Source organism: Gossypium raimondii, chromosome 4 (genome assembly GCF_025698545.1).
Source record: "Gossypium raimondii isolate GPD5lz chromosome 4, ASM2569854v1, whole genome shotgun sequence".
NCBI lineage: Eukaryota > Viridiplantae > Streptophyta > Magnoliopsida > Malvales > Malvaceae > Gossypium > Gossypium raimondii.
The window spans coordinates 28,299,389-28,371,477 of NC_068568.1; the positions used below are offsets into that span (position 1 = coordinate 28,299,389).

At 33.6% G+C, this 72,089-nt stretch overlaps 4 protein-coding genes and 1 pseudogene across 17 annotated transcripts; 2 read left to right on the plus strand and 3 right to left on the minus strand.

Moving 5' to 3' along the window:
• Positions 1–3,658: 3,658 nt before the first annotated feature.
• LOC105779556 (uncharacterized) lies at positions 3,659–19,140 on the minus strand. Of its 13 annotated transcripts, none has more exons than XR_008195221.1 (6): positions 18,972–19,133; positions 18,500–18,768; positions 18,324–18,362; positions 17,904–18,215; positions 17,688–17,788; positions 3,659–4,238 (listed from the first exon to the last, which is right to left on the minus strand). XR_008195221.1 is itself a non-coding variant. In XM_052629509.1 (4 exons), the coding sequence occupies exons 1-4, from the start codon at positions 18,789–18,791 to the stop codon at positions 17,746–17,748; spliced, it is 441 nt and encodes a 146-aa protein (XP_052485469.1). In that variant the 5' UTR covers positions 18,792–19,140; the 3' UTR covers positions 16,890–17,745. The 13 variants fall into 13 exon arrangements, 1 of the variants encoding a protein (XP_052485469.1); XR_008195226.1 differs by lacking the exon at positions 3,659–4,238 and having other exon boundaries at positions 16,890–17,788; positions 17,904–18,240; positions 18,500–18,560; positions 18,671–18,768; positions 18,972–19,135; XR_008195228.1 differs by lacking the exon at positions 3,659–4,238 and having other exon boundaries at positions 16,890–17,788; positions 18,500–18,560; positions 18,671–18,741; positions 18,972–19,134.
• A 2,702-nt stretch (positions 19,141–21,842) lies between these two features.
• LOC105779025 (tyrosine--tRNA ligase 1, cytoplasmic) lies at positions 21,843–42,639 on the minus strand. Its single transcript, XM_052629220.1, is given in 12 exon segments — positions 21,843–21,940; positions 22,031–22,136; positions 25,424–25,447; positions 25,449–25,507; positions 25,510–25,520; positions 25,608–25,632; positions 25,635–25,675; positions 25,677–25,742; positions 26,144–26,290; positions 26,385–26,455; positions 35,890–36,149; positions 42,459–42,639. Coding segments are annotated over 12 exon segments (1,089 nt in total).
• Positions 42,640–44,551: 1,912 nt separating this feature from the next.
• On the plus strand, positions 44,552–47,928 carry LOC105779554 (probable protein phosphatase 2C 68). Of its 2 annotated transcripts, none has more exons than XM_012603355.2 (4): positions 44,552–45,235; positions 46,067–46,434; positions 47,145–47,381; positions 47,465–47,928. In XM_012603355.2, the coding sequence occupies exons 1-4, from the start codon at positions 44,908–44,910 to the stop codon at positions 47,699–47,701; spliced, it is 1,170 nt and encodes a 389-aa protein (XP_012458809.1). In that variant the 5' UTR covers positions 44,552–44,907; the 3' UTR covers positions 47,702–47,928. The 2 variants fall into 2 exon arrangements, with proteins under 2 accessions (XP_012458809.1, XP_012458810.1); XM_012603356.2 differs by having other exon boundaries at positions 44,557–45,235; positions 46,070–46,434.
• A 182-nt stretch (positions 47,929–48,110) lies between these two features.
• On the minus strand, positions 48,111–50,922 carry LOC105779555 (actin). Its single transcript, XM_012603357.2, has 5 exons — positions 50,791–50,922; positions 50,322–50,391; positions 49,795–50,188; positions 48,705–49,318; positions 48,111–48,477 (listed from the first exon to the last, which is right to left on the minus strand). Exons 2-5 carry the CDS (start codon positions 50,379–50,381, stop codon positions 48,412–48,414), a joined length of 1,134 nt encoding a protein of 377 aa, XP_012458811.1. The 5' UTR covers positions 50,382–50,391; positions 50,791–50,922; the 3' UTR covers positions 48,111–48,411.
• A 14,224-nt stretch (positions 50,923–65,146) lies between these two features.
• On the plus strand, positions 65,147–71,050 carry LOC128040468 (uncharacterized; annotated as a pseudogene).
• The last annotated feature ends 1,039 nt before the right edge of the window (positions 71,051–72,089 follow it).

The window sequence follows — 72,089 nt, forward strand, 5'->3', positions numbered from 1 at the left end:
TTGGACTTTTTTGGTATATGTCTCCAATTTTATAACTAAATTTAAACCACTTTAAGTGTTTAATTAAATTAAAATAATTATTACCCTTATTAAAATACTTCACCCATATAAAAATCTAATAAATTATGGATTATATTTAACGCATTGATGTATACATTATCACTAATCAAATAATAACATATTAGAAGTTTGCTTTTCTGTAGCACGTTCTCTATCTACTCTTGGTAGCATGGTTTTACGTTTTTTGTTAATCTGAGTGTTTTGAGAAAAAAAAAAAGAAGAAAAGTTTTGATTTAATCTATCTCGTGAGGTTGTGGGTTTTGTCAGTAGGGAAAGTTTATTGGAATTAGTTCCTTTTTAAAAAATGGAGAAAAATGGCAAATTGAATCTTAAAGATGAACAAAATGAGGTGAAGAAATTATCGATTGATCTAGAGTCGCAAAAATCTACTTATGAGTTTTTCTTGGTTGTATGTGTTGGAACATTTTCAAATATTTATAGTGTTCCAATAACTATAAATGAATATGTGTAATTAATCAAATTTTTTATTTTTTTGAAAAAGAATTATTACTATTTAAATAATATTATTTGAATAGTTATAATATTAAATGAATAATTATGTGTTTATTTTAAAGACATTATTATTCAGAAAGACACCTATAGAAATATGTCTCTATGAAGAGACATGAAAATTCCTATAAATAGCAATGAGATTTCATTTGAAAATCACACCAACAAATTCTAATATTCTTTCTTTCCTTCCTTCATTTTTTAATATTATTAGATTATTGTATAAGTATTATTGTAGAAATTCTTTGTAGAAATTGAGTTTCTTGTTAAATATTGCTCAGTGTGTAGTGGACTATTCTCGTCAGTGCAAAACGCAAATAGTCATTGGCTTCATTGTACTCTCGAGGTTAATTTGCTTGGAACTCATTTGCACACTGAAGATAGGTGAGGGCGAATATAACCTTAAAGATAGTGACTTGATACATGCCTTGAAGCCTTGTCCTATTTCTTCTTTTTCTGTTCAAGTTCCGTTCATGTATTCGAGATTTTCTTCACCGAAGATTTTTACTAACAAGATGTTTCTTAACTGCCAGTGTTGTTCATTTTTCGGTGATGAAAAATACTATGATAAATTTATGGCATCCTTTAAGGGGTGTTCAGATTTTGGAGTTAGGTGCGAGGATATTTCTATTTAAGTTTTTTATGAGATGGATATTAAACAAGTGATTGAAGAAGCTCCTTGGACTTTCAATAGTCATTTGCTGATTATTCATTGGTTAGAAGACAATGAAGACCAATGCAGATTCCTTTGGTGTTTTCACCTTATTGGGTTCAAGCTTTTGACTTACTTCCTGGTTTCTTTTTGGAAAATGTAGCAAAATAATTCAGGAACTTTGTTAGAAGTTTTCTGGAATTTGACACGAAATCTTTAAGTTACGGGGTCAAAAGTTACTTGAGGATTAAAGTTAATTTGGATTTTAGAAACCCTTAAAGAGAAGAAAGAAAATTGTGATATCTTCTACAAAATCCATTTAGGTTAATTTCTGATATGAAAAATTAACCCTATGCTACTTTTTATGTAGCTGTTTGGGGCATAATGATAAATTTTGTCTAGTTACATTAAACAATGGGGGAGATGTTATGAAGCTTGGATGGAATTAGAATTTGAAGGAGCAATCAAGGCAAACAATGATAGCAAACAGTGTTTGGCTCTACAAGGAAGGAGATAAAGAATTTCGGGAAACAAATCTGACAAAACATGATGAGGGAGAGATTTAAGGGATGATGTAAAAAGAAATTCATGGATAAATTTAAATCCAATCTTGGGATTTAATTTGGAGGGATTTCCTAATCGAGGAGAGGTAGATAAGATTGGGTCGTCTAATGGACTGGGTCAAACTATGATGGAACATGACCTGGAGGAATACCTGATTGAATATGTGGATGGTAAGAAAAGGCTTAGAGTTGTATTTTCAGACTCTTAACATTTTGGGAATTGAAGATTCGTTGAGGGCTATTGATAAGCAGTCCAATGTTTATCCAAATCAAATATTGACGGATGTCAGGAGGTAAGCCGAACGGGAGCAATGAAAATTTTATTCTGGAATGTCCGCAGATTGGGGAGTAGGCGGGCTATTTGAAGACTTCGGCATCCGCTAAAGATCTACAATCCCCAAATTATCTTCTTAATAGAGATTAAATTGAATAGTATTCGTATGAAGCAGGTTAATAAAAGATGGGGCTTTAATAATGGGATTGATGTTCAAGCTGATGGAACAAGAAGGTGATTAAGTTTAGCTTGGATAAGAATGATTTAGTTCAGTTACGAAGTTATTCAAAGAATCACATTGATTTGGAAATTTTGATGAATGTATGTGATAATAAATAGAGATTTACTGGTTTCTATGGTGTTCCAGATTCTCGATATAGGGAGGAAGGTTGGGAATTACTTCGAACTATTAGAAGAGATCAAGAATTACCATGGTTAGTATGTGGGGACTTAAATGAAATAATGTATTCTTTCGAGAAAACTAGCAGTGTGCCATGATATGAACGAAGAATGGAATGTTTTCAAAAGACATTAGAAGAGTGCCAACTAGCTGATGCAAGGTATTCCGGATCTCTATACACTTGGAAAAGAGGGAACCTTCTTGAAATTAGTATACATGAAAGGCTAGATAGTGGGTGGATAATGTCGAATGGATGAATATGTTTTCATATTTTTTAATAAGACACCTTCCACAATCTTTTTCTAATCACTGTCCCCTTCTAATTAAAACTGATCATGATGATCTAACGAGAGTTCGAAGAAATTTTAGGTTTGAATCGTGGTGGATTATAGAATATTCTTGCGAGAATAAGGTAAAACATATTTTGAAATCAAATTCAGGTACAGTTCTAGAGAAATTGGAGACCCTTAAATTGGGATTGAAGGCAAAGGGGAATCAAAGAAAAATGTGTTAAGTCTTCAAGAAGATTACATAACGAATTGGAAAGGTTGACTGATCCTAATAGGGACGATGAGATTTTGGCTGAAATAATTGATGTGAAGCTTCATCTTAATCTAAAAATTGACAAAGAAGAAGCATATTGGGAACAAAGAGCTCGAGCAATTTGGTTGAAATTGGAAGATAGAAACAAGGTTTTTCACAGTTTTGCATCCCAAAGAAGACATACAAACAGTATCCAAAAACTGATAAATGAAAAAGGCAGTTGGGCCACGAATGAAGTCGAAGTGGATAAGACTATGTGACATGAACCCGATTACGTGATTGAAACTCAATTCATGATTTTAAGTTTCTAATCGTCTAAATAAGTACACACTCAAAAGTTGGTGGAAATATGAAAGGAAAATAAACAAATGATAGATTTGGATATAACTTACGAATTTAAACGAACCAGAAATAAACCGGCACTGTAGGACAACGCGACCCAATTTCTATAAGGTTGTTTAAAACTCGAGAAGTTTGGAAAATGATAGAGACCTTGACCCACTATCTATAATGAGATAGGAACCAGAGGTATAAGGTTTTGCTCGCCACATTTTAGGAAAGTAATAAGATCGAATTTTGGGGTGAACGCCACATTAAGGAATTTCTTGATAACTTTGGTAATTCTTAAAAAAACAAAGAGACAACTCAAAGTTTTATAAATTCATCAAAGTCTAACCTTACAACAATGCCATATACAAAATATATATAAGCAACTTAGAGGGTAAAACGAATGGCCACAAACCAGTCATTAATGTAGTTCTAGAATATTCACAAAAGATATTAAAATCTTCTCTTTTAACCAAAGAGCCAAAAGAACTTCATAAATTTGTTTCATGCATGTTTAGTGATTAAGGAAATCACCAATAGACGTATTCAGCTCCTTTGTGGACAGTGGCATTCAGTGCATCAAAAGTCATCTTTTCTTCCCAAAACCGAACGGCCACTTCGTGTGAAACCTTTTGATTCTTTTGTAAAAAACGAACAACCCCCTCCCTTCATCCACTTCAATAAATGGTAGACATCCTCGCTTGGGAAAAAGGGAATGGCTTGCTTCTAGAAACTGCTGGTTCATGGACGAAAATGATCATTCATTCACTCTTAAAGTCCAAAATTCCTTCATGCACCAACCTTAATGTGGCCGAATGTACCATGCTTCTTCAAGGATTTTAATAGTTTTTAATTCCTATTTTGAAAGGTTGCATTCGTTCCCCATAAGTTGACCAGCCCTTGATATTCCTTTTAAGACAAAATAAATAAACATTAGGACACTATAAATGTTGAGACAAAGCTGTAATAACTCGGACAGAATTAAAACACACTTTTAAGACACATTAAACATGCTTAAGACACATAATAATGATGTAATAAACTAGGACATAATTAACACATATTAAACATGTAATTAAACAAGACATAATAATTTAAAACATATTTATTATGTTTGAATAAAACATAAAACAAACCTGTAGAAATTAATAGACTAATTAAAATCGAACAGTCTGGGCCTTAAGAGCCTTTAATCGCCTTTTAGGTTTCTCATCCATAGCCCACGTTTTAAGCCCAAATGGCAGCTTCGGTTCGGACCCAATTAAGGGATCATCATTATGCGTAAATATTTTACTGACATTTTCGCTTCAAAAGGAGTTGGATATACGGAGCATGTTTTATCAAGTGTGGAAAAATGCATTACTGCTGATATGAATCAGATGCTGCTGTCCAGGTATACGTATGAAGAGGTGTTTGCTACATTGAAAGGAATGGGCACAACAAAAGCTGTTGGTTTTGATGGCTTCTCAGTGACATTTTTCAAAAATTCTGGAGTTTCATTGGGGGATGTAAGTATTTTTTGCCTTGAAATATTAAATGGAGGTATGTCTATGGAACCTCTTAACGTCACAAATTTAGTGCTTATTCCAAAAATTTCTCAGCCTTTGAAGGTGGAAAATTTCAGACCTAAGAGTCTTTGCACGGTCTTATATAAAATTATTTCTAAAGCTGTTGCTAATCGTTTTCAACAAGTTTTTAGATTATTGCATTGATAAGGCCCAGAGTATGTTTGTTCCGAATCATCTGATGACAGATAATGTCCTTGCTTTTGAAGTTCTTATACTTTCAAGAAAAAGAGAACAGGGGGAAAAGGCTCGCTGGAGTTAAAATTGGACATGAACAAAGCCTACGATTGAGTTGAATGATTGTTTTTACGACAAATGATGTTGAAGATGGGTTTTGACTCGACTTGGGTAGAGTTTATCATGTAGTGTATTAGTACTATTTTTTACTTAACAGTGATTAATGGAAAAAAGGGTTATAAGTTTAAACCTACCAGAGGTTTAAGATAAGGGGATCCATTAAGCCGCTATTTATTTTTGGTTTGCAGTAAAGGACTGTCATCTTTGATAAGATTGGCAAGACGAGAAGGAAGAAGGTTCCAAAATTAGTCGACAGGGACCAAAGATCTCACATTTATTGTTTGTCGATGATTGTATCCTAATTGGGGAGGCGTCTTTAAATGGAGTGAATGTTCTGAAAGGAATCTTCAAGGAGTATGAGGAAGTTTCGAATCAGTGCGTGAATTATGAAAAATCAACTGCTTTTTATAGCTCAAATACCTCTAATAAGTCTAAGGAGTTAGTTTTGCAAATTCTAAATGTTCGGAATTTGACAAATCCCGAAAAATACTTGGGTCTTCCTAATATGGTAGGTAGGGGGAAAAGGAGGCCTTTCAATTGCTTAAAGATCGGCTAAGGTGTAAGATTGATTGCTGGAGCACAAGTATTTATCTTAATGAGGTAAAAAAAATTTTATTAAATTCCAACATAAACTATGGCTAGTTTTTTTACTTCCGAACTCTTTACAAAGAAATGGAAAGTATATTTGCGAAATTTTGGTGGTAAAAATGGCATGGTAAGAAAGGTATTCATTGGTACGAATGGAGGAAACTCGGTGAATTAAAGGAGAATGGGGGTCTTGGTTTTCGATGTTCAGCGAAATTTAATTTATCGATACTAGAAAAACAAGGCTAGAGGTTAATTAATTTTCTGAATCCTTTGCTTGCTCATACGTCAAAAGCTAAATACTACCCCGAAATAGATTTTTTAAGTACAAGGTGATTAAATGCTAAAAATACATATTTTATGTAATTTAATTGGTCAATTTATGAGAATGCACTACTGATTTTCTCTATTTTATATTGAATTTTATACAGGGGTGCAATTTGAGGTCAAAAGAGAAAAAGGAGTAGCAATTGGGCTAGATTGAAGAAAGGAACAAAGAAGGCGGGCCAAAATAAAATTTTTCCAAGATGTAATTAGCTGAAACTTTATTTTGACTTAGTGGGAGATTATGTAGGGATTTTTGATATCATGGGAATATTTTTCCTTAATTTTCTATGGCTAGTGGCCTTTAATTAGGCAAATTTGTTCAAGGCCACGAGTATAAATATGGGCTACTATGTTCATTCATTCATCAAGTTTTTCATCAAGCTCTCATATTTTGAATTCAATCTTTTTTTTCCTTTTTGCAAATTTATTTACTGATATTGATTCCTTATAATTTTTCCATTTATTAGTTTCCAGCCTTGGAAATACTGCACCCAAACCTTGCGCCACCTACATCCATCCACTTATATTTCTTTTTCATTTATCCACCCTTCTCCAAATATGCCCAACTCCAACATGCCCCAAACCTTAGTCAACTAAATTCATTTCAGCTTTAGGTCGATGTTAGCTTCGTCAAGACCCGTGAGTTACGAACCCGAGAAATTTAATTCCTAATTTTCAGTATTTATTACTTCTCCAGATTAAGAGTATGACTTCATCAACTCACAAAGTCAAATTAACACTAAGTCAAAAAAGACGTCGTTTGAGTTAATATGGTTAGATGTACAGTTGGGATTCTGAAAGGATCGTTTGTCTAATTAGTTTTTCGTGAACACATTGGCGTGCCAAGTGGGATTGTTGTTTGGTTCCGTCAAGGAAAGTAGTAACAAGATTTAACTGTCCTACCCGGTTGAAGACATTGATTTGAGCTAGGCTCTTCTAGAACGCAAAGTTGCCGGAGTTCTAAACCACGAACGTTTCATTGGTTCGATCGGTAAAGGTTAGTTATAGGACGTTCCATAACTAATTTACATAAGGAAAAGTTGGTGTCCGAGGCGTCCTTGGTAGCTATAACTAGCTTATTGAAAAAGAGGAGTTCATCTAATTTCGAGGATCGGTTCAAAGACGAAGAAAAACCCGTGCCTGAAGCTGAGCTAAGTTTAATTAATCTTTTTTTAAGATTTATTTAACTGTTTTTATTATTTGTTTTCAGCTTTTACTTTTTAAGCATTTTTTCTGTTTATTTCAGGTTTTCAATTTTTATACTCCCTCAAATTTCTTGCCCAGACATGAATCTGGTCGAGAAAGAGCAACAATTTTACGTGAATCAAGTCTCTGAGGGATCGGTCCTACTCCTTATACTGCTCAAGTTTACAAATTAGGTGTAGAATTATATTGGTGGAATCGACAACCATCAGTTTTGGCGCCGTTACCGGGGACTGGCAACACTTATAATTGTTTAAATCGTCTTCATGACTAGATCTTCATCCGGAGATCTCGAATACGACCTAGAGATCGAGAAATCGGCACAAGCACGATGAAAAGAGACAGAAGCTCTTAAGTGTGCAAGTAAAGCAGAAGTTAAGCTTGGACAAGGGATCCTCAAATTCGACGTCGAAAAGTTGAGCCAAACAATTCATGCAGAGGCAATTCGACGTAGGAAACAAGTCGAGGTGGTTGAAATTGAGACCGAACTAGTTTTTGAAACAAAAGAAGCAGAAGGCAACCTCGGTGAACCAAAAAAGATGGCAAATCGAACCATTCGTCAACTAGCCGCTGCTCCCAACGAGCAAACATCATTATGCATCAACTATCCAACCAGAGAAACCCCGTTTGAGTTGAAATCAAGTCTGATTCACCTTTTGCCCGCTTTTCAAGGCTTGAAGGACAAAAATCCACACACTCACTTGAGAGAATTCCACATGGTCTGCTTAAGCATGAAACCTCAAGGAGTAACCGAAGATGAAATTAAACTTCGGGTCTTTCTTTTTTCTTTAGTTGATACAGTAAGAGAATGGTTATTTTACTTACCCCCTGATTCTATTACAACCTGGGATGACTTATCTCGTGTATTTCTCGATAGATTTTTCCCAGCATCGTGAGCAGCTGAACTTAGAAAAGACATAGTGGGAATTTGCCAAATGGAGAGTGAATTGCTCTATGACTATTGGGAGTAATACAAAAAACTATGTGCAAGTTGTCATCAACACTGTTTGACCGAGCAATCACTTCTTTAGTATTTCTAGGAGGGTTTGCTCCCTATGAAAATGAAGATGATTGACGCTGTTAGTAAATGGGCGCTTGTCAATATGACTCCTCAAAGGGTAAGAGAACTGATATCCACCATGGCGGCAAATTCTCAACGGTATCGGCCGAATTTAGAACCCACAAGACGGGCTAATGGGGTAAACGTTTCATCCTTAGAAGATAAATTGGATAGACTTACTAATATTGTCTAATCCTTGTTTACAGAAAAGAAGAATCTGACCCAACTGTCTGGCATTTGCACTACGTCTGAACATCTGACGAATTTGTGCCCAATTCTTAACGACAATTCAACGGCACATGTTGATGTTGTCGGAGAGTTTCCAGAACCTCCGCAAAGACGTTATGGTCCTTTCTCCAACACTTACAATCCCAGGTGAAAGGATCATCCCAACTTGAATTATGGAGCTAATCCCCGATATAACCCATCATACCAACCGAGACCTCTGCAACCACCACTCAAGCCGAGCATATCTCTAAAAGTTATGGAAAGACTTACCGTCGATACTGTAAAATATCAAGAGAGGACAGACGCATCAATACAAGAGTTAACTAATCAAGTTAGTAAACTCTCGATGGCAGTTAATCGTTTGGAATGTCAAGGTAAATTAACTTCCCAGACAGGGCCGAATCCTCGACAAAATACAAGTGCAATAACTCTTCGTAACGGAAAAATTTTGGAAATAGTTCTAGACAAAAGTTATGGCAAGACAAGTAACAGGAAAAGCAAATCTCTGATCCAAAAGCCTGACCAAAATTAGAAATTTAGAAACCAGTCGTGATGTCACCTCTTTTTCCAGGGAGGCTTGCAAAGGATAAGAAAGAGAAAGAGGAAAAAGAAATTCTCGAAACATTTAGGAATGTAGAGGTAAATATCCCTTTGCTCGACGCTATCAAACAAATCCCTTGTTATGCAAAATTCCTCAATGAATTGTATACTAGCAAGAGAAGGTTAATAGGTAATGAAAGAGTAAATGTACGAGAAAATGTCTCCGCAGTACTGCAAAAGAAAGTTTCGCCCAAATACAAGGACCAAGGTATGTTTGCTATTTCCTGTGAGATAGGTAATGTAGGCATTAAGAAAGCCATGTATGATTTAAAGGCTTCCATTAATGTTATGCCTTATTCTATTTATAAGTTGATTAACACGGGTCCTCTGAAAAAGACAGGAGTAATAATTCAATAGGCGAATAGGTCAGTCGTCTATCCCGAAAGGTTGCTTGAAGACGTCCTTGTTAAAGTTAACGAATTAGTTTTTCATACAGATTTCTACATTATTAATATGAAGGACGATAATTCAACTAATTCGTCTGGCATTTTTCTTAGGAGGCCTTTCCTAAGTACCGCAGCGCAAAAATTGACGTTCAGAGCGGAACACTGACAATGGAGTTTGATGGTGAAATCGTGAAATTCAATTTCTACGAAGCTATGGGTCATCCTAACTCACTATTAAATACTTCTAGTATTGATATTATGGATTGTTTAACTTAATCTTATTTCGAATATCATGACTATGATGAGTTGGAAACTGTCTTTTACAGAAGTATTGACATGGATGTTTTAAATCATCTCAAGGAATTAGCAATTATAGAGGAACCGTTGCGAGAAATTGTCAAACACTTGGAGATGCAACCATCATTGACAAACCGAGGTAACCAATTTGAACTATTACCTTCCCAAACTAAAATGTTGTCTTCGGTTTTGCAGCCACCAACCTTGGAGCTTAAAGCATTGCCAGACCACCTTAAGTACGTCTTTTTGGGAGAGAAAGACACCTTACCGGTGATAGTGCCAAACAAACTAACCAAAGACGAGGAGGAAAGTCTAGTTCGAGTTCTGAGGGATTATAAAGAAGCTATTGGTTGGACAATAGCTGACATAAAAGGGCTAAGTCTATCCACTTATATGCACAGAATTTCCATCGAAGATAACACGAAACCAAAGAGAGATGCTCAGAGGCGCCTTAATCCACCCATGATGGAGGTAGTAAAGAAGGAAATCCATAAACCGTTGGATGCTGGAATGATATACCCGATCTCCGATAGTGATTGGGTTAGCCCGATTCATGTCGTGCCCAAGAAAACTGGCATGACAGTGGTGAAAAACTCGTCAAGAAAGCTGGTCCCTACCCGAGTCCAGAATGGATGGAGGGTTTGCATCGATTACACAAAGTTGAATGCAGCTACCCAGAAAGACCATTCACTTCCCTTCATCGATCAAATGCTCGAGCGATTAGTTGGTAAGACCCATTATTGTTGTTTCAATGGGTACTCGAGATTTTTCCAAATTCTGGTGGCTCCTAAGGATCAAGATAAAACAACTTTCACATGCCCTTTTGAAACGTTCGCGTATAGACGAATACCATTTAGACTCTGTAATGTTCTGGCCACTTTCTAAAAATGCATGGTGTGCATATTCTCCAATTATGTCGAAAAAATCATTGAAGTCTTCATGGATGACTTCACGATGTACGGTAACTCTTTTAACGAATGCCTGAATAATATTGCTAAGATATTACAAAGATACCTAAAATTCAATCTTGTTTTAAATTATGAAAAATGTCACTTCATGGTTGACAAAAGATTAATTTTAGTTTCCTCGAAAGGAATTGTGGTCGATAAGGAAAAAACGGATATTATTAACTCATTACTTTACCCCACATCTGTGAGGGAAGTTCGTTCATTTCTTGGCCATGCAGGATTTTACAGACGATTTATAAAAGACTTCTCAAAAATCATGCAACCGCTTTGCAGTCGTTACAAAAGGATAAAGATTTTGAATTTGACCAGACTTGTAAAGTCGCATTTGACATGCTGAAGCAGAAATTGGTCTCCTCTTCCATAGTGCAACCATCAAATTGGAACTTCCCGTTCGAAATCATGTGTGATGCAAGTGACCGAAGTGTGGGAGCTATTCTTGGCGAAAGAATAGGGAAAGAGCCTCATGTTATCTACTATCCTTCAAAGACTTTGGATGCTGCCCAAAGCAATTACACAACCACTGAGAAATATTTATAAGTTGTAGTGTTTGCTTTAGACAAATTTAGATCTTACCTGTTGGGAACTAAGGTGATTATCTTTTCTGATCATGCAGCTTTGAAATATTTAATAGGGAAGGAGGAGGCAGAACCTCGACTGATTAGGTGGATTCTGCTCCTACAAGAGTTCGATTTTGAAATCCAGGATAAAAAGGGATGCGAAAACTTAGTAACTGACCATCTGAATCGATTACCGATTTCAGTAGACGACACACTATTGAAAGACAACTTCCCAGATGAAAACCTGTTTTCAGCAAAAGCAGTTCATCCTTGGTACGCAGACATAGTAAATTACCTCGTTACAGGTACTGTTCCTTCGAAATTACCAAGGTCAAAAAAAGATAATATAAGAAAAGATGCTCGGTATTACATCTGGGACGATCCTTACCCTTGGAAGCATTGCTCCAATCAGGTAATTCGACGGTGTGTAGCAGCAGTCCATCTTAACTTTTTGTCATTCTTATGCATGTGGAGGACACTTTGGACCTAAACGCACCGCACATAAAATTCCCGAATGTGGACTATTTTGGCCAAACATATTTCGTGATGCCTTTTTATTTTGCAAAACCTATAAAAGGTGCCAAAAAGTTGGCAACCTTAGTCATCGAAATGAGATGCCCCTTACTCCTATTCATATTTGTGAAATTTTTGATGTGTGAGGCATCAATTTTATGGGTCTTTTCATTTTTTCTTTTGGTAATTTTTATATACTCTTAGCTGTTGATTACGTTTCTATGTGGATAGAAACGAAGGCCACTCGCAATGATAATACTAAGACCGTAGTTGACTTTCTTAAAAGTTCTATTTTTTCTAGGTATGGCACTCCACGAGCATTAATCAGTGACAGAGGAACTCATTTTTGCAATAAGCTCGTAAGTGCACTTATTGAGAAATATGGAGTGACTCAACGAATTGCCACTGCTTACCATCCACAGACAAACAGGCAAGTTGAAGTGTCGAATCGAGAAATTAGGTCCATTCTAGAAAAGACTGTTAAACCTAACAGAAAGGATTGGATTTTGAGACTAAATGACACACTTTGGGCTTATAGGACAGCTTACAATGGACCAATAGGCATGTCAACTTACCGACTCGTTTTTGGTAAACCGTGCCATCTCTCAGTCGAATTAGAGCACAAAACATTTTGGGCAATTAAATAGTGTAATATGGAGATAGAGTCTGTAAGAAGGTCTCGAAAGTTGGACATCCAGGAACTCGAGGAAATTAGAAACGATGCATATAAAAATGCTCGAGTTTATAAAAAAACGACGAAGGTGTTTCATGACAAGCTAATCACTAGAAAGCAGTTTTCAATAGGACAAAAAGTTCTCCTATATGACTCCACCTTAAAAATTTTCACTGGTAAGCTTCGATCCAAATAAATAGGTCCATTCATTATAACTAATTTATTCTCGAATGGTGCAGTGAAAATTCAAAGCGAAGAAACCCGGAAGTGCTTTAAGGTGAATGGTCAAAGACTGAAACCCTTTTACGAGAATTTTCAAATGCACACAGTTGAGGAGATTGTTCTCGAGGAGCCCAGAACTTGAATAACAGGTCGTCAAGCTAACGACGTTAAACAAAGCACTATTGGGAGGCAACCCAAATTTTTTCCTTTATGCAAATAAAATTTTTGGAAAGTAAAATAGAAAGTGAGAATGCATGTCGAGGATCGGTTCTATTTAAGGAAAGACTTGGTACTTAAGAATGTCCATTGTGACTCACCTTTCTTTCCTATGAACTAACCTGGTGCATTTATCACGACTATTTTACTAAATCCCATAATCTTGGTTTTTAATAATTTATTTCTTAAATATTTGAGCATAGCATTAGCTAAGCTATAAATTCGAGAAATAAAAATTACAGATTTTAATTTTTATTCTAATTAATTTTAATTTTAATTTTAATTTTAATTTTAATTTTAATTTTCTATTTTTATATTTTGCAGATAGACATGCCAAGACAGAATTTGAACCACCATTTAACCCAATTCACTACCCAAGTTAACCCATTAGCTACAAACTAACCAAAACCCAAACCCATCATACTTACCCAAACTCAAACCCAAAAATTAAGCCCAAAAACATCCCAACCGTCCACCCTTCCCAAATCAAAAAAAAAAAAAACCTAACCTTTCACCCATCAAATCCTAAGCTTTCGCCTATCACATCCTAGCCATCTTTTCACCTAGAAAACTACAACCCCCATACCCCATTTTAATTCATCCCTCTCTCCCCAACCGTCTACCCTTTTTCAAATTAAAAAAAATATCCTTTCACCCATCAAATCCTAACCATCCACCTATTTTTCACCTAAGAAAACCCAACCCCTTTACCCTCATTTTGACCAGTCAAATTCTTCTAACAAAAACAAACAAAAACCTTTCTTTCAGATATTTATTTCTATCTTTCTTCATAAACCCCTTCCCTTTTCACCACCACTCACCACCATTCAAAACAAAAACGAAAAAACCCGATTCACCGCCCCACCATGGTCCGCACCAGCGAACGCGCGACGCAAGAACCACCATCTGCGGTTAACCGGCGTCAAAATCGCTTCTCTGCTCCGCCCTTTGTAACCATCGACTCCGACAAGTCTCCTCCCTCTTCGTCGCCATAACCACGTCTTATAGAAGAAATCGCAGCCCAACTCCGATTACCATTGTCTACCTGCCCCATGAGCCACCTATTTCGAACTACCATTCTCCAAGCAACCAAAATGAGCCGCCAGACTCATCCGACAACCACGATCACCTTTCCTCCCGATCAAACTTATGTGCGCAGCAACCTACATGACCACAGCCTTCGAGAAGAATTTCGCAACCCCCGAACGACGGCATTGAACCACGTTCGACGCAACGTTCACAAACCTGTGCTTGGCAATAGCCACCGTTGGCTGGTTCATCAACTCCAATGGCAAAAAATGTTGAAAATAGTGGAGATGGAACGGATAATGACGGAAGTCGAGCATCTGCCCATAATGACATTGACTTTTTCCCACGTGAGCGCGGTCGATTTCAGAAAGGAAAAGGATTTATACCTCCAGAGAATAGATTCTGTGGGAATCTAACGTTCACCAACTCGGCATACCAAGCACGATTCGAACAAATCCAGCATCGCCCTCTTCCGATATGTAAGCACGTACACCCATTCTCATTATATTGTTTAGATATTAAAGAATCTGTTAATTAATATTTTGAAGCTATTGGATAGACAGATTTTGCTGCCATTAATGAACCTACATATTATGAGTTGGTTTCTAAATTTTATTCTACATATCATTTTAACCGCTCTACTAATACCGTGGAGAAACCTCACGCTATCTCTTTTTGCTTACTTGTTGTGCATTATAATCTATCAAATTCTAAGTTTAATGTTGCTTTAGGATTCATTAGTGAGGAATAATTAACAACTGATGACTATCACGAATCATATCTCGACATACCACCTGACTTTGACACTAATGAAGCTTTGGCATTGTTAACTAAAATGAGACAAATATCGTACGACCCGAAACATTGTAAAGACATAGGAATTCATAGTCCTGCACTTAGATATATACATAAATTCATTGCTTTCAATTTTTTCGAACGTAATGATGCATCTGCCTCTTTAACTAAGACTAAATTATTCTTTCTATGGTGCATACATTTGGGCAGGAAGGTGAATTTAGGCTATTGGTTTGCTATTCAGTTTTAGCATGTTTTGCGATCGAATCGGCCACTAATTTTGGGTACTTACATCACACGTTTAGCATCCAATTTGAATCCATCAGCTATCAATTTTAGTTCTTTGAATTTGGCATATAAAACAAACTCTTTAAATACGTACTGCTTGGATTCCATGGGGTTACTTGTCGGTACCCCTTCTTCTTTTTATTTTGTTCCTCTAATTACGAGAACAGATCGGTCGCATAGAGTGTTCTAACGAAGACACCAGCACGAAACGGTGCCTCCAACTTCCGTTGAATCTCGGTTGACTCGAATCGTGGAAGGACTCGAATCTTTACGCACCTTAGTGACAGACGTTCTCACCCACCTACGAGACCACCTTCCGCGACATTAAATTACATAAGGAGTTAATTTTTTCCTTTCCCTATTTAACTTTACTTTTTATCCTTTAATTTAATTTAAATTACATTGGGACAATGTAAAATAAGTAGGGGGAGGGGAACATAAATCGATTCTAACGGCTCTACTTTGCTTATTCGTTGTCGTTATTTTTGCATGTTTCTCATAGAAGGTAAATAATTTTCTTGATAAATTAGGATGGTACACTTGTGGTTTGACCTATTTAGCTATTTAGTTCTTTTCGTATAAAATCTTCAATAGCCTTGATTTAGCTGAAAAAAAAGAAAAAACGAAAAAAAGAAAAAAAAGAAAGAAAAGAGAATAAATAATAATACTCCTTTGATGCGAATGTTAAGAGTAAAAGTTAGGGGAATACATCGGACCGAGTAACCAGAATGTGGTGCTTGGGTTATCATCATGTCTCGCGTAAAAAGGTTCGTGTGGCCGTCCAATTTCTTTGCACTCACTCCGCTAACAAGCTATCACGAGTAGGGCGAAATAACTCACTTAGAGACATCCGAATCAAATAACTGGAACATGGTACTTAGGTTGTTATCATGTCTCGCGTCAAAAAATTTGAAAATATCCTAAGTACAAAAATAATAAAATGAGGGGTAGGTTCTTATTTCTTAGGCTAGGTTATTTGAGATGATAATATGTAATGACTAAATTGTTGAATTGTGCAAACCATGGAGGGTCAAGTCCTATTATGGAGGAAATTTTTCCTTTTACAAATACATACAAAATGCTCGAGAACTAGCATGAACTAAGTGGGAAGATTTGATTAAATGCTAAAAATACATATTTTATGTAATTTAATTGGTCAATTTATGAGAATGCACCACTGATTTTCTCCATTTTATATTAAATTTTATACAGGGGTGCAATTTAGGGTCAAAAGAGAAAAAAAGAGAAGCAATTGGGCTAGATTGAAGAAAAAAGCAAAGAAGGCAGACCAAAATAAAATTTTTCCAAGATGTAATTAGCTGAAATTTTATTTTGACTTAGTGGAAAATTATGTAGAGATTTTTGATATCATCGGAATATTTTTCCTTAATTTTCTATGACTAGTGGCCTTTAATTAGGCAAATTTGATAAAGGCCACTAGTATAAATAGGGGCTACTATGTTCATTCATTCATCAAGTTTTTCATCAAGCTCTCATCTTTTAAATTCAATCTTTTCTTTCCTTTTTGCAAATTTATTTGCCGACATTGATTCCTTATATTTTCCATTTATTAGTTTCCAACTTTGAAAATACTGCACCCAAACATTGCGCCACCCACATCTATCCACTTATATTTCTTTTTCATTTATCCACCCCTCTCCAAATATGCCCAACTCCAACATGCTCCAAACCTTAGTCAACTAAATCTATTTCAGCTTTAGGTCGGTGTTAGCTTCGTCAAGACCCATGAGTTACGAATCCGAGCAATTCAATTTTTAATTTTCAGTATTTATTACTTCTAGCCGGATTAAGAGTATGACTTCATCAACTCACAAAGTTAAATTAACACTAAGTCAAAAAAGACGTCGTTTGAGTTAGTGTGGTTAGACGTACAGTTTGAATTCCAAAAAGATCGATTGTCTAATCAATTTTTCGTGAACACGTTGGCGTGCTAAGTGGGTATTGTTGTTTGGTTCTGTCAAGGGAAGTAGTAACCAGATTTAAATGCCCCACGCAGTTGAGAACATTGGTTCGAGCTAAGCTCTTCTAGAACGCAAAGCTGCTGGAGTTCTAAACCACGAACGTTCCGTTGGTTGTTCGATCGGTAATGTTTAGTTATAGGACGTTCCATAACTAATTTACACAATGAGGAGTTGGTGTCCGAGGCATACTTGGTAACTATAAATAACTTATTTGAAAAGAGGAGTTCATCTAATTTCGAAGATCAGTTCAAAGATGAGGAAAAACCCGTGTCTGAAGCTGAGCTAAGTTTAATTAATCTTTCTTCAGATTTATTTAACTGTTTTTTTTTTCAGCTTTTACTTTTTACACTTTTTTCTGTTTATTTCAGGTTTTCAATTTTTATCCTTCCTCAAATTTCTTGGGCACGACAACTGCCCAAACACGAATCTGGTCGAGAAAGAGCAACAATTTTACGTGACCCCAGTCTCTGAAGAATCGGTCCTACTCCCTATACTGCTCAAGTTTGCAAATTAAGTGTAGGATTATATTGGTGAAATCGGCAACCATCACAAGGTTAGAGAATATACCTTCTTATACCTGAAAGAGCATTTGGGCTACCAAAGGTATTCTCCATGACAGGATATGCTAGAGAGTTGGAACTGGAACAAAATTCCAATTGCTTGGGTGCCTGGTAGTGGGGATCACAAAATTCAAAGTAGTGGAAATATTTTAGATGCAATGATGGTGGTTGATCTTATAGATAAGGATTCAAGACAATAGAAAGGAGAGTTTATCAAAAATACCTTCTGTGTGACTGATGTTGAGAGAGTTTTAAAAATCCTGTTGGCAAGGATTCCTCATGAGGATTATCTGGTGTGGAAAGGTGAGGCCTCAGGTGTGTATTTTGTTCGTAGTGCTTACAAAAAGCTATTACAATTATCGGGGGATCCTAACTAGTTACAAAACCAGACAAAATACATGCATTACATGCCCTCTAAATTGAAAATTACAGTCTGGAAATGTTGTAGAAACTTTATCCCTACTCCATGTAATCAACAATACAGGAGACTAACAAATGTGGTTGTTTGTCCAAAATGCGCAGTAAGAGTGGAGACCTGTGAACATGTGTTTAGGGAGTGTCTTGTAACAAGGGATACATGGAGACAATTAAATTGTGCTAGGCCAGAATTAGTGGAAGAGGCGAGTTTTATAGATTGGATTACCTGGTTTTTCGAAAACAATTATACTAGTCAGAGTCAAATCTTTGCATGTGCAATTTGGGTATTGTGGACAGAAAGGAACAAGTGGATACATGAAAGGCAAAAGAAATCTGGGTTAGAAATTGCTAATTTTGTCAGAAGCTACATTATAGAACTGGATGGGTTGGAAAAAGTCTCACCTGCTAATCTGCTGGGGAATGAGAGTTGGAAGCCACCGAAAAGTCCATTTGCTAGAATCAACTTTGATATAGCGTACAACAAGAAGGATAATAGGTCTTGTTCAGGGCTTATGGTTAGGGATTCGAATGTAATGGTTTTGGTAGCAAGAACTGTTCTCAATGATAATGTACCTTCTGTTTTGCAGCGGAGGCTCTTGCCTGTGTTCAGGGACTCCAACTGGGAGTGGATTTGGGAGTTATGGCTGTGGAGATAGAAGGAGAGGCAAAATCTGTGATAATAAAAAAAAAACATAGAGGATGACTGATGATAAGTCAGATATCCATGCCTACATCAAAGACTGTCAGTGGTTGAGTAAGGGTTTTCAGACTTGTAAATTCATATTTGGGCACCGATCTAAAAATGGTGTTGCTCATCTACTTGCTACAGAAGGTCTGAGACGAGGGGAATAATGGAATCTGAGAAGGAAGGTACCTGGTTTTGCAGAAACGACAGTGGAAAAAGATCGACAGAAGAGCCTATCTATTTGAAATATGGTGGGTTGTCATGCAATTCGGAGAAATGAGGAGCCTTGAGAGGAATGGTGGGTAGCTGAGAATTCGTTTGGTACATTGTAAAAATAAGTAATTATGAAAGTTTCGTGCCTAATTAATTGTTGCTGATTCTGAAAAGATGCTTCTAGAGCAACTCCTGGTTTTAGCTGGGTTGGGTCAGTGTTCACGGTCCATTTATTTTGTCATTGACTTTTTAGCTTGTATTGGGTTGTGGTTTTTTTTTTCTTTTTAATAATAAATCCCAATTGTTTAATCTAAAAAAAACATATTATTAATATATTTTAAAAATACTTTTAATAACATGTCATCATTTTATTTATTAATTATGTACAAAATTATTCTCTATCAATATATCAAATATAATTTTTTAACCAAATATCATGTTTTCTTTTAGTTGTAAAATATTTTTGTTTTATAAAATTGTTTTTTCCTCAAATCATTTTTCAGATTTTATATTGATGGTAAAATAATTTGTATTTTAAAAGTAAAAATTATAATATTAAATTAGAAATCAAAATTAAATACATCATAATATTTTTAATTTATACAAAATAAAAAATAATTGAAAATTGCCTCGTACCGATATAGTACATTGAGTTATGGCAAATTGATTTTCCAATTAATTTTGAAATATTAAACTAAACAATTAATTTTTTTATCCATTAATTTTTTATATTTATTTTTATATATAAATTACATAATAAATATAATAAGTATTGTATGATTAAAAAAGTTGATTTAAATCCATTATATTAAAAAAAAGAGTTAGATTTAAATAGATTTATTCAAGAATCGGTTTACCAGTCCAAACTCGAAAGCCTATCAAAATTTGAAAGGGTGAGAAAAAATATCATAATCAAAAAATGAGCTTGAGCAAAAATATTAATAGCACGTTTGGTTCGCTGTAATGGAATAGAGGCGTAATAGCAATAAATTGTTTGGTTGAATGTAATGGAATAGAGGCGTAATAGTATTCTTGTGTTTGGTTGAATGGAATGGAGGAGTAATAGCATAAGGGAAAAAAAACTAAAATGACTAGAATACCCTTAGCAGAAATTTGTTTAGGTAAATAATTATTGTTATTGTTATTAAATTTTAATAAGATTATTAATATCAATAATAAATAATTTAATCATATTTTAACATAATTATTATTAAATATATTTTAATTAAAATATATAATTTAATAAAATTCTTAATAATCAATATTCTTATATTATTTTACTCAAATCATAATATATGATACTATAAAATATAATTTAACATAATTATTATTAAATATATTTTAATTAAAATATATGATTTAATAAAATTCTTAATAATCAATATTCTTATATGAATTTACTAAAATTATAATATATGATAGTATAAAATATAATTTGAAATAATTATTATTAAATATATTTTAATTAAAATATATGATTTAATAAAATTCTTAGTATTAAATATTCTTATATGAATTTACTAAAATTATAATATATATAATAGTATAAAATATAATTTAACATAATTATTATTAAATATAATTTAATAAAAATATATAATTTAATAAAATTCTTAATATTAAATATTCTTATATGAATTTACTAAAATCATAATATATAATAGTATAAAATATAATTTAAAATAATTATTATTAAATATAATTTAATAAAATGTATATTTTTCTGATTTTAATAATTTTAGACTTTGAAAATTTTTTATATATATTTCGATTTTAATAATTTTTAGACTTTGAAAAAATTTCTTGTATTTTTATTTTTCACCTACTTTCGAATAGAAGAAACCACATGGAACAACTAAACAAATTTTTAAAAGAATTTATTCCCTCTTTTTTATGTATATTTGTTCTTGGTGGCCAAATTCTATTCCAACTGTTCACATATTTTTTCATGCCTCACTTAGTTCCTTTGTACAATAGCAATACATAGGACAGATGCATTTAGAAGCAAAATTTATACTAAAAGTAGAATTTGGATGCTATAGAATAGATGTCAAAAGATTTACAATTGTAGGTTTTTCACTTCACTTGAATCTGAAAACACTTGCAAGCAATCAGGATTTTGAACTTTGCAGAAAACCTCACCAATCTCACAAATAATTTACAAAGTAATGGAACTGGCATAAAACACACACACACACACACACACATCTTGACAAGAAACCAAAACATTTTTGAGATATTTACAAGGGGACTGTAGTAGTAATTCATTGGTTACATGTTGTCGTCCGTATTTGCGGTCCGGAACGGCCAACAAATCGAGCAAATCCTGAACCAAAAACCTTTCTCCTTCTTTGGTGGTGCTGCCTTGGTATCCCTCTTGGCAATGAGATCGACCATGAACTCAAAGAATGACCTAATGTAGAAAGAAGTTGAATGAGTTAGTAGCTCATAAGAAATCAAACAGGAAAGGTCCCAGCAAGTTAAATTTGTAGCTAGATTAGCATTATCTGAGCACCCAATTTGATTACTTCTCTTGGTGGAACTTCCAGGGGAGTCTTATCAGTTCGGAAAACTCTCAATTTCGACAATAATCTGAAAGACTCGGGTAAAACTCTGATCTGGTTGTCACTTATGTCCAACTCTTCAAGCATCTCAAAATAATTGGTCTTGGTAAGGCTCTTAAATCTGCAAAGTTTTTCCCCACATTCAATTGATCTCAAGGTTTCCCCACATCTCAAGGTTCAAGACTCCCTCTTACTTCACAATGTACCTATTAAAAATTATACAATCATACAGTACATACACACACAGACATGCGTGCAACCCAGATATTATTAATCAACCCAGTCAAAGACAGACTACCTCCTCATCTTCCATAAAGATTGATGATGATGGATCACTTTTGGACATTTTCTCCTGTCCTTGCTGGAGACCAAGAAGCATATCTGCACATCATGAAAACCAAGAGCAACTAAGATAAATGGAAAAAGAAAATGAGCAAAAGAACCAAAATAGATATTGAAGTAGGACAATACGATGAGACAAAATAATTGGTTTGTTTTTCCTCTTAATGTCATCACAGTACTCTCTTGCAAGCACATTAACCTTCCTTTGATCCATGCCTAACTGGCAAATGTCCGCCTATCCACATAAAGTAATTACAGTAGCTTTAGATAAATAAAAGTTTGAATTAACATTATAACCTATAAGAAAACATAGAATGTACACAAGCAAGGGTACAGCTTGTAAAAAATAGTCCAGAATAAACTGCAGAAAAATGGAAGGAGATCAATAACAACAATGCTGGAGATCCTTAACAGTTGTTCTCTACTTAAACTGTCATGTAACACCCCTAACCCGTCTCCGTCGCCGAATTAGGGTTACGAGGCATTACCGAACAAACACAACCATTTCTTTCTTTTCTTTTTTTTCAACCAAACTGATCACATCATGAAAATTTAATTACTTTCGCATAGCTATTATAATTTACAATCAAAATGTAATTAACATCGTACTCAAACCTATACATGCCATAAGATTAAGTTCAAATATTTAACAAAATACCAAAAGAAGTCGATAGTGTGATGGACTATGCTGATGATCCCCGAGTTTGTAACGCGTCTCCAAAATCTATAAAACCAAATGGACGAAAACAAACAAGGTAAGCTTTTATAGCTTAGTAAGTCTATAGCATAACAACAAATATATATATATATATATTAACAATTACTTATAGACAAATGCATACATAATTATCAACAATTAAAACCGAATGTATATACACTTTATTACTTGCACACTTTCAATTCACATATGTACTTATCATGTGCATAAAATTGATCATACTCATATATACCAATCACCTATTATATTCGTTTGTATATATATAGACTCATTTGAATTTATACTGAATACATAGCTAATACATACATTCAATATATATATACATATTCATCATATACATTTAAATGAGTACATTTATATATATATATATATATATATATATCCCAATTGCATACATACGTAATTATCAAACACATAGGCTCAACTTATATGTATTTAACAACCGCGTATACCTAATGTACATATGCCTTTATTATTTGTATACACCAAATGCATACAATTATGTTTAACCAAAGCAAAAACCGGAATGTAGATGTATACTCACCAAGCATATAAAAACCTAATGTTTATGTATTCATCGATTTCATATAACCAAAATCATAGATATAACAATTGCATATTTTCACATAATTTAAATAAATTCATCGGCACTTAGCCTGCTAGGTTTTAAAACCTGATTTAGTACACCGGCTTTTAGCCTGCTAGACCTATAGTCCGAAATGTATCACCGGCATTAAGCCTGCTAGACGTAAAGTCGAATTATTTCACCCAGCATCAAGCACGCTAGACGTAAAGTCGTATTACATTCGATCACTTTATAATGATCCAAATTAATAAATTCATATCTTCACTTCCATTTAAAAACTTTTACATGAACATACATACATAATCGAAACTTTCACATACATTTATAAATTTCATACTTAATTTCATTTCAATAACATATACACATACTCTTGTATAATCAAACTTCATATAAGCTTATATAAATGTCCTACTTAAATTCAATAAAAGGACATATATATATATATATGTAAACATGCTCATTCGAGTACAAACATATACAAATAAATTATAACTTATATATATATATATGTATATACTTATTCAAACTATACATATACAATTATAAGTTACATATTTTAATCCAATCCAAGAGTTTGTACTTGTATATACGTATATGTATATATATATATTCATGCTTATTCGAACATCACCTATTCTTGATTACATTTCATATCTTCATTTCAAATCATGAATTTATATAAGATCATACTTGTATATTCGAATATTATATATATATAAAATCTACACTTCAAAATTTATTCAACTAATATACTTTCAATTATAACTTAACATAAAATACAATTAGTATGCATGTATAAATATTAGCTTAATAATTTTAGTTGCTAATAGACTTACCTCGGATATCGCAGATTACGATCGACTATTCGATTACTTTCGTTTTTCCTCGATCCAAATTCGTTTTCTTCGTTTCTTGATCTAAACATAATCAAATTTAACCTTTTTATTCATAAAAACATTCAATTAAGTCAAAAAATACATAAATGGGAAAATTACCATTTTGCCCTTAACATTTTGCACTTTTTGCAATTTAGCCCTTTTTGCACAAAACACAAAATACACAAAATTTGCCCATACTACACAAGGGCCGAATATTCATGGTTCTCATACAAGTCCACACATTGCATTTATTTCACATTTTAGTCCCTCAAAAATTTATTTTCACAATTTAGCCCTAAATACTCAAATTCATCAAAAATCCCAAGACAAAACTTGTTAATCTAAGACATATCTTCCATTATTCATCATCAAACATCACAAAACACAAATATTCATTAATGGCATAACTCAAAATATTCATTAAAATCAGAAATTCAAGCATGGGTCGGGTAGTATTCAAAGCAACGATATCAAAAACGTAAAAATCATCAAAAACCGAAGCAAAAACATACCTTAATTAGACCTAAAGATAGCTGAACTTTGTTGTTCTATTTTCCTTTCTTTTTCTTTTCTCTATTCGGCCAAGATGAAGAACATGGCCCTTTTTAATTTGTTATATTAAACATATATTAGCTTTATTTTTAATTTACTATATTAACCTTTACATATATATATAACATATATAATAAGGTTACATTAGTCCTTTGCCACCCACTAACTTACATAGTGGATTATTTGCATAATAAAACCTCTAAGTTATAAAGACAACAACAATTAAGTGTTTATAATTAACCCCTAAATTTTTATTTTACGCGATTAAGCCCTTTTATTAAATCGGACACTTAAACGACGAAATTAAAACATGAAAATTTCACACAATCAAATGCACACAAAATAAACACGCAAAATAATATTAATAATATTTTTCTAATTCAGATTTGTGGTCCCGAAACCACTGTTCCGATTAGGGTCAAAACCGAGTTGTTACATGTCAAACTTAAAATAGCTCTGTAGAGGAATATAATAGTAAATTTGGATCTTCAATCAGAAATTGGAACTTTCCTTATTTGGACACATTGAGAAAAAAATTCCAATTACTCCAATAAAAAGATACCAAATGATGTCATAATGAAAATTCTTAATTAGAAAAATAAAATGAAACAATAGATATCACTTAGAAATACGCCTAATAAGCATTTATATGGTTAACAAATTGAGTAATTCGTAGAAGTAACTTGAAACAGAGTGACACTCGCACTTTTATTGAGATTTACTTATAAATCTACCTAAAGTTCTCTAAAACCTTGGAATCGGAAAGGATAAAATCCAAAGCGAAGCACCTTAAGGAAAAATATGTCAAGACACTTGCATGCATGGGTAAAGAATTTGGGCGACTAACAACTCATCTTGCTCACTACGCCCATAATTTGACAACACCTAGAAAAACACATTTTGTATTCGAGTCAACAAAAAATTACTACAAATATTAATAAAACAAATCAAAAGATCTTATTAGCCCCACACCTCATTATCCCGAGCGACTTGTTTCATGAGCTATATCCATCACAAGTGGCCAATACTCGATGCCACGGAGTTAATTTCATCGAAGACCATAAGAATTCAACATTTAAAAGAAACACAATAAATCTAAATGAAGAGCTACAGTATATGAATAAACAAAGTGAATGAAAGAAGCATGTTAGAACTTAGATCCGAAAACAAATGCAAACAAACAACATAAATTTATTGAAAGGAAATATGCATATAGCAATTGTTAAAAAAACAATAAAATCAATAAAATAACTACGAAGAAGCTAAAACTTTGAAGTCAAATAATTAGAAAAAGTTAAATTGTCAAATTTCAATCATTATGATGTGTTAGGAATAAATAAACAAACCCATAATTAGCTTTTTCGTATAAATCAAATCCATCAAAGAGTTGATTCAATTCGAGATTCAATCCCTACATCTACAGAGAAATCAATATAAGAGGGCTATAAAATTTTGAGGAAAAAACTTAAAGATTCTAAAAAGAAAAAAGAAAAAGAAAAGTAGAATACCGAGCAATGTGCATTACGCGCGGAAGGCTCAAGCCATCATAGCAAATAGGTTCGAGTTTAAGATTTAGAAGATTTAGCAGTTCATCCTCTTGAATACATTCTTCCCCTACACTTCTTATAATCTTGAACTTTTCTTCTAAACTCATCCTGAAAGAATGATTTCAAAATATATAAATATATTTACTTGATTTCCATCTATAAAGAAATAGCAAAACAAAAAATTACAACGAAAATGACTCACTGTGGAGTTGAAGAGGAGGAAGGAGGTTGAGAATCGACAGAGAGAGACTGCACGCCGGAGGACGGTGGGGTCTAATCCGTAGGAGATTGGTCCGCCATCGGTTCAGAGAGTACTGCGACGGCGTTGGCAAAGGGTTTACAATACAAAGTTGTGATGCCAAAGAGAGGTAAAAAAGAGAAGGAGAAGACGGCGAGGAGAGTGGAGAAAGAAGCTAAAAGGAAGAAACAGAAGATGGTGGATTTTGGGTAAAACAGAAGCGTGAATAGGGAGGGTAAAACAAGGTATAAAACTGAAGTAAGACCTAAACTGACCAAAAGGAAGGGAATAGAAATCGGTGAATTTTGGGATTACATCAGTAATGTAATAGACCCGTATTAGCCAATACACCGAACCAAACAAAGGATTAAGTGGGATTAAGTGGGGCCCACGTAATAGGGTGTAATGGCTATGTCAATACACCCAACCAAACATGGTGTAAAGCATGTTTGGCTTTCATATTCAAAATCCGAGGCCGACCTCACCTATTTTCATTTTTATAATATATTATTTTCATTTGGTTTATATATTATATTATTTATATCATATAAAAATTTAAATATATTATATTATAATGTAAATATAAAAAAATTAAGTTATTTATGTTTAGAAATTTAATAGAAGAAAAATATGATATTAGTAAAATATAATTATTTAATATTAAATAAAATTAATTATTTTAAAAATAAAAAATTTGGACAAACCTAAACAAGTTTGGTTTAATAATTTATAAATATAGGTAGATTTTTGCAAAATTTGAGGCTTTTATTTTGAGTTGGGTTGGGCTTAAACATCTATATATGATATTGACACTGTGCATAAGCTTAACCTGAATCTGGCTCAACTCATAAAAACTTTTAGATTTAAAGAAAATTTCAACCTATAAACTTCATTTAAAAAAAATTATTTTTAGGATTCGATATTTTTTGCCATCAATAAAACAATTAAAGTATATATTAATGGCAAAAAAATTGAATTTAAAAAATAATTTAAAAAAAAGATGGTGTTGATATGATGGTGTTTCCTTTAAATCTAGAAATGTTCATGAATTGAGTCAAGCCAAATTCAGGTTGGGCTATGCATAATGCCAATGCCATGTACAGTTGTTCAAGTTTGGCTTGACCCGAGGTAAAAGCCTCAAAATTTGCTCAAACTCTTCTAAATTTTGTTTGGTCATAATATTTTTGATCAAACTCTCTCAAATTTTTTTTACAGACTTTTAGCTTGGATGGAGTAGCTCAATCTTTGACAGATGTATTTAAATCTAACTTTTTTAAGTATACAACACTTATTATATTTATTATGTAATTTATATATAAAAGAATTGTAAGACATAAAAATATAAAAACTTAATGGATAAAAAAATTTGGTTAAATATTTCAAATTTAATTGAAAAATTAAAATTTCAAAACTTTATACACTAAATTTGTTGAGGCGATCTTCAACTATTTTTATTTTTAATTTGTATAAATGAAAAAATATTATAGTGTATTTAATTATTTTTCTAATTTATTATTACAATTTCTATTTTTATTCATAAAATTTGAAAAACCAATTGAGAAACAAAATAATCTACTTTACAACTATGGCGATATGTTATTGAAGGGGCAGAGATAAGGGCAGTCATCCAATGCAGGGGATATAAATTCTTTCTTCCCTTTGGAACTTCCTTTTTCAATTTTAGGGAAAAGAGGAAGCTTTTTAGCTAGGTGTTTCTATTTTGCCTTACTCTTTTCTTTATATATGTTCATTGATAAAACATTATAAAAATATGTAAACATATGATAAATGATGTTATTTAATAAGAGTATTTGAGTGTGGTTAAAATTTTGATTGCAATAATCAACTGAATCACATGTAGAGTTCAAATCTTTAATCTCAAAAACCATTATTTCCTATTCCACATATACAACTAAGTGCAATAATGTGGCATAAAGCTTTAATGGATATTAGAAAGAATAACCAAAGTGACATTACAATGCTTAGTTAGCGACATAAGTTTGTATCATAGGTTATATCATTTTGTTTTGTAGGGTTTTTTATAGTTTATATTTGAATTTGAACATGTAAATGGAATATAACTATAATTAAACAGCCGAATATCCAAAGCGTGGGTTTTTTAGATACATATGTATGGGATATAAGGGTTACTAAAAGCCCAAATAAGCAAGGGCATGGATAAAGATGAGATGGACAATGAAGTGTAGATGAAGCATCTATGTCTAAAATACAACTAGTCGGTCATTTCATGACTCAAACAAACAAACAAACAAATCTAGTTGGTGCTATCACATCAAAACACACACATACTACTAATAATCTAAATATGTTTTTAGCCACCACATCACCAAGAGCGTAAATAAGATATTAGTACTTGTAAATTATTCGAATTTGATTCAAATTTTTTTTAATAATTATTGAGTTCGAGCTATTAGTTGAGCTTAATTTGAACTTAATAATACTCGACTTGAACGATTTATGAGCCTTATCGACCTTTTATTTTTACATTATTAAATTATTATTGAATTGAGTTCAAGATCAAGCTTGAATACAAAAATTAATAAATGAATTGTTCGATTATATCTCGAGTTGAGTTCGAACTTAGAAATAGATATTCGATCGAGTTCAAACCGAATATCAAATTATAAATTTTAAACTCGAGCTTGATAACATTTAAACTCGACTTGATTAGCCCCTAACATGAACGATGGTTGAGATTTAGAGCACCCACACTTAGGATTCACTTGTCCATCTGATATTGACAACAACAATGAGGAAATCAGCACACCCTCTGACTGGTGGGGTGGGGTCCAATAAAATGGCTGATGTGATCCATGCTTTGATTGGTGCTGGTGGCGTTTGTAGATTAAGATGGAGATGATTTTATAGGTAAAGCGCTTAAACACATTCACAAGCTTGTGTTGTAACTCCAAAAAAAGATAGCTTAGTTTCACATGCCATAAGGTCACATGATTTTAGGTCTTTTTAGTTTTCGAAAATAACATTACTCTACCACCACAACAACATTTCCCATTTCATTTCTCCCAATCTTTAAAGTTATATATATATTGACTCATCTAACCATTTTGAATTGACATTTAAACTTGATAAGCTTTATATTCGTTTATATTTTTTTTTTGGCTTTCATGTGCTATAATCGTATTTAATTAATTTATATTCATGCAATATATATTTTAGTACAATAATGATTTGAACTTAAATTATTTTTGAAAAAGTGAATATCTAACTAATAAACCAACTTGAGTTTCATTGCAATTTTAATAAGTTTTAATGAGATATTTTTTACTGTATGCGATGAATTTTAATAGTTTTAAGTTTAATTTGAAGGTATACTAAAATTAAAAGATTTTACTGTTTAAATCTATATGACATATAATTTAGATGTTTATGTAGATGACATGAAACCTTAAACATTACTTAGAATCTTCATTTGGCGTTTAGATTACACGCGTTCAAATTTTATATTCTTTTTTCTTTTTAATATTATAATGATAAAAATTTTAATAAAAAGTAATAAATATCAATATAATTTTTATGTCTTTTATTATTTTTATATAAAATGTTTAATTAAAACATCTAAAATTAAATATCTAGGATTGAAATTGAGACCACTATTACACTTCATCTATACTTCAATTGTTGAATAATTTTTTATAAATATATTTTAATATGAAGCTGTTTTTCATCAATATAGTGGCTTAACAAAATCTAGTATTGGTTAAATTTTAATTCTTTTTAAACCTATTAAATTTTATTTAGAATGATACTTTCGTGATAAACATGGTATCAAGACACGAATTTCTATGTAACTAAAACTATATATAACTTAATATTATAATTTAAGAATTTTTATAAAATATTTTTATTAAAATTTGATTAATTGGAAAACTTGAATAAACTAAAATTTATTAAATTGCTTTGTCCAAAAACAATATTCTTTAAAAATTATTATATTTTAGAGGAAAAGAATTAAAGCTAAAAAAATAAGAATTTAATTTTGCAAGTAATTTTTATTTAAAAATAAAGAAACTTAAAATACCCTAATTATTATATTTTAATTTAATTTTATGATTTCTTTCACTGAATTGATATAACACTTATTCCATCAAAGATTTTATATACTAAGCTAGATTATGGCTCACTCAAAAGTGGGTGAAAAAATTGAATAATAAATATACTTTATTACAAATTCACATAAAATTAAATGACGCCTTGGTTGTATTAATAAAATTAAATGTTTATAATGCATGTGGCCCAAATATAAATCCCATATAGTATTATTTTATTAAAATAACATGAAAAGACAAAAATGTCATTGTAGTAATATTTGTTACTTTTCATATAAAAGTGTTTAATAATATCCCAACTGAGTTGGTGTCCGATTCACTTGTGGCACTCATTCAATAAAGGGCTTAATATAAGTATGGACTACAATCCTTTATATAAATGTTCTTTGTCTCAAAAAAGATTCCAAGCACTTCACACCTTACCAAAACTTTACCCGACCCTCTAAACCTCCATAACTTCCTTTAGTGGCTTTCAGCATATTAATGTGAATAACATTCAACCATTACCTTCAAATTTTGTATCAACAAAATTGGTGGTGTTTGTAGGAAGATAATTATAAATCATATTTCTACCTAATGGAAACAACACAAACGTACAAAATTAAGATATTTCAATTGAGTACTAACAACAATATGACCCAACTATTACATCCATGTCATTCAATGTTGGCAACTAAACCCAACAGCTAGGCCAAGGGTTTCAAATTCTGTTGATGTACAGTCAATATCCCTAATACGAATACTATTGATGTAATAATTTATATTACGCTAGTTATCACCAATATGCTCCACAAAATTACACATCGTATCATCCTCGATATTACCATAGAAATCAAAACCAAGATATACCCCCACTATCCAAAATCCAACCCTAAATAAACAACAATATTTTGACCTACAAGATTAGCTCAAAATCCTTCGAAGCCAATTTGAGCTATGAGAAAATGCTCAGGTCATCCAAGAGCTCAAAGTTGGCTAGAGTTATCCTCCCCAAGGGGACTACCCTTTCCCCAAAGCTTGCAACCAACGAATGATTGGACCATCTTAGCATTAATCTCCGGAAGAAACCATGAACGCTTATGATATACATTAATTAATGACAAATTCAAAACATCATTCTACTTCTAGGAAAAAGCTCAAAGATGTGTTAAAACAAAGGAAATACAAATGTTAAACTTGGACATCTCTAAACCCAACTCAAGAGGCTTGGTATAACAAAGATTTGATCACCCAAAGTAAAGGCACCCATTGCTGATGATATGCTTATGAAAAGCTTCTCCATGGAACAATACATTAAAAACCAAAAGAAAGTTTTTGTAGTTTTAAGAACCTATAAAATGAGGCTCAACCTCACTAAGTGACATTTTCTATTGGTGTATATAAGTTTTTGTGGTTTAAGGTGTCAAATAGGGTTCTTGAGGTAAACCAAGAAAATTTAAGGTCATCCTAAAACTAAACACCATAAAAACACTAAAAAGATTTAGTAACTAACATGGAAAGTGATTTTTTTTAAATATATTTATTTCAAAGATGGCAGAAAAAAGTTTACCATTTTGTAACATATAAGAAACTATGATCCATTATGAATGGAATGAGAACAACCAAATAGAATTTGACCAAGTAGAGACATATTTTAGTTCCCTTCCATTAATAAGAAGGTGTTGTAGAATGGCTTTATCTACTACACAAGGCCAGAAACAAATTGCATGTAACATCCCACCCAGCGAAGCCCTAGTATTCGGGTGTTGTTTTAGAAGTGAGAATTTTGGAATGAGTTCTGAAATAGGTAAAGTGATGGGTTCAATTAAGAAACAAAATTTCACAAGTATGCCATTGGACAAAATCTTGAAAGTTTGAAATATAGTCCATAAGAATAAGGCTTAAGAGGATAGTTTTAAGTGTCCAACGTTAGGATTGAATTAAGTATAAGTTACTTTCTAAGCGCGTTAGTGATGACTTAGTCTAGCATATTATGGAAGAGCGAAACTTATGGCTAAGTTAAGTACGATAATTTGAAGAATAATGGTAAGAGTGTATAAGTCTCTGAATTGGGCGTATAGTTATTTAGAAAAATGACAAGCGAAGAAATGTTCACCGAAAAAGACCCATCTTAGCGTATAAATAGGCGAACCGAGAATGTTTTGTTTATACGACCCTCTATAATAGGAACGGTTAGGAAACTATAGGGAGGAATATTTTACTGAGTAGTAGTAGTCTCCCAAGTGCATTTTTTGCATATAAAATGGGTAGAATCTGATATGGAAATAAGAAGATAATGATTTTTAGTCAGATTAAGATCATAAGTGAAACGAAAATGATGGTTATGAAAAAGGATAGTTATGAGGTATGAGGCCACGCCAAAAGGAAAAATACCTCTAGTGACCAATATGGTCTCATACCAGTTAGGTTATAAGGAAAACTGGTTTGGAACTAACCAAACATGAACCAGAAAAGTCAAAGGCTGAAGAAGTATGAGGTAAGTTTCTTAGACATGGCAGATTTTGATAAGCCATTCAATCTTGACGTGAAGATTACCAAGCTCCTATGAAGACTTGGGTTGAGTTAAAAAGGACACTCAGGTTAAGTTAAAGGGGCTGTCTCCCTTCTTAAGGACGAAGGGGATAAGTAGATTAGAAGGTTGCCTCCCAACAGATGAGTTTGAAACCTCGATTTTGCTAATGATCTCCCTCCCCAAAAGGTATGTTTCATGACTATATCTGTTAAGGTAGTGCAAATATGTAAGTATACTTGAAGAAATAAGGCTTAGTGATATGTCTGAGTTAAAGTAGAGGTGAAAGGTTACTCAAATGAACTCTAACAAAGTGTCTTTGTTTGACGAGGTGAGGAGGCCATAATATCTGGTTGGATAAAAGATTTCAAACTCAAGCTGCTGTTGTCACAAGGAAGGATTAGATATGAAGTTTGATAGCCTTCTAGGTTATACGATGAGTCTCTAAGTCGACTCTTGCAAATGTATTATGAATGTTAGAACTTTTGTAAAAATAAGTTAAAAATGCATGGTGTGATGATTCTGTGTGAGAAATGCATGTTTGATGAACTTGCATGAATGATTCGTATGGAAAATGAATATGATCTTTGAGGTTAATGAGTCTGAATGTGTAAAGTGTGTGTATGTGTGTTCTGATGACATGAACAAGTTTATCATGAGTAAGTAACTACATGAAGTTTAAGGGAACATGTTACATATCTATAAGCATGAATGTGTTTGTCATGAAGAAGTTTGAAAGGAATAAGTCTGTCAAGCATTATTCTACATGAAGTGTTTGTGTCTGTCTCTGGAGTTGTCTAAAAGGGTCCGTTGGGACTAAAAACATGAATCTCTAAAAGGAAAAGTCCATGGAACTCTGAAGACCATATAGTGTAAGACCATGGTTGGGCCATGGCGTCATATGAAATATGTAAAGGATGGTTGGGTGAGTACCAGTGATGAGGGGAAAACCTCACGATGGTGAGTTTATGCAAATCCTTATCATCAAAAACACTAATTTTCGTATAAGTGAGCCTTTGTGGCGATCTATGTATAAATAAGTATTTATGGCTATATCAGTTAAAATGATGCCTCTGTGGCTATCTCTGTTAAAAGGATGTTTTTATAGCTATCTCTGTTAAATGAATGTCTTTATGGCTATCTTTGTTATAATGAAGCCTTTGTGGTGATCTCTGTTAAAAGAATGCCTTTATGGTTATATCTGCTAAAAGGAAGCCTTTTCAGCTATCTTTGTTAAAAGGAATGCTTTGTGGCTATTTTTTTAAAAGGATGCCTTCGTGGCAGGATCTGAAGAATAGATATCATGATGACCATCTGAAGACAATGCCTTTGGACGGATACCAAATGAATGACGAACTTTGTATAGTTACAAGGGATTAATAGAAAGGCTAGTGTGCATCAGAGTACGTGGCGAGGCAAATATATGAGTTAAGAGTAACAATATAAAATGCTCTAAAGTAAGGAATATATGGGAAAATTCTAAGATAAGTATTGGGTGCAGTCTACCCCACCCGTAGATAATGATAAGACTATTGAGTATATAATAAGTTAAGTTTGATAATAAGATAAGTGAATAGGTTAAGGATTATGAAAAGATAAGATTTAGGAAAATATATAGAAGGTAAAAAGGTGTTAAGCATAGTATGTTTAAGTGCTTAAGAGAAGGAAAATGGCTTTGAAGGAAAAAAGATGGTAGCTTTAATATTGTACCCGCCAAAGAGGGTAGAAAGGTTAAGAAACACCTCAAGGATGCGCGAAACAACATATGTAATGTAGAATGAATAAAAAAAAAGTCTCGTAAGGTTTAGCTCACTAAGTTCTTATGAATTTACAAAAATTGTTTCTGTTTTCAGGTCCGTAAAGGAATATGCGCCAGGAGACGATGCCAAGGCTACGCCAAGGAAGCGACACGTTGGGCTGTTATGCATACAGAGAAAAACAAGTGGCATGTCCAAGTCTGCGTGAATTTCAATAAGTAGTATTCCAAAGCATACCCAGTATACTAAGAGATAAATTAGGAAATTTTGAAATCTTATTGAGCCGAAACAAAAACCATACATTGTATTTTTAAAAGAAAATCCATATTATCCATAGATAGTCAATTATACTAGGTGAAATGTAAGTGTAACTATACAATGTACGCCATAAGAAATTCTGTTATACAAAGATAGACGATTACATCAATGAATAAGAAAGAAAATTTTCAAGTTACATCTGTAAGAAGGATGTAACACTCGAGATTCAGATTTGGTAGTTCGGGTTGGGTCGAGTGCGTTACATTGCATTCTCTAGTAACAACTTCACAAAAGCTATGCCAATACTTTCAAACGCACCTCATCTTTGTCCTATCAAATCAACCTTTCGAAGATATTTTCTATAAAGTTGGTAATTTAGGAAGAATAATTATGTGGTGTATCAAGGTCAGTGAACTTATCTTAGAGTTTTTTCCCTTATGGATTGTGTTGCTAAATGTATGTAGACTTTTTCACCAAATGATTATGGATGCAACAATCAAAGTGAATTAAATTGTAACAACTCTTTTTTCAGTGGTGTAGGAAATAGTGGTTTTGAGACCACAATTCCAACATGTGAGTCCATAAATATTATTTATTTAATATTTAAGAGGTCAATATAGTGTCATATTAAAATTTGGTTCGGTAATTTTGACGTTTAGTTAGTTAATTAAAGAAAAAAGACTAAATCGTACTGTAAAGTTAATCATTATTAGCTTTTATGGGCTAAATGGATTTAAAAGTATTCTTGAATGGATTTAAATGGAAAATAAGCCATTTGTAGGCTGAGGAGAAAAAGGAGGAATCTGCCCGAGGAGGGGCTCGCGTCTGATTAGCTAGTTGGTGAGGCAATAGCTTACCAAGGCGATGATCAGTAGCTGGTCCGAGAGGATGATCAGCCACACTGGGACTGAGACACGGCCCAGACTCCTACGGGAGGCAGCAATGGGGAGTTTTCCGCAATGGGCGAAAGCTTGACGGAGCAATGCCACTTGAAGGTAGAAGGCCCATAGGTCGTGAACTTCTTTTCCCTGAGAAGAAGCAATGATAGTATCTGGGGAATAAGCATCGACTAACTTTGTGCCAGCAGCCGCGGTAATATAGAGGATGCAAGCGTTATCTGGAATTATTGGGCGTAAAGCGTCTGTAGGTGGCTTTTTAAGTCCGCCGTCAAATCCCAGGGCTCAACCTTGGACAGGTGATGGAAACTACCAAGTTGGAGTATGGTAGGGGCAGAGGGAACTAATGGTCGGTTAATAAGTAAATTTTGGTGTTATAATAAAATTTTAATTAAAAATTAAGTTATAATAATAACATGTCATCATCCACTTTTCCATTTTAGTTCTTTCTTCTTTAACTGAATTCTAAAAACTCAAAGAATCCATAGCTCATTTCTTCAAGCTTAATCGACCTTTTACATGGTATGTAAGTTAAGTCAATTTTTCATAAATTTTATGTTTTTGAGATCACTATAACTTAATCTATCTAGCCCAGGGATTATTTTGAAATGCTGTTAAAGTTTTGAAAACTTACTACTGATGTTCTTGAAGCTTTTAACTTGTTAATGGTTAAACTTGATGCTTGATGATGAATTAGGACTATTTAGTAAAGTGATTTTGAATAGTTTTGAGTTTAAGGACTAAAATGATAAAGTATTAACATTGACTTGAAATTTTTGTAAATTTCAGTACTTGAGGGTTTTATAGGGATAATATTGAATTCAACACTATGGGTTAGGGCTTAATTGTGAAAAATAAGCTTGTTTTGATTTTAGGGACAAAATTGAACAAAGTGTAAAACTTTAGGAAAATTGTGAAAATGTTAATATGAGGTCATATGCATTAAATTACATGTTTTAAGGTAATTTAGACTCATAAATTGAAATAAAATTACTGTATAGGTCAAGAACCGATAGATAATCGTGAAAAAGAAAAAATTACAGACTAGTCTTTGATACTGCAATCTTTATTGTTTAGCCCTGGGAAGTTCATACGGTATTGTTTTGTATATTTTGGTAATGTTATTATTGAAATTCTGTATTTTTGTGACATTAATTCTAAACTTAAATGTTATGGTTGATTTAGTGAGAAAATGGATTGATATGGAAAGTGTTATACGATTATTATCGAGCCCAGATTAAAATATGATAGGAGACAATTGGCATGCCATTAGGTTATTTTGTGCGCTGTATGGGATTGATATCTGATGAAATGATGATATATAACATGTTATATTACACTAAATGTACCGGAATCCAACATTTGTTGCAGATTACCTAGTTATATTTACAATGATCCTGACATGTTTCTAGGGGCGGATGTAAAGCCTACAAGCTTGGCACTTGGTGCCCAGGCGTGTTTCTGGAGGGATGTTAGCCTACAGGCTAGGAACTTGGTGCCTAGGCATGTTTTTGGTTGGATTAGCTCGGTTGAGCATTTTGGCATACCTTGGGTGGATAATTGAGTATCCGCATCTGTTCATATCCATTCATCGGGCGGAGTTGTGCTTGTTAAATGACATAATGACTTGTATTAAGGCTTGGTAATAACATCTTGATGATGACTTGAAAATATTTTCTAATACTTATGGATAATTTGTAGTGACTTGATATGAAACAGTTTTGTTTAACTTGAATGGTTATTTGATTTGTGTATTATAAACTCACCTCTTGGTACGATTGTGGTGACAGGATTAAATGTTAGTTAGTTATGTTGTTAAATTTAAATTATGATACCAAGGTATGTTATATCGTGTTACTACCTATGAACTTACTAAGCTTAGTTGAAGCTTACTTTTGTTATTTTCCTGTTTTCCTGTAGTTGTCTTGTTGCGGAATTGAGCGATCAGATCAACTAGAAGATTGCACTATCTAACTTCTTTTTGGTAGACTTTGGAATCTTTATATTTCAGTTTTGTGGTATGTAATAGGAGTATTTTGTTTATTTACATATGTGTTCATGAAAGTATATACATATGTTTTGTGGTTATACAAATTATATATGTTTGATAGCCAAATGGTTATTGTTCATGGCTTATTATAGGAAATCTTGAATGTGTACTGTGTATAGTATATAATAGAATGAGATGAAATGTTGATAAATGGATATTTGTGATGGAAAATGATTGGATGATAGCTTGGTTGGATGTTGTGGTAACATGGTTAGATATGGGATTTGGATGTTATGAAATGATATTTTCTTTGGTTCATTTGATGGTAAAGGTATTAGTGAATGTGATTTGGTTCATGGACATTAGTTGGTGAAAGAAATTAGGGCATTTTGACACTTTACATGACATTGTTTTAGTTAAGTATATATGTGATAGAAAATGGAGTTGAACTTTAAGTTTTGATTGTTGTTTGTGATGGTGCCTTATGGTATATTGGTTAGAATTAGGAAAATGACATGTTTTGATATGCTTTTGATGTGTTTTAAGTTGATTTAATGAATGGTTTTTGGCATGCTTAGGACTTAAGTAAACCATTGATGGTATGTTTTGTATTTCAAGGTATAATTTAGCACACATGGGCTGTAACATGGTCGAGTGTCACACATGGGTAAGTGACACGACCATGTGCTTTGTTTGATTTTGGTGACTTTAGGTACACACGGCTTGGCGACACGGTCATGTGACCCTTTTATACACGTAATCAATTTGTTGCACGATTTAGGGACACGACGGTGTGATATTGCACCACACGGCCGTGTAACCCCTATTTTTTGTTTTTACCCTATTTTTATGTTATGTTCTTTATTAGTCCCTGCTTGTTTCTAAATTGATTTTAAAGGTTCATAAGCTCGATTTAAAGTCTCATTTTTGAATTGATTTTAGAGGTTCATAAGCTCGATCTAAATTTCGTAACCCTAATTCAGTGACGGAGACATGTGAGGGGTATTACATAAACAACTTGGTGAAATAGGTCCTTTAACCATGGTGAACCCTATGCTTGGAGATAGTGGACTCTATATGTTGATGGCTACACTATGAATAATAGTTTTAGCGTAAGAATCTTGCTAATGGACCCCGTGAGAAACAAATGGCAATAAGTATTACTGTTTGAGTTAATCACTTTAAACAACATGGTAGAGAATAGATCAGATTGAAAGGATTATGAGTTGTGAGAATTGGGCTTGGCCAAAGATCACAAGTTGGCTAGAAATATGTTCGAACATTTGACCAAGCCAAGTTCCAGCTAATCTCTAGAGCTAACAATGAAAAGAAACGTCACTCACCAAGTTTACCTCGTCACTCAAAGTTTAATAGAGAGGTAAGATCTTATTTGAACATAGGGCTTGCCCCACCTATGAAAAGCATCCCTAAATCCTTTGTATCTCTAATAAGTTTACGTGGATAGTATTTAGGATTTATGCCTTTAGTGCAGTGATTTTGTCATGATTACATGAATATTATCTGGATTGACAATATATTAGACTGGGCTCAAGTTGAATTTATCCTAGATCTATTTATGAATTTATTCACTTATGATGATCATGTTGTGACTTACCTAAATCCTGAGTAAGTGAATGATTATGTGCTTGTAACACATGGGCTTTGATATATTTGAAACTTATGCTATCATAGTAGTGGACTAAAAGTTAGTATGTTGGGTATATGACTTATACATGACATAGCCTTACTCACGATAGTGGAATCATAGCTCGATTAAAAGAGTACATGATATCATCTCATTGGCATTGTACGAATTATGAAAATAGATCGTGGCCATGAATCATTTTTCTTAAAGAAACTAAAGGCCTGAATGAGATAAGATAGGGTATTCGTACCCAGCTAGTAGTGTAACTTAAAGTCCGTAACTGAAAGTTCTAAGTAGGGGACTTGGTTATGCATAACACTAAAGCCATTTTTCTTGCAACACGACGAGGAAAAATTGCACTAAATTGGAATACACCCTACAAGTTCATCATGAAAATCAACTATGGAGCTTACAACCTAGCACAAATTGATGGAAAACTGATCTGTCGTAATTTGATACGTCCAATTAGGCTCTCCATTACGCTTAAAAAGCTTATTCTCAAGCAATTTAAATGTCTTTTTCGTAATTTTTGCTTTATTTTAATTATTTTTTAATAAGTGTTTAATGCATTTTGTATTTTTTTAGACTCAAATTGGTCAAATGTACCATTTGGACCCTAATGATTGGTTAAGTGTTGTAAGAACTCAATGGTGGCCCGATTTTGAGCGAAAACATCACAAAGGAGGGGATGTCGAAATATCAAAGCATGAAAATTGAGATACCCTCGACAATCCTGAAATGAAGAGAAAAATGAAGAGTACCTACAATGGTATCAGGATATCTTTATTCAGTATCATGATACCCAGCCTTCAAGGAAACTCCCCATTTTGAAACTGTTGATGATATCACGATATCCAAACCATGGGTATTGCGATATCACTGTCGTGAGGAGACAAAAATTGTCATAAGGGGTAGTCCTTGTCCAACCGAAGCACCAATCAAAAAGACACATTGAGAGGCACTTTGGTCAAGAAAAAGGGGTCAGAATAGTTGCTAAAAAAGAGCCAAAATTGGAGAGAGAGAGAGAGAGAGAGAGAGAGAGAGAGAGAGAGAGGATGCATTAGGCACAATTTTTAGTCATCTTATTTTTCTTTCATTTCTAGGGTTTTAGTTCTTCTTCTCCACAGTTGTAAATTTAATTTTCTGCTAGTTTCTTTGTGTTTGTTTACATTTTTAGTGTTATTTAAATTAGTTAACACTGTAGCTTGGGTTTATTTACATGTTTAGGACCTCTAACTTGCTTGTAATGACATTTTCATCTTTATTTTAATGCAATTTCAGTTGGTGTTCTTTTTCTTTATTAAGAATCTCATGTTTATTGTTCTTGCTCATTTATCTTGTTGTTAGTTTCTTTTCTTTCAACCCTTTCAAAGTAAAAACAAAAACTTTCATCTTTTTGTTCAAGTTTTATATTAATGGCTTTCATGTGTGTTTCTTTGATTTTTTCAGTTTAAATACGTTAATGTGTAACTAAACCCTAGGAGGTTGGTTGATAGAGATGTGGGTAAACTAATTTTGAGGGTCAGGAATTAAATTACAATAAATTAGACTAAACTGAATAAACTTTAAATCTTAGTATTGACGTCCCTAAGGGCAAATCAAGATAAATGATATCGAGAGGTAATCTTATTAGGCACCAATTCATTAGTCCCGGATTAGTCGGGTGAGATCGAGAGATAAACTGAATTAATTTGTCTAATTTGGTAAAATTGAGATTGTGAGGTAAAAGGGAACCACTTTAGGAGTTTAAGTAATTTGGATCACTAATTTGATGATTAATGAACCACATGGAAGTCAACCAGCCACTGTTCGTTATTGATTGGATAGTTTTTTAACTTTGTATGCTTTATGATTTAGTCCTTTTGTTAATTAGCTAGTAAATTAGTTTAAATATTCTCAATTTCATGGTCTGTCGTACTATGTTATTTAGCAAGTAGATAGTTAGACTCTTTAATTGCATGTTATTAGCTACAATTCACTCAATTGCCAACTCTTGTGGGTTTGAGCCTCGAAGTACTCCTATACCCCGTTGTACAAATTATATTATAACTAACCTGTTACACTTGTAGACACCTCATGTAGTTATTCTGATTTGATTGTTGTATTAGTGTTGATTCTCAGTGTTGGTGCACGCACGCCGGGGTGTAGTCAAAAGCCCATCACAAGGATGAGGAATGCAGTGCATTTGAAGAAATATTATATTTGAGTCTAGCCATCTTAAGCACCTTGCTTTTTAGGCATAGTATTTTCAAGCATCTTACCTTTTCATGAATGGACTTTTCAAGCACCCCATGCCGCAAATGACAAGTCGAAGGGCAAATAAACATGAACACTTTAAGAGACGATTATTCTTATGACAAGTTAAAGGGGAAATCAACATTTAGAAGAGACATTCATTTTTATAACCTTTGGATTCTTCTCCACAATGTTGGAACTAATGAGATTTTTAAACTCTTAAAGGTTCATTTGTCTTGTAACAACATGTGGTTAACAAACTTGCTAAGACAAAAACACATAACAAAGTAGTAAAATACAAAGGCATAGAAATGGAAATAAAAGTTTTATTAATCAATTAATAGTTTACATCAGATAACAACTCTTTAAAAGAAACATTCTTAGGATCTTCCCAAGTAGAAAGGTTAGAAATAGAAGGGTTAGCATGAAGTGACTTAATATGTATAGAATAAGGGGCATCAATACTAATAATATTACTAATGAAACTTGCCTCTTCGCTATTTTCTTCTTCAAGGTGGAGGATAAAGCTTACTAAGCTCACTAGGTCAACCTAAAAGGCCTCCCACTCAATGCTTATTGGATAGTGTATGTTGAAATTGTTAAAAATATCTAAAACAATACTCAAATTTACCTTTGCAAAACCAAAGGGCTATGGGTTACCTTGACACTCAACATTGTCAAATCTTGAATGTATCAAAGACTGCTCAATAGCAGCATTCACCTTAGCTTCCTCCACAACCTTTTGACACTTCTTAACTCCTAGCAAGCTGCGCCTCCAACTCCCCATCTTGGCTCCAAAATCTGCTAATTGTTTCTTAAGGCCAAAGATTCTATCATTCATCCTTACATTAACCTTCTCTAGTGAGGCCACCCTCGAGCTTTCAACCTTACAGTTAATATGGACTTCTTTCACGCTCTGAGTCACCTATTTACTTTCCCCTTATAAACCTCATCGAAGGACTTAAGCTTTCGAAGATTCCACCAACTTCTTATTAGCCTCTTTTTAGTCATTAATCTTATCCCTAGTGTCTTGCCACTTGGCATTAGCCTCATCTTCAGTATTTGGAAGGCCACCATCCTTTCAATGCCATATATTCTTAGAAAATCTTCCAGAAGTAGTGACTGAATAGACTATATCATCTCAACGAGGTGGCCCTTTATTAACATTGTGTGCGTCTTGAATGAAGTAAACATAGTTTTCATCATTCGAGTTTTCTCAACATGCAAAGGGTATTCCCCAACATTAATATGTTCTTATAATGAGAAATAATGACGGGGGATTTCTTTAGAACCCACTTGTGAACCCAAAACCTGCTTCCATTTGTCCATTTAAGGTAAAAAAGAAGAAGGGGCACTTTACGAGCTGCTTAGAAAAGCTAGGTAAGTTAGGCTTGGAAAGCGAAATAAAAAGCATCCCTGTAAGAGATAATATAGATAAAATCTTGCCTTTATAACCATCTTTTGAAGGTGCACCTAGAGGAGTTAAATCTCTAGAAGGGTGTATCTTTAACGAGTGACACTCTCTTAGATGAACCCCACGAATCCCCTTCAAAAGGATCTCTCAAGATGTGAGGCTCCCTTTCTTTACCTAAAGTCTCATTTGTCTTCAACTTCTTTGAAACATATTATTAGTGAGAAGAAGATGACCTCTTAGAATAGCTATACATCAATTGCATGATGTGATCATGTCTTTTACCCTAGTACCTCCTCCTCTTTGTCTTTGTTCTTTTCCAACAAACAAGCCTTCTGCAAAACATAGAAGATGTTAAGTATCACCACAAGCTTCAATGCATCAAATCACAAAGTCAAGGTCAAGGTTTACAAGCATATAGTGTTGACCCCTCGCTTTCCCAACTCCTTATGCTCTCACTTACATTTTAAGCTCAATATCATAAGCTTGCCTTTTCAGGCTCATCAATTATTACACATTACGCCTCCTTCTAAAAGGGGTACCTTGTCTAAAAGCATTGTCTCGAAAATGTCTCTTTAAACCTCCTCATCAATTGAGGGGTAACTATTATGCCTAAAAGCCTCGCCAGATCAACCACTTTGACCAAGAAAAGCTCACCTACAAAGAAGCCTACCAAATTCCCATACGCTCCTCATATGGGCGATTACCATGTCATATGAAGGTCCATTCAGAGGCTTCTTTAATTATATCACATAATTGACTTCAAAGACTAGGGCATACCTTATACAATCACATTCTAATACAACACCCCAAGGTCTACTAGTAGCATTCCTTGGTCCTACGTTATAGGACACCTTCCCAAAGGGGATCCATACCAAGCTTATATATATAAACCTTTTTGTATCCAAGAAAATCCTAAGCATTCCACACACAAGTTTCAACAACCCGAAACTTTTAATGAATATTCACACATCATTATAAACCACATGCAACCACTGCCTCTAAATCTATAGATATAAAATTTAAAATTTGAAGCATTAATCGTTGTTAAATAATTAAATATAAAAAATCAAACGTTTTAATTAGTAGAGATAAATTTCAACGCCTGAGAGGCCGGTCCCAGATCTAAGGCCATCATCTCATCTTCAAATTAATGGCATCATCGTAATTCTCAGTCAAAATATAATATAAAATTAAGAAAGAAAAACAATATATATAAAAAAATGACAACTTTCTATTTTCTAAAAGGAAAAATGAAATAAATAAAATAAAGAAGCATTGCTATCTGGTATTTGCTATTGCTTATAGGATTCGTCAACTTTTCTTTCCCTCTGAAAAGAGGAAAAAAGAAAAACAAAAAACAAAAGAAAAGGAAAAATGTCAACTTTTCCTCTCTATAACTCTCACGGTCACCCCACTTTCTCTCTGTTTCTCTGATCCATCAAAGTGTTTTCTTTTCCTTTTTTTTTTAATATCTTTTTTTTGTTTTACATTTCTTCTGCTTATTTGATTCATCACTCTAGCTATTACCCTTTTCAAGTCTTTCATACTTTCCTCACTACTTTTCCAACAAACCCAATCTGAAATTCACTTCTTTTGATCAAAACTACTTGGTCCAAAACTTCAAGTATCCAAAAGCCTCAGGAATCCCATTGTTTTCCTTTTCCCTTTTTTGTTTGTTTCTAAGGGAAATGAGGGATGTTTTCATGGTTGGCAAGGATAGCTCTGGCTTGTTGGAGACCAGTGAGTCGATATGCCCGTATGAACAAGGATTACAACAATAGCAATAGTGATGAACTTGAAGAAGATTCTTTTTCTTTACGTGACTCGCTTCTTTGGTGTAGAGACCTTGAAAAACACTCTTGTGGTGATTTTTCATTTGCTGTTGTTCAAGCCAATGAGATCATTGAAGATCATAGTCAAGTTGAGACTGGCAAAGATGCAATTTTTGTTGGTGTCTACGATGGACATGGTGGCCCTGATGCTTCTCGCTTTATCTCTGATCATCTCTTTCAAAATTTGATTAGTAAGTTTCCCTTTTTACTTTTTTCCTCTTGAAGTTTGTCAATTTCTTTTCTTTTTGAAGTGGATGCTTCAGAGTTGTTTAGGGGTTTCAATGATTTATGTTCTTTATTTATCCATAGTGAGTTGAGTTCTTGGGGATTTTTTTACCCTTGATTTTAACACTTGTAATTTTCTTTACATACGGTGGTAAAGTTATGACTTTCTGACTTTCTTCTTTAGTCTCAATGTCTTTAGCTATATTCTTTCAATATAAGCCTCTTGTTTTTGTTTTGAGCCATCTTGTATACATCTTTGCTTAGATTTCTTGGACTGTTATTTGTTTATTTATTTATTCATTTCTTTTTCCATGATTGTTTGAATGTAGTTTATGTTGGTAGCCAAACTAGTTTTCATTTTTGCAGTCGGCTGTGATAGATGCTGGTTTAAAGCAATCTTATATGAATTTGTATTTTTCTGTTTGTCTATTTTCTTGGTGCAAAAAAAATAAAAATAAAAATATTGATGTGTGATCACAGTGAGTAGGATTTTATTGGGAATTCTAAATTTGGTAAATAAAAATTTTGTTTTTAATGGAAACATGTTAGGGCTTAAATATAATGTCAACTTGTCAACAAAGAAAGTTAACTTACACAGTAGTTGACTCTGGAAATTCATCATTTGGTTAACAAAGACTCACATTTATTCATTGGACTGTAATTAGAATGTAAAGGGAGCTCTGATACAAAAGATTGAACTGTATGATTATGTTCTTCATTCCAGAGTAAATGAATGCTTTCCTTTGTATTGCTTTTTGGTAATTCATTGTAGAAACTATCTTACATATATCATTTAGCAGGGCTTGCTCGAGCAAATGGAACCATTTCGGAAGATATTCTTAGAAATGCTTTCTCCGCAACTGAAGATGGGTTTCTCGCGCTTGTGCGTAGGTCTTGTGGAATAAAACCATTAATTGCTGCAATCGGATCTTGTTGTCTGGTTGGAGTTATATGGAGGGGGACGTTATATGTCGCTAATTTGGGTGATTCTCGAGCAGTAATCGGGTATTTAGGTAGGTCAAATAAGATAGTTGCTGAGCAGTTGACTAGAGATCATAATGCAAGTATAGAGGAGGTGAGACAGGAGCTGAGGTCGTTGCATCCAGATGATTCTCATATCGTTGTTATGAAGCATGGAGTGTGGCGTATTAAAGGCATCATTCAGGTATGCTCTCTTTTGTTCATTTGTATATATGATGTTTTCAGGTGGGATCACTACTAGAAAACACAAAAAGAAGGGCTTACTTTTCTCTTTACATAAGCGATAATGGAGCATAATTTGCGTGCATATGTTTTTAAGGTTGTTTGGAATGATATTACACCCCTGAGCAGATAGATATATACAAGCTGTTCTATGATTATCAAAGGATTGAGTCTTCAAATATCAGATTACGGGTCAAAATGTTGATTTGTTTACTGCCTTAATCTATTTCCTTTGACTTCATTGCTTAGGTAACCTCTTACGTCATTCAGTGTTAATTTCTCTCTGAATCTTAAGGATTCGTTTTGAGGCTTATTGTTGCTATATGTACGTTTACTCATAGCCTTCCTGTTTTTTTTACCCTGCTTTTGGTCATATATTACGGATATTTGTAGCTATATTGTTGATGGCCAGAACTTTTTCTTTGTAATGGCAAAATGCTCCAACTTCTGTTGATTCGTAGCTATTACTGGTGCTGTACGATAATCATATTCAGCGAGCTGTGCATTGTAGTTGGTTCTTGATATGAACATATTTATATTCAAAAGTTGTGGTTTTTTCTTTTACATGGAGGTCAGTTCGATGTTGGTTTGCATGCAACGGTTACAGCGGTATTCATTTGTGTTTTGACTGTTGTATGTTCTTTGGTGTTTGCCTATGAACTGGTACACCAGGTTTCCAGATCTATTGGAGATGCATATTTAAAGAGGCCTGAGTTTTCTCTCGATCCTTCTTTCCCACGGTTTCACCTCTCTGAACCCATTCGTCGACCCGTGCTAACAGCAGAACCATCGTTGTGCACCAGGGTCTTACAACCTAGTGATAAGTTTCTCATTTTTGCATCGGATGGACTTTGGGAACATTTGACGAATCAGCAGGCCGTCGAGATTGTTTCCAACTCTCCACGAGCAGTAAGCGCGAACTTTTATTGCATAGGTTTACATCTTCTTGTACCATGTTATCTCACTGTCAACTCTCTCCTGGAAAATGTCAGGGAATTGCAAGAAGGCTTATTAAAACAGCTTTAAACGAGGCGGCTAGGAAAAGGGAGATGAGATATGATGACCTGAAGAAGGTAGATAAAGGGATAAGGCGGTTTTTCCATGATGATATTACGGTTGTTGTCATCTTTATAGACCAGGAGTCACTGAGTACGAAGATGCCTGTTCTGGAGCAGTCTGTAAAGGGGTTCGCCGACTCCATTGGACCATCAAACTTCAACATTCTTTAAGTCTTGAGATGTAAATCAGGAAATGCAAGCACATGTAGTCTATCATCATCTGAATTAATAGCTTGCCACTTCAAATAATCAGTGGGGTTTCTGTATGGATTTTACTTTCTTTTTTTCTTTCTCCTTACCAAGCAAGAAAAGTTTGAACTAATTTTGATTTTACTAGTATTACTTTGATTCCCAACTTTATGATGATAACCCCCTTTTAAGAGAAGCTACATTTTTCATTTTTTTTTTCTTTTTCTTGCTCATTTTCCATTATCCCTTTCATTTGGTATTCGTATGTTTAGCGAGTGAAATTTGAAGATTACAACATCGCCCAAATAAATTAAAGAAAAAAGGAACCCTACTCAGTTTTTATGTTAATTAACATATGGTAATAACATCCAATAAAATGTACTGCAATCTCTTTAAAACAAGAGTAAAATAGTTCTTCATATTAGATAAAGGCTAGTGAAATTATAATAAAAAGAATTTCTGATTCAGTCCAAAACCATATCGGTAACAAATCAATCAATACACCACCTCTTCTACACTCAAAAAAAAAAAAAAGAATCCCTCCATAAAGCAACACTGGAAACCAACTCAAAGAAGGCAGAAAAAAAAAAGGGGGGGAAATAAATTAACAGAGCAGAAAAGAAAAGAAAGCAACCACTTGATTTATAAGCTTTGCTGTGATACAAAACGTGTACTGTATGTATAGCTCTTCTCTAGAAGCATTTCCTGTGCACAATTGATGGCCCAGACTCGTCGTACTCTGCCTTTGAAATCCACATCTGCCAAAGTATCACCTTTTAATATCTTAAAAGTGCCGATTCGTTCAAGTCGAAAATGTGATAAACAAACATTGTCTAAACCATTCTCCATCAGCCATTAGTTTAATTTAAGTAAGGGACATAGCCCTTGTAAGTAAGTTTTTTATAAGCATATTTATGTAAAACATGAAGATTGTGAAAAATTGTGAAGGAACCAACCAAGAAATGAGCGAATAAGGATAGTGTACCTGCTGGAAGGTGCTCAGGGATGCCAAAATGGAGCCTCCTATCCAAACACTATACTTCCTCTCTGGTGGTGCAACCACTTTAATCTTCATGCTGCTTGGGGCTAATGCTGTGATTTCCTTGCTCATCCTGTCAGCGATTCCAGGGAACATAGTGGTGCCACCACTGAGGACAATGTTTCCGTAGAGATCCTTCCTAATATCCACGTCACACTTCATGATTGAGTTGTATGTCGTTTCATGAATGCCAGCAGCTTCCATCCCGATCATGGATGGCTGGAAGAGGACTTCTGGACAACGGAATCGTTCAGCCCCAATGGTAATAACCTGTCCATCAGGTAGCTCATAGCTTTTCTCAACGGCAGAGCTGGTTTTTGCTGTCTCCAACTCTTGTTCATAGTCAAGAGCAATGTAAGCTAGTTTCTCCTTCATGTCTCTCACAATTTCCCGCTCAGCCGTAGTTGTGAAAGAATAACCACGCTCCGTTAATATTTTCATGAGAGCATCAGTGAGATCACGACCAGCTAGGTCGAGACGCAAGATGGCATGTGGAAGAGCATAGCCTTCATAGATAGGGACTGTGTGGCTCACACCATCCCCAGAGTCCAAAACAATACCTAAACAAATTAACCATGGCTGTTACGGTAAGAGTGACTACAGAACATATTTGTTCAAATGTACAATCACTATTATTCTATGACAAGCAGAATAAACTTGGTAATGAGACCAAAGTAATTTTTGAACTAGAGGAATAGATTATTGCTGCTAATATTTTTTTCACGTTCATGGAAATGGGGAAGTTAAGATACCAGATATTCACTCAAGCAAGTTGTTGCAAGAGTAATATGCATGTCTGAAATGTAGAATGATATGTTTATATGGGCTTATATAGATCTTGATTTACGATGCTTGATCATGACAAATGAAGTTAGCAAATCTGTTTTCTAATAAGATCCAGGCAACAATATTTCCAATTTTGCATGGTACCTAAATTTTGTTTTAGCACTTTTCAGATATAAATCTTATTAACCTATCATTGGATGGATATAAGTTTCACATGCATAATGTTTAACAATCAAGAGAAAGTGCATACCGGTTGTACGGCCACTGGCATACAAGGAAAGAACAGCTTGGATAGCAACATACATAGCAGGGGCATTGAATGTCTCAAACATAATTTGAGTCATTTTTTCACGATTGGCCTTTGGGTTAAGAGGAGCTTCTGTGAGGAGAACCGGATGTTCCTCAGGGGCAACTCGAAGCTCATTGTAGAAGGTATGATGCCAGATTTTCTCCATGTCATCCCAATTGCTAACAATACCATGCTCAATTGGGTACTTTAAAGTCAAAATACCTCTTTTCGATTGAGCTTCATCTCCCACATAAGCATCCTTTTGGCCCATACCGACCATCACACCTGTGTGACGTGGGCGACCAACAATGCTAGGGAATACAGCTCTTGGAGCATCATCTCCAGCAAATCCAGCCTGAAAAGTTGGACATGAATCAGCATCTAAATAAAAGACTGATCAATAAAACCAATGTGCTTATTCCAGACTAATACTACACTACTATCAACATACTGCTATAAGATGAAATGGATATCATCTAAATGCTTACCTTGACCATTCCAGTCCCATTGTCACAAACAAGAGGCTGAATGTCTTCGTTTTCTGCCATTTTCTATTGCCTGTTTCATAGACAAACACCAACAATCATATATATATATATTAATAAATGATCTCATATCAGAATCATCACCAAAAGCTATTTCTAAGATATGGCACTATTAGCATCCCAATTCGAAAAAGATCATGAAAAATGAATTATACACGCATTATTTCCACCATAGTGAACTTCAATTGAGGAATTAAATCGAAAAACCTTTTATTCAACTCTTCATCTAACTCCAAAACAATAAATTCACATTCTATGAGATGATAAAGCAGCAGAATTAGCAATAATTAAATGCAAAATAAGTGAAAAAGTCGGAATTTTACATTAAAAGATGCTGAAGTTGAAGATCTAAGCATCGAAATCCGATCTAATTAGTGCCTAAAATTGATAGATAAAAATAGAAACGAAATACCTTTGCTTGTGGATTCTCTCCCTTAGACGGAGTGTTGAAGTTGTGGAATTGTGCAGTTAAAGGTACCCGCCCTCTTTATTTTAAAGAGGGACAACACTGCAAATGAAACTCCATTTCAAATGTAAATTCGTCTTAAATTCACATGAAATTCAAATTCCGGATGATCTTGTCCGCCCATTTCCACTGTTCCCCATCTACGGACCCCATTTCTCGTCACGTTCTTGGTGGAAACAGCTGGCTCCCTCTCTTTAAAATATTAATTAAATAGCAAATGGCTCCGAAAATAAATTTTGAATTTTTTTATTTCAATGAAAAATTAATTCCAAGTCAATGAAGTCGTTTCATGTTTCACAATATTTTCCTCAAAAAAGAAATTTATTTCCATTAGCAATATTTATATATGTTTTACAACTAGGGGCTTTGGGAGTTGGGACAATCTCTTTTAGGACATAGCTGTTAAAGCAGAATTCAATAAACGGGGCAATTTGGTCCTATAAAGGGCCCTACTAAATAAAGAAAAATAAAATTCCTTTTTGATCACTTTAGTGGTGGACTAATTATAATCATGAAAATGAAAAATATGCCAACTCAGCACTCCGTTCCCAACTGTCTAAAGTTGTTGATATCAACTTTATTATTATTATTATTATTATTATTATATGTGAATTTACTCCCTTCTAATATAATCTAATATTTTAGTTGGAACCTTGAAACCAATTTCGTTAAATAGTTTGACTTGAGTATTCTTACGTTTTGGGTAATTTATCAATAAAATCCGATTTTTTTTTTAAAATTTATCGAAATGGGCCGATTTTTTGATTATTTACCGGAATGGGTCATTTTCCGCGAAATCGCGTCCACGTCAGCGCGATATCAGGGTACGTGTCAGGACATCGCGTCCACGTCAGCGCGATTTGCTTACGTTGACACAAATCGCGCCTACGAGGACGCGATTTGCTGACGTGGATGAACAGTTTATGTTTTTAAGCTTGGAAAACTTTGAAAGGCCATAACTTTTCGCTCGGTTGTCCGATTGAGATGATTTTTTTTTTGATTTCGAATAACTTTTTGAGATCTACGCGCTGACAAACCGCCAAAGGGGTTTGTCGTAGTTTTTGTCGAAAAAGATCTTTTTTTGCCCCTAAATTTCGATTTTTTCGGTTTAAAATTGAATTTTGAAATATTCAAATCATTATTTTCCTTATTTATTTGAAGTAAACACCAGATATTTTTTTACAGAATTGTCTTATATCATCCTGTTATAGGTATAAGTCAGCTCATTCCACTTTTGAGAAGTTCCCTAAAATTTTCCATTTTATTCAATTTAGTTCCTAAAACCTAAATAGTCATATTTTCAAATCTAAGCTTCGTTTTTCAATTCAAATTCAATTTCATCCTTCCATAACATTCAAATATTCTTAAATATTTCATGCTAATTTTGAAATAATTACACTTTAGTCCCTATACTCGTAACTAACAAATTATACTTTACAAATTAGTCCCTATTCATCTCTAAGCAGTTTTTCAGCGCGTAGATCTCAAAAAGTTATTTGAAATAAAAAAAATCGTCTCAATCGGACAACCGAGCCAAAAGTTATGGCCTTTCAAAGTTTTTCAAGCTAAAAAACATAAACTGTTCATGCCACGTCAGCAAATCGCGTCCTCTAGGGTGCGATTTCGTCCACGTCGAAGAAGTCGCTACCGACGTGGACGCGATTCTGGCGCGTACTCGACATCGCTACCGACGTGGATGCGATTTCGCGGAAAATGGACCATTCCGGTAAATAATTAAATAGTTGGCCCATTTCGATAAATTTTGAAAAAAAAAGGGCTTTTATTGGTAAAATACCCTTACATTTTTAACATTTGACGGATATTATCTTTTTCTTCAAATGTAAACAAACATTCCAAGATTGTAAAATAAGCTGAAATTAACTAAAAACTTTTGCTTCACCAATGAAAATAAACATTTTAAAATGTAGAGGAATACAACATAATCATGTTGTAATAAAGAAACTAGCATATCTCATATTGCATTGAAATATTTTCATTTTTAAAATGTACAAATTAGGGTGAGAAAATTGATTAAAGAATTGAAAAATTAGAATTTTAAGTTATTCGAACCGAGTTATTTAATTTTTCAAGCTAACTCAATTTTTGAGTTTCGAGTTCAATTAAGTTATAAAATTGAATAATTTGAATAACAAATTAGTGTAAATATCCCTTTGGTCTCTGTCAATTTTGAAAATGAACAAATTAGTCTCTTTTTCTCAATAAAATTACAAAAAATAAAATAATTTCTAAAATACAAAATATTTATAAAAATAAAAAAATTATAAAATTCTAAAGAATATATAAAAAGTTAAAATTAAAAAACTCTAAAATAATAATTTTGGCGACCTAAATAAGTTAATTAATGATTCAAGTTTATCATACTAAAGTATTTTATTTTATTTTTCTTATTTTGCTTTGAAAAATTTTCAAATATATATGGTTTCAAATTTATGTGTTGTAATATGAAATTAGTTTTATTGTAACAAGATTTTAATTTGTCATGTTTAATTTTTAAATTTAACTTGAACAATTTTACTCGATTCGGCTCAACTTGAATTTCATTTTCCTCGATTTGATTCGAAAAAATTTCAAATCGAATTAGGATGATAAAATAGGACTTGTCAACTCGACTAACTCAAAATTTTTTTACTCGATTCAACTTGATTTGATTGAATGCTCACCCTTAATAAAAACTACTTAATTGAAATTTTTAATGAAAAGATGTTAAAAATTAAAGTAGATAAAATTTACTTATCACTCAATAAAATTTATATTAAGCTTATTTTATTTTATTCAAAACTATATTATCTTTTAAATACTTTTATAAAAACATAAATTGGTTTTTTAAAGAACTAGGATAAAAAGTAAAAACATCATAATTTAAAATTTATATTTATCAAACCATTTAAGTATGTTTAATATTTATTTATTTTTAGTTTGGCAAACAATACCTAAATCTATAAAAAAATATAGTATAAAGACCTTTGATAGAATTTGGTCTTAGATTACAATCCACTAATAATGAGGGTGAAAATTTTTATTTATTCAAATCTTATATAAGAATTAAATAAAAGTTTAATTGAAATGAAGTCCAGTTACGAGTAAATATTTATTGATTTTACATAAAATTTAAAAGATAAAAATACTTTACAACGATCTAATTTGTTTTTATAAAAGAATAGGTTTTTAATTAATTTTCAATTTAATTCAGAACACTCAAATATAATACAAGTTATTATTCAACTGCTGCGATTTCCAGCTGAACTTGTCTGATCCGGCTATATTTTATCGTCTCCATCAGATGCCGGATCAACGTTGACATAATAGAACGGGTGTCGTAGGCGTTTGATTTTGTGCAGTGTATAATACGTGCGATGCATTACCGTTAAATAAAAACAGACAACGTGGTCCGTCATTCCCCTCACACCGAGGTTTAGACGTTTGACCACGTCATTTTCTTCATTGAAAAATATTATTGCCTTTAAAAAAAGAAAAGAAAAAGGGCCTATTATATTATTGTTCTCTTTCTCCTGTTCAATTAATGTTGTTATCGTTGATTTTTTTCTCTCCTCTATGTTTTACTTTTAATCCTTTTGCATTCTTTATATTATTATTTAAATTTCAATTTGAGTTGTTACCATGAGTTAATTAAACAAAAATTTAATTTAAAAATTAATAAAATATGATATCATATTTAAAATAAGTTATATTATTACGATGATTTATTTTTTTATATTTTTAATAAAATCATTGAAAATATTAAGTCTGGAAGAACTCTATTTAGAGGTGGCAGAAGATCTGGAATTGTTTTGTGGAAGGAGGTGGTAAAAAAGCAAAGGGTCATTATCAGGCAGCCCAGGAAAACAGAGGATGAGTCAATGGCTAGCCTCAACTATTTGTGCGGTACAACAAAGTTGGAGATACAAATGTTGCTATGTTGGATTTAATGCCCTGAGTGTGGTATATTCGTTTGTAAACATGTAATTTTTTTTCTGAGCAGATTAGTTAATAAAACAAATTCATTTATTACATTAAAATACTTGGTATAATTTTCCCCATATGATTTTTTCATGCAAAGCAAAATAGAAGCAAATATTGCTCACTGGTTGTCTAATGTTTAATTAATACTAAGCGATATTACATGGCCAGATCGTAATACAAAAAGACAACTTATATTAGTAGACAAACCTAAACATGTCCTTAGTCTAATAAAAAGTGAGCAAACCAATTGAAAGACTAATATGTTGTCTATCAAGTCCAATTGGGGAGATATTCTATCTTGGGCATCAGAGCGGATAACTCCCAGAAGATAGAGACATATATCTGATTGACTGGACTGGTAGTACATCGGACTAGACCCAAGGAGAATAGATTTTGAATCCATTTATGGATTTATTCACTTGTGATGTTCATAGTGTGACATACCTAAATCTTAAGTAGATGACGGACTATATATGTGTGACTCATATATTTTGATGTAAATAAAAGCCAGAGTTCAAATAATATAAGGAATCGAAAGTTGGTGCATTGGGTATACGACTTCTACAGTATGTAGCGTCATTCACAACTGTAACGACTTAAATTTCTGATTCTACTTAACGATATTTCTAATTCTGCTTTAATACATACTTAGACGACTTAAATTTTAAAATCTAACTATTACATAAAAAAATGTGCAGAACTAGTAATAAACTCTTACAACTTGGATTCCAACAAATTATTTATAAAATTTTAAATTAATACTCAATTACAGACATAACCACTTAAACCCTGAGGCATGGCCTCCAAGGAAGCCTCTCCATATACATGGGACAACTACCGTGCCCATCTCTTAACTTTGGAGGAGTTTGGCTAGGTCCCTCCTTTATTTCCAAGTCTTTATCTACCTTCCAAGCAGTAAAATGTATAAGTTCAGAAGAACTTAGTGAGTTTTGTACATACAAACTTATAAAAGGCTGCTTAAATTATAAGAAAATGAGATTCTATGCACAGAGTTAATCTCCTTGGATTTCGTGGGGGAATTTATGAACTAAGTTGGCATAGCCAATACTTCATTCTCTCTAAGCTGAACGTAGGAGGACATAATGCCTGGTCTGGTCATAACCATGTTTTATCTAGAGATATTCTCATATGGTTCTTATCCACGTTATTCATTTTTTCAAACTTTCATTATACCCTTTTTGACATGCCTCATTTGTAACACCCTTCACCCATCCCTAACGCCGAAATAGGGCTACAAAATGCTACAGTAAAAAATAGAACAGGGGCATGCTATTTCAATTTAAAAACTCTTTAAAACAACCATTCAATTAAAATATGTTATACGTGCAAAATTGGGCTTAAAATCAAGCTTACGAAAGCTCTAAAAATAATTCAGAACTAAACATGGATTAATTTAAAACTTTACATAAAAGTGAGGCAAAAACATAAAACAAGGGTCACACGGCAGTGTGACAGGCTGAGGCCATGTGACATTGGATCACATGGCCATGCCTTCAAGCCGTGTACAAGATTGATACTGTGTAAGGCTGGTATAGTTACACGGTCGTGTCGCCGGGTCGTGTAACAAATTGAAGCTATGTGGACCTAAATGTAAAATCTTACAAGCATTCAGATGGTTGTATGGCTGGGCCATGTGAGAAACAGATCATGTCAATATTCATGCATTCAAGTTACCAGTGGCACACAACCATGTCACCAAACAGCGTGTGACACACGACCATATGGTAACCCATGTGACCTATAATAGCTCCATTTAAACCATGATTCGATTTATTTAAATAAGAATTTCCAAAGACATAAAATGGTGCTATAAAAACATGCTCAATTCATATCAAAAACCTAACATAAACATGAAATAATTCAACCTAAAAATGCCTAACCAACATGCCATTTTGGCACCATCACAAACAAGTTCCAAATCTAAGCCAAACATCCAACAATTATAATACCAACATGATTCAATTGTAAAGCTCAACCATACACACAAGTATACATATTACAATTCTCCATTTTACTATGAATACTTTTCAAACCTTACCTTTTAAAAATATCTAACACATGCCTTAACACATACCAATATTAACCATATAGGTCTCAAGTAATTTACTAACATTATAACATATAAAATACATCCAAACCTCAACTTCCATACATGCATTCATGATTCGAAAGATAACATATATCTAATAAGCAACCATTTATCAAAGCATTACCATTCATAATTTTTCCATTATTAAAGGATAAGCAGACATCAACTAAGCATGCTTTTACCATTCATTCCATCAAACATACCAAATAGCCTTTAAGAACAACATTATATAATAACCATATTCAAACTTTATAATTCCATTACTTAGACTTCAAAACACATAATCTCAAGACACAACCTATATACATGCCACAAAATTGGAATAAAAATGATCCAAAATCTACCGAAATTGAAGCTTGATAGTGTGAGCCTTGAAGTTAATCTAACAACCTAGTTCCGCAAAATGTCAACTACAGGAAACAGGAAATGAAACAGAGTAAGCTTTTAATAGCTTAGTAAGTTCATATACCAACTTAACTCAACCATGCATATGTAAATAAATGATTAACATAATAATATTAATCTGATATAACAACACATAAGGAACATGTGAGTTCATCATAATGCCAAATCACCAAATAATTCAATATTTAACAAGTTATACAAACTAGTCCTTCCACATTTATTCAACATGTGCCAATGAGTCATAAAACAATCAATCACAAGTTTAATTAGCTCAATGAACTATAGAAAAAAGTAATTCAGATACTCGGGTAACAACACCACACTAGGGAGCACCGTAGTACTATCAAGGGCATCGGAGTGCAAACCTGTACAAGCACGCATTCTAACCCTATTGACATGCCAATTGTATCCTAATCGTTCACTACGTTCAAACGGGCATTAAAAAAGATTCCTAGCACTTATAAATTAGGGGCACTTTCATGTTATCAGTACATATGCTATAAAAAGTTACGTTCATTTAGGAATCCATATGAATTATGTTTCACAAGTATTTAACAATTATCAATTAGGTCCTTACTCACCTTAGCATTAGTTTGTAACATTTTAAATCCCAACTCACAATCTTAACAACATATATATGCACTCACAATTCAACAGTAAACAATATGTATAAATATATTTCTATACCTATGAACTTACCTAATATATTCAACTATCGAGTTGATTTGTAGGGACTATTCTACAATTTTCCCTTTTTCCCGAATTTCCCTCCGCACAATTCAATCCTTGATTTAAATAATAGTTAAATAAAATTTATAAATATCAATTGCATTACCATACTTATTTTCATGTATATTACCTATAAATTTCATTTTACAAAATTTCTGAACTTTTACATTTTAATCAATTTAGTCTCTAAAACTGAAACTATTATAACTTTCATAATTAAAACCCCAAACTTAAAACCGATTACACACACATCCCTATCAAACCCTCAAGCATTAAAATTTACTAAAATTTCATGTTAAAGTTGTCATAGTTTCATTTTAGTCCCTAGACTCAAAATTAACCAAAATCTCTTTACAAAATAGTCCTATTTAACAACCAAGCTTATAATTCTACCATTTAACACCAAGAACATCTAAAAATCATTAATGTCAAGTTTTAAAAATTTTAACAGTTTTACGAAATAGCCCCTAGACTAGCTAGATTAAGCTACAACAATATAAAAATATAAAAAATACTACAAACAGACCTAGGGAATACTCGCATGCAAGGGCCGATAGTGCTTAAAGAAAATGGCTATGACTTATTTGTTTCCTTATGGTTTCGGGTGTAGAAGAAAGAAAATGAAAATGGATGATGATGTTTTTAGTTTCTTTTTGTTTTAATTATTAACACATTTTACTTATTTTTAACTTAATGATATAATAAAATAAACATAACATTAAGCTAAAAAGCCATCAACCAACCACTAAGTTTTAAAGTAGCTAAATTTCTATTTTAACCTTTGCAACAATACTATCTAGGCCATTTAACAAATAAAAATCTACAGCGATAGAGTTTTACAATTTAATCCTTATACCTTAATTAGTTATTCAAACATCAAAATTACCGAACCAAAATTTAATACGAAACTCTAATGACCTCATAAATATTATATAAATAAGTATATAATATTTACGGTCTCACTTATTGAAATTGTGGTCCCAAAACCACTAAAAATGGTCTATTACAACTCTCCCCTTAGAAAATTTCGTCCCCAAAATTTCTTACTTGAAAATAAGTTCAGATATTGCGATTTCATAGATTCTTCCGTTCCCCACGTAGCTTCATCAACTCTGTGTCAATGCCTTAATACTTTTACCAATGATACACATTTATTCCGTAATTGTTTCACTTTCTGAGCTAATATTTTAACTAGTTCCTCACCGTAAGTCAAATTAGGTTGTAACTCAATTTCATCTGAATATATCACATGTGACAGATCAAAACGATAACAACAAAGCATTGAAACCTGGAAAACATTATGAAATTATGAAGTTTTGGAGGTAATGCTAATCGATAAGTTACGAGTCCAATTCTCTCCAAAATTTTATACGACCCAATGAACCTCGGGCTTAGTTTCCCTTTCCTACCGAAATGCAAGAAATTTCCCCAAGGTGAGACTTTTAAAAACACTTTCTCACCAATAGAAAACTCTTTATCTTTTCTTTGCAAATTGGTGTAAGATTTTTGACCATCGGAGGCAGCTTTCAAATTATCTCAAATAATTCTAACTTTATTTTCAGTTTCTTGAACTAGATCAACCCCGACTAACTTTCTTTCATTCAACTCTGATCAGTATAACAGACTCTACATTTGGACCCATATAAAGCCTTGTACAGTTTCATCTTTATGCTCGATTGATAGTTGTTATTATAAGCAAACTCGACTAATGGTAAATATTTTTCCCAGCTACTTTTAAACTCAATCACACAACACCGTAACATATCTTGTAGACCCTAAATTACTTATTCAGACTAACCATTTGTTTGCAGATGAAAAGTGGTGCTAAAATTCAATTTGTTACCCAAACCCACATGTAACTTACCCCAAAACCTAGAGGTAAATCTCGAGTCACAATAAAAAATAATAGATATAAGAACGCCACAAAATCTAACAATTTCTGAGATGTACAAATTAGCTAACTTTTCAAGCGAATAGTTAGTTCAAACAGGTATAAAATGAGCGGACTTTTTTAATCTAACAACTACAACCCAGATCGAGTCTTTTTCAATATGGCAGTCTGGAAACTATAGCCACACAATCCATCGTAATACGCTCCTATTTCCACTCGGGAATCATCCCAAGTTGTAACAAACTTGACAAAACTTGATGTTCGGCCTTTAATTGCAAGCATATCAAACATCTAGATACAAAGTTGGTTATTTCACGTTTCATTCCCGGCCACCAATAAAATTGCTTCAGATTACTATAATTTTTATTGCTTCCAGGTTGAATTGAATAAACACTGTCGTGAGCTTAATTTAACAAGTCTTGTTTCAACCTTGAATCATTCGGTACACACAATCGATTTTGAAAATACAAGCAATCGTTAAAACCGATACAGAAATCAACTGTCTTACCACTTTCCACCAGTTTTTGTTTCGATAATAGTCTAGATCATTTTTCTGAAATTCCTAAAAGCTTGGTGAGAACATCGACTTAACTCTTAACTCAGCTGAAATAGAGCCATCTCGTTTTAAAGTCAAACTTGCATTCATAACTCTCAAAGCAAATAGAGACTTTTGGCTGAAAGTGCCAGCTACCAGTTTTGTTTTTCTAGGATGATAATCAATCACCAAATCATAATCTTTTAACACTTCGAGCCATCTAGGCTATCATAAAATCAAATATTTTTGCGTCATCAAGTACGTTAAGCTTTCATGATTGGTAAAAATATGACAATTTTCACCATACAGATAGTATCGCAATATTTTTAGGGTAAAAACAACTACTATTAACTCTGAGTCATGCATCGAGTAGTTTTTCTCGTAAGGTTTCAACTGTCGCGAGGCATAAGCTAGTACTTTTTCTTTCTACTTCAAAATGCAACCCAAGCCATTAAGCGAGACATCACTATAAACAATAAACTCTTTCCCGATTTCAGGTTGAGTTATAATTGGAGCTTTAGTTAACATGTTTTTTAACTGCTCAAAACTTTTTTGACATTTTTCAGACCAAAAGAAGTTGACATCTTTCTGTAGTAACTTCGTCATTGGAAATGCTATTATCAAGAAGTTTTTAATGAATCATCGATAATACTCGGCTAAGCCTAGAAAGCTACATACCTCATAAACATTTCTTGGAACTTTTGATTCCATGATTACCGATATTTTACCCGGATCCATTTGGATACCATCAGTGGAAATGACATGTCCTAGAAATCCAACTTCTCAAAGCCAGAATTTACATTTGCTAAACTTAGCATATAATTGTTTTCACGCAAATTCTGCAACACAATTCTCAATCGAGTATATCCGATTATCATCTATAAAAACAACGACAAGTCTGTCTAAGTATGGCTGGAAAACCTGATTCATTAAGTCCATAGATGCAGTAGGGGCATTAGTCAAACAAAATGGCATCACCAGAAACTCATAATGGCTATAATGAGTTCTAAATGCAATTTTTGGCACATTTGGCTCTTTAACTCGCAATTGATAGTATTTAGACCGGAGATCAATTTTAGAAAACATCATAGCTCCTTTCAAGTGATCAAAAAAATCGTCAATTTGTGGCAACAAATATTTATTCTTTATTGTGACTCTATTTAACCAACGATAATCTATGCACAATCTTATCAATTCGTCTTTCTTTTTCACAAACAACATTGGGGCACCCCAAGACGACACACTCGGTTGAATAAAATTGCGATCTTGTTGTAACCCCCAAACCTAGCCTAGAAGTTTGGAAACACGAAAATTTACACATTTTTACATACTCTTTTTAACTTAAAATCATACAATTTCGATAAAATTCTTGTCTAAAAAATAATTAATTTTTACAAAATAATTAAAGTGCACTTAAAATATGAAAATGTTGAATTTTAGTTAATTTTATAATTAATTTTGATAAATTTCGGTTATTTTTGACAAATTTGCACAAAGGGCAAAAAATGGCTTGGCAGACACTATTAGAAGCGCAAAACCGAGAAGAAATTTAAAGTATCGAGGCAAACTAAATTTTAGCCTAAGACGGTCCAAAATTATATGTATTAATTTATAATATAATTAATTTTAATTTATATCCAATTTAATTTGGGTTAATAAATTATTATTAATAAATTATGAAAAAGTGGTCTAGTTGAACTAAACCGACCAAGAAATGGACAGCCCAAAAATCGTCCCAAGAGCTGACCCAAATCAGCTTCTTAGCAGATTATTTAAGCTTGCAAAGAGGCCCTTGAAGACTTGTTCAAGTTGCATTCAAACCCCTCCACAATTGGTGGCTTTATAGATTTGCCCCAAGCCTAAATTAGCAAAGTTGAAACTATCAACCTTGCCACATGTGTGGCCGGCCAAGGGAAGGCTTTTTGGCTTATCATTTTAGCTATTTTTAGTAGCCCTCCTCAGCTATAAAAACCCCCTTAGGCTAGTCATTTGAAAAACACACCTCAAACATTCACATCTTTCCTCTCTTCTCTCCACTTTCTCTCTTTTTTTCCATTCCAAAATTCCCTTACTCTCTTGCTGATTTCTCCTATTGGGAAAGGGGCATTCATCAGCCTTGGTCAACGAGGACAATAGAGAAGGAAGAACGGAGCAACTAGTCAAGCCACGGAAAAACACCGGATTTGATTCTTGTTCCCTATCTCTTTAATTTTTGTTGTTGTTATGCTGAACATATCTATGAATATTTATGTTGTTGGAATGGTTAATTTAATAAATTTAGCTTGAATTTAATTCGTGTTAGGTTGATTACATTTCGTTTGTTAAAATTATTGAAATTGTGTTTATGTTATTATATGCCTCGGTAAGATGCTTGATTAAGTAAAATCATGACTAAGTTATTCTTGCATTACAATTGTCAGGTAACTAATGAATTAATTTAAATGGACTGAAATTGTAATTAATGAACACAATACATAATCAGTGCATGTTTAATCATCTAAGGTAGCTGAGGGTTAGATTAGCAACGGTATCTGACGATACATTTGCCTTGCATAACTTGCAATATTATTGTGATTAAACTATTCCAAGGTAAGGATACTTTGTTATCTCACATAGTCTTTTATGTGCTTATTAAATCGAGTTATTTTTTTTTGAATTGACATAGGGATATGTACAAGAGATTATTTTGATTTAATAAGTATGTATGTGCAATAGCATATTTGACCATTGAGATTTGTTTAATTGGTTGAATTGACATAAGGATATAGTCAAGAGATAAATGGATTTTGGTAGGTGAGTATGTTCATAAGTTAGCAAATTACCGAGTTGCCGTGACCATATTCGTAACAATATAAACATGGGTTTAATAATTCTAAGTTAAGAAATGTAATTAATCTAGCACAATTATGTCATCTTGATTAAAATCGTATTTTGAAATCATGCATTTGAGATTTATTTATTTAGTTTACTTAGTTTAAAATCTTAGTTTTTAATCACACTCTTCAAAAAAGTATTTTTCTTCACCAAAGTGTTGTAAATAGCATTCATAAATAATTCTTTTCACTGTCCCTGTGGGAACGATAACTCGACATATACTTGTCACTTTATTACTTGTTGCGATTGTGTACACTTGCACATTTTCGTCGTTCCAAGTTTTTGGCGCCGTTGCTGAGGACTGTGTTTTAAAAAAGCCATTATTTGTGAAGTTGTTAGTTTTGCATTTTGGTTTATTTTTTGTTCAAAATTTAACTTAGTTAATTTTTCTGTGATTATTTTTGGTGTTTATAAGTATTGATCGAATCATCGATTTACTCCCTGTAAACCCTGAGATTGAATGAACTTTTCGACAGTGAAGAAGACAAGTAAGTTAGAGAAGGACTGAAGAGATGAATTTCAAAAATTCGAATCAAGGAAACAGAGCAAACCTTACGCAAAATTCTATCCTTATTGCTGATGATAGGGATAGAGCTTTGAGACAGTATGCCATGCCAGTATTTCATGAGCTTAATTCGGGTTTTAAGAGACCCACAATTAAGGCACAACAGTTCGAGTTGAAGCCAGTCATGTTCCAGATGCTTCAGACAGTGGGTCAATTCAGTGGAATGCCTACCGAATATCCTCACTTACACTTAAGACTGTTTATAGAGGTGAAAGATTCTTTCAAGTTAGTCAGAGTACCCAAAGATGCATTACGATTGAAGCTGTTCCCATATTCACTAAGGGACAGAGCTCGAGCTTGGTTGAACTCATTACCACCAAACTTAATTTCAACATGGCAAGAGTTAGCAGAAAAATTCCTTATGAAGTATTTCGTGCCTAGCAAGAATGCTAAGTTGAGGAACGAGATCATTGCTTTCGAACAAATGGATGATGAGTCATTGCATGTGGCATGGGAAAGGTACAAATAATTATTACGGAAGTGCCCTCATCACGGAATCTTACATTGCATACAACTTGAGACATTTTATAATGGTCTCAATGCTCACACGAGGATGGTAGTGGACGCTTCTGCTAATGGTGCTCTCCTTTCTAAGTCTTATAATGAGGCTTATGAAATCATTGAGAGGATTGTCAGCAACAATTATCAATGGCCAACCAATTGAGCATTGTCAGGAAGACGAGTCGCTGGAATACATGAAGTAGACACTCTTACTTCACTCGCATCTCAAGTATCATAAATATCCTCAATGTTAAAAAATCTTACTACTAATGGGTGTAATAGTTTTACAGCACAACCACTGAATCAATTTTAAAATGTAGCCTGTGTTTATTGTAGGGAAGGACATTTGTTCGAAGAATGTCCATCGAACCCAGAATTTGTGTATTACATGGGTAACTAGAACCAAAATCGAGGAAGGCAAGAGCTGCAATTCAATTTCTATAACCCATCATGGCGAAACCACCTAAATTTTTCCTGGAGTAACCAAGGGGTAGGAACCAGTAACAATTATGTCCAACGTAGATCAACCCAACCACCTAGTTTTTCCCAACAAGCTTAGAAACCAACCCAAGCTGAACCGTCAATAGCCTAGAGAATCTATTGAAGGCATACATGGCAAAAAATGATGCCTCTCTAAGGAATTTGGAGAATCAAGTGGGCCAGCTTGCAACTGAACTCAGAAACTGACCACAAGGTGCTTTAGCTAGTGATATGGAGAATTCGAGGAATATAGGGAAGGAGCATTATAAAGCTTTAACATTAAGGAGCGAAAAGACTTTAGAGCCCAATTTCGTTGAAGTTGAAAAGGAGCCAACTGATGCTCAAGACTCAGAGGAAGTTCAACCGAGTGTTGAAATTCCAGTTTCACCAAAAATTGAATCTGCGAAATCCGATAAGGTAACTTCTGAACCAGCTAATTTTGATCAACTAATAACTCCGTTAGATGCAGAATTGCCACATAAAATGAATCAACCAGTTTCAGTAAAGAAAACTCCACCACCCTACCCTTAAAAACTTCAGAAGCAGAAACAGGAAATTCAATTCAAGAAGTTCCTAGACGTATTCAAGCAACTTCATATCAACATCTCGTTGGTTGAAGCACTTGAACAAATGCCGAACTACGTCAAATTCATAAAGGATATCCTGTCTAAAAACAAAATCTTGGATAATTTTAGACGGTAGCCTAATGAAGGAATGCAGTGCATATCTTCAAGACAAATTACCCCCCAAAATTGAAGGATCCTGGATGTTTTACCATACCTTGCAATATTGGAGCAACATATTGTGGTAAGGCATTATGTGACTTGGGTGCGAGTATCAACTTGATGCCCATGTCAATATTTAGAAAGTTGGGGATAGGTGAAGTTAGACCTACTCTGGTTACACTTCAGTTAGCAGATCGATCCTTAGCACATCTAGAAGGAAAAATCGAGGACGTATTGGTACGTGTAGACAAATTTATCTTTCCTGCTAACTTTGTGATTCTAATCTTTGAATTAGACAAAAAGGTGCCAATCGTCCTAGTAAGACCATTCTTAGCAATCAGAAGGACTCTTATTGATGTGTAAAGGGCGAGCTTACTATGCGTGTTTAGGATGATCAGGTAACATTTAATGTTTTTAAATCTATGTGATTTCCTGACACAATTGATGATTATTCTGCAGTGTCTGATTTAGAGGATTTAATCGTGGAGAAGGAACTCAATTATATTGAGGACCTATTGGAACAAATTTTGACATCAGATCCTCCGAATTATGAAGAGGAGGATGAATACTTAGCTTTGTTAGAAGCTAATCAAAGGGGATTTAATCTGCAATCCCACTTTGAATCTTTGGAGTTAGAGAAAATGGATTATGCCCAACCAAAAGCGTCAATCGAGGAGCCACCTAAATTAAAACTGAATGTACTTCCCTCATATTTGAAATATGTTTATTTAGGTAACTCTTCTACTCTGCCTGTGATTATTTTAGCAGGATTAACTACCGAGCAAGAAGAGAAACTCATCCTGGTGTTGAAACAGTTCAAGAAGGCTATCGAATGGACCATAGTTGATATTCGTAAAATTAGTCCATCTGTATGCATGCACAAGATTATCTTAAAAGATGGCAAAAAAGGGACGATTGATGGAAAACGAAGACTGAACCCCATCATGAAGGACGTAGTCAAGAAAGAAATCATCAAGTGGTTAGATGCGAGTATCATTTACCCCATCTCAGATAGGTCATGGGTGAGTTCGGTCCAGTGCGTGCCAAAGAAAGGAGGTATCACAGTTATTGAAAATGAGAATAATGAGTTAATACCGACTAGAATGGTACAGGATGGAGAATTTGCATCGATTACTGGAAGCTGAACAAGGCAACTAGGAAAGATCACTTTCCTTTGCCATTTTTGGACCAGCAACTGGATAGACCGCAGGGCGAGACTATTACTGTTTTCTCGATGGATACTCGGGGTATAATCAGATTATAGTAGCACCGAAAGATTAGCACAAGGTAACATTCACCTATTCTTACGATACATCTGCATTTAGGCGCATGCCATTTGGTTTATGTAATGCACCTGCTACATTTCAAAGATGTATGATGTCTATTTTTACTGACATGGTTGAGAAATATTTGGAAGTTTTTATGGATGATTTTTCAGTATTCAGAGATACATATGATATTGCCTAGCCAATCTAGCCAAGGTACTAAGGTGATGCGAAGAAACAAACCTTGTACTTAACTGGGAAAAATGCCATTTCATGGTACAAGAAGGTATTGTTCTAGGGCAGTGGATAACAAGACATGGAATCGAGGTAGATAAAGCAAAGGTAGATGTTATTGAGAAACTCCCACCTCCAATATCTGTAAAGGGTGTTAGGAGCTTTTTGGGCCACGTCGGTTTCTATCGAAGATTCATCAAAGACTTCTCCAAAGTTGCTAAACCCTTATGCAAATTATTGGAGAAGGAAACGACGTTTAAATTTGATGAGTAGTGTTTAAGAGCTTTCAATGATTTAAAGAGTCGGTTAGTCTCAGTACCCATAATAGTCACATCAGACTGGGATTGCCATTTGAATTGATGTGTGATGCAAGTGACTTTGTGATTGGAGCTATCATGGGTCAGTAAAGGAAAAAAGTTTTTCATCCCATCTACCATGCAAGTCGGACTCTGACAGAAGCTTAATTGAATTACATGGTAACAGAAAAAGAGTTACTTGCTATTGTGTTTGGTTTTAAAAAGTTTCGATCTTATCTTGTAGGTGCCAAAGTGACTGTTTATACGAACCACTCGATAATTAAGTATTTACTTCCCAAGAAAGACGCTAAGCCGAGACTGATCCAATGGGTACTTCTAGTTCAAGAGTTTGATTTAGAAATTCAAGATCAAAAGGGAGTGGAAAACCAAGTAGCAGACCACTTGTCCAGATTAGAGCCGCAAGAAGGGAACTCTCCTCTTATACCAATTCGAGAGACGTTTCTAGAAGAACACATACTGAAGGTAAATCATCTCCATAATACCCCTTGGTTTGCTGATATTGATAACTTTTTAGCTTGTGGTTTGATGTCGATCGATAAGGCGTATCATCAAAAGAAAAAGTTTCTTCACGATGTGAAGTACTATTTTTGGGAAGAACCATATTTGTTTAAAAAGTGTGTAGATCAAATGATCAGGAGATGCATGGCAGAAGATGAATTACATAAGATTTTATACCATTGTCACTCAGCTCCAAGTGGGGGACACTTCAGAGGTACACGTACTGCAGCCAAGGTATTGCAAGTCAGATTCTTTTGGCCAACACTATTCAAAGATGCATATGCTTAAGTAAAGAGTTGTAATCAATGTCAAAGGGTCGGAAATGTCACCAACAGAAATGAGATGCCTCGAACAAACATCATTGAGGTAGAATTATTCGATGTTTGGGGTATTGACTTTCTCGGTCCTTTCCCTCTGTCTTTTGGTCACAAGTACATATTAGTAGCAGTAGACTATGTGTCTAAGTGGGTTGAGGCAGAGGCATATCCGACAAACGATGCTAAGGTTGTAGTAAAGTTTTTGTAGAAACATGTGTTCATAAGGTTTGGAACCCCAAGAGCCATCATCAGTGATGAAGGGTCCCATTTTGTGAACAAGTGGTTGAAATGGTTATTAGATAAACATGGAGTGAAACACAAGGTCGCTACATCTTACCATCCGCAGATGAATGGGTAAACTAAACTGGCAAACAAGGAGATCAAAGACATACTTGAGAATGTATTTTGCCCGAATCGATGAGATTGGTCTAAAAGACTGGATGATGCTTTATGAGCTTACAGGACAACATACAAGACTCCTTTAGGGATGTCACCCTATAGGTTAGTCTTTGGGAAAACCTGCCACCTACCCTTGGAGTTAGAACACAAAGCTTACTGGGCACTCCAACGACTCAACTTGGATATTAAAAGTGCCAAAGAGAAACGAATGCTTCAACTTAATGAGTTAGAAGAATTTCAAATGTTTTCATACGAGAATGCCAAATTACTTAAGGAGAGACTCAAGAAATGGCATGACAAGCACATTCGAGTTCGAGAATTTAAAGTAGGTCAGCAAGTCTTATTATTCAATTCTAGATTAAGGTTCTTTCCAGGTAAGTTAAAATCACGTTGGTCCGGTCTATTTATGATTCATCGAGTCTATCCATACGGAGTTGTTTAACTTTAAGATAAGGGAGGTAATTTTCAAGTTAATGCTCAACGCTTGAAACATTACTGGGGAGAAAAAATTGAAAAGAATCAAATCTCGTTCATTTTTATTAGATATTTAATTTTTCTTGTTCTTCTGTTTGAATAAATGATTTAGGGTATATTTTCGGGATTAGTATGTTTAAATAAATTTTGTCTAGGAGATTGGAACTTAAGAGGGACCGCTTGTGACCTCTCCAATCTTTCTTGGGAATTGATTTTAACATAATTTCCCAAGAAATTATTCCCTAAATGACAAAATAAATTTTTAGTTTTTCAAATAAAAGGGTCAATTTTGATCCAAGTTTTATGTTGCAACTCAAATTTGAATTTTCATTAAGTCTAGGAACTTAATTGAATTATTTTTAAAAATTTGGTTGCTCTTATTGTAAATATTAAAATTAGATGCTTTTTTTGTAAATATTTTCAAAAAGCATCTAGAATTAATGTTTTAGTTTAATAAAAAAGAAAAATATGATAATTATTAATATATAATTATATCCATTATAATATATATATTAATTATTATCACTTTATTTAGAGTTAGGATTAGTTTTAATTTAATCATATTTTATTCGGTAAGTCTTTATCTTAATAAATTAATAGCAAATAATAATTTAATATGCATTATATTAATTATTAATTGTTATTTACTTTGAGTAGAAATATAACTTAGAATTTTTAAGAATTCTACTCTAGCTCCTACTCCTTTCATTAGAAATTCCACCCATCTATTCTTATTTTTTTCATTCATACACCATTCCCTCCAAAAACACCAAAACCCTTAAGTGCTGAAACCTCCTAACAATTCCCTAGCCACAACATCACCCAGTTGATCGTTCAGCAGCACCCGCGTGCGCCCACACTAGGCCTGCTCAACGATCCGCACGCTACTCACATCCATCCCCTGATGCGCATTGCTGCCTTGTATACCCGAGCGGCACATCACCCTTTCACCCATCCTTAGCTAAAAGCCCCTCAACTTTTTTTAATTTGCCATCTTTTGATTCAAAATTATTTTTCTTAAGAGCTCTTAATTTTTACAAAAGCAGGTGTGGTAAGACAAAATTTTCTTCTAAATTTTAATTTTATTATCTAATTTTTCAAATGATTGAATTATTAATATTTTATATTAATTAAATTTTTGAGAAAATAATTATTACCATCTTATGATCAGGTTAATCATGCCTCGCATGAGAACTCGGGCATCTGCCCAAATTGACGAATCTCAAAATAAGTTCCACTATGAAGAAGCTAAAGCAAGATACGAGAGTATCTTCAAGAATCAACAGATGCATCCAGAGAAAGGTTTCACATTGAAAGAAAGAAACTATATTGGTTTTATGGCACGTATTCTTTAGGTTGTTGAAACTCTCAATTGGGAGTTGTTTTGTGAGAAGAGACCTAATGTGGATGAGGAGTTAGTGCGCGAATTCTATGCAAATTTAACCTCAAGTGAGTTGTTGGAAGTTCCAGTTCGTAGAATCAAGGTACCAGTAACTTCAAACACTGTTAATGAGTTCTTTGAATTGCCTGATTTCGAAAATGACGAATATTCCTCATTGATGAGTAATATAGAGCCTGAAAATTTGCAAGAAATTTTCGAGGAACTTACAGTTCTAAGTTCTACGTGGACTGTGTCAAAGCAAGGAATCCACACTTGTTGAAGAGAATATTTGACACCACTCGCAAAGGTATGGTTCTACTTCATCCGATTCAGCCTTATGCCTAGCTCACATGGGACTACAATCTCATTAGAGCGAAAGGTCTTATTATACTCGATTCTAACTGGGAAGACCATTGATGTGGGGAAAGTCATCCTGAGGGAAATGCGGAATTGTGCCGTTAGATGTTCACGTTTTGGCCCTACTTACTTTCCTTTTAGGATAACAATTCTGTGCTTGAAAGCTAAAATTCTTGTAAACGTAAAGAAGACAGGCTATAGCTAGGGCACAATCATAGATTGGGACTTCTATCGAATAGTTGGAGACTCTGTTCTATAGCAACGAGTTGAAGAAAGTGAGGATCCCAAAAAAGAAGAAGAAGAAGATCCCACAGAGATCGAGCCAGTGCAATCGACTGAAGTCCCTGATAAGGTGGAACCAATGGAACCAGAAGCTGAAACTGATATCGAGTCTTCAATGTTTAGAGCTCAACCGCGTCGCCCAGATCTTTGAGATGAGCTGTCAAAGTTAATGGGCTTAATGCAACATATGCAGTGGCTGCAACAAGCTTACTGGAAATATTCAAAAATAAGGGATGACTCGATGAGAAGTGCTCTTACGAAAATGTACAATGACCCATTTATTTTTATGCCTGAGTTTACAGATTACATATTTGAACCATAGAGCCCATTATCGAAAAAAGAGAAAAATGATTCATGTAAAGACAATAATGATGGAACAAAAGATGAGTTGAATTCAGAAGGATCTGCAAATAAATAAAGTAGGGATCTCGACTTTATTTTATTTATGTTCTTAGGTTATTTTAGGATAAAGTTAATTAGGAATTTTTGCATAATAAAACAAGAGATGAAATTCATTAATAAAATTGAACAAGTCGCGAAGTATAAAGTCTGGCAATAGATATATACATGTCTAGGATTGGATTTAGAAAGAGCTTAGTACTTAAGCAGTTAAATTGACTTACCTCCTCTTTTCTAGAATCCTACCTGGTGTATAGTATCTATTCACTTTAAACAATGAGGACATTGTTCATTTTAAGTAGGGGGAATGAAAAATTGAAATTATTTTCACTCAGAATAAATAGTTCTTTTAATTATGATTAGGATATATTTTGTTCAATGATTTGAAATTTTGTTAAGTATGTTAAACTTCAGTATAAATAAAAGTTCTATTATTTCAATAAATTGTTATGTTAGCTAAATAATGATATAAATGTATTTTTAATAAAGCATGCAAATCGTATCATAAAATTTTTTAGTTCCTTAA

Excerpts from the sequence above, each read along its gene's own strand:
- LOC105779556 (XM_052629509.1), bottom strand. The coding sequence starts at position 18,791 with ATGTTTTTTTTTTATTATCACAGATTTTGCCTCTCCTTCTATCTCCAC. Across the intron at positions 17,971-18,323 it reads AATTGTTTTCGAAAAACCAG|ATAATCCTCATGAGGAATCC; the intron begins GTAATCCAATCT and ends TTTCCACACCAG. Across the intron at positions 17,789-17,903 it reads CAACATCAGTCACACAGAAG|GCACCCAAGCAATTGGAATT; the intron begins GTATTTTTGATA and ends CCCCACTACCAG.
- LOC105779554 (XM_012603355.2), top strand. The coding sequence starts at position 44,908 with ATGTTTTCATGGTTGGCAAGGATAGCTCTGGCTTGTTGGAGACCAGTG. Across the intron at positions 45,236-46,066 it reads TCTCTTTCAAAATTTGATTA|CAGGGCTTGCTCGAGCAAAT; the intron begins GTAAGTTTCCCT and ends TATATCATTTAG. Across the intron at positions 46,435-47,144 it reads GTATTAAAGGCATCATTCAG|GTTTCCAGATCTATTGGAGA; the intron begins GTATGCTCTCTT and ends CTGGTACACCAG.
- LOC105779555 (XM_012603357.2), bottom strand. The coding sequence starts at position 50,381 with ATGGCAGAAAACGAAGACATTCAGCCTCTTGTTTGTGACAATGGGACT. Across the intron at positions 50,189-50,321 it reads ATGGGACTGGAATGGTCAAG|GCTGGATTTGCTGGAGATGA; the intron begins GTAAGCATTTAG and ends CCAACTTTTCAG. Across the intron at positions 48,478-48,704 it reads CCCTGAGCACCTTCCAGCAG|ATGTGGATTTCAAAGGCAGA; the intron begins GTACACTATCCT and ends ATACTTTGGCAG.